Source organism: Symphodus melops (genome assembly GCF_947650265.1).
Source record: "Symphodus melops genome assembly, chromosome: 19".
NCBI classification, from domain to species: Eukaryota; Metazoa; Chordata; class Actinopteri; order Labriformes; family Labridae; genus Symphodus; species Symphodus melops.
In genome coordinates this window covers 13,696,180-13,766,120 of record NC_136709.1, presented here as the reverse complement: position 1 = coordinate 13,766,120, position 69,941 = coordinate 13,696,180, and the positions used below count along the sequence as shown (strand labels likewise).

General features: G+C 41.0%; 6 protein-coding genes across 9 annotated transcripts; 2 read left to right on the top strand and 4 right to left on the bottom strand.

Moving 5' to 3' along the window:
* Positions 1-9,698: 9,698 nt before the first annotated feature.
* rpap1 (RNA polymerase II associated protein 1) lies at positions 9,699-24,106 on the bottom strand. Its single transcript, XM_079369143.1, has 27 exons — positions 23,838-24,106; positions 22,763-22,962; positions 22,498-22,646; positions 22,259-22,351; positions 21,461-21,647; positions 21,192-21,356; positions 20,828-21,052; positions 19,357-19,472; positions 19,165-19,263; positions 18,916-19,017; positions 18,667-18,834; positions 18,253-18,432; positions 17,973-18,107; positions 17,656-17,826; positions 16,997-17,154; positions 16,721-16,891; positions 16,426-16,621; positions 16,055-16,164; positions 15,729-15,924; positions 15,427-15,573; positions 13,818-13,960; positions 13,281-13,713; positions 12,689-12,807; positions 12,350-12,581; positions 12,045-12,221; positions 11,315-11,371; positions 9,699-10,458 (listed from the first exon to the last, which is right to left on the bottom strand). The coding sequence occupies exons 2-27, from the start codon at positions 22,956-22,958 to the stop codon at positions 10,309-10,311; spliced, it is 4,275 nt and encodes a 1,424-aa protein (XP_079225269.1). The 5' UTR covers positions 22,959-22,962; positions 23,838-24,106; the 3' UTR covers positions 9,699-10,308.
* Positions 24,107-24,148: 42 nt separating this feature from the next.
* LOC306840085 (transmembrane protein 151B) lies at positions 24,149-29,261 on the top strand. 3 transcript variants are annotated; one of them, XM_079369138.1, is made up of 3 exons: positions 24,149-24,240; positions 24,440-24,862; positions 27,101-29,261. In XM_079369138.1, the coding sequence occupies exons 2-3, from the start codon at positions 24,734-24,736 to the stop codon at positions 28,715-28,717; spliced, it is 1,746 nt and encodes a 581-aa protein (XP_079225264.1). In that variant the 5' UTR covers positions 24,149-24,240; positions 24,440-24,733; the 3' UTR covers positions 28,718-29,261. The 3 variants fall into 3 exon arrangements, with proteins under 3 accessions (XP_079225264.1, XP_079225265.1, XP_079225266.1); XM_079369139.1 differs by having other exon boundaries at positions 24,175-24,240; positions 24,443-24,862; XM_079369140.1 differs by lacking the exons at positions 24,149-24,240; positions 24,440-24,862 and adding an exon at positions 25,697-25,776.
* A 573-nt stretch (positions 29,262-29,834) lies between these two features.
* lrr1 (leucine rich repeat protein 1) lies at positions 29,835-34,746 on the top strand. The gene is made up of 5 exons (XM_079369142.1): positions 29,835-30,402; positions 31,247-31,345; positions 32,072-32,324; positions 32,902-33,376; positions 33,954-34,746. The coding sequence occupies exons 1-5, from the start codon at positions 30,220-30,222 to the stop codon at positions 34,207-34,209; spliced, it is 1,266 nt and encodes a 421-aa protein (XP_079225268.1). The 5' UTR covers positions 29,835-30,219; the 3' UTR covers positions 34,210-34,746.
* Positions 34,242-37,689, bottom strand: dnaaf2 (dynein axonemal assembly factor 2). Its single transcript, XM_079369144.1, has 2 exons — positions 35,612-37,689; positions 34,242-35,533 (listed from the first exon to the last, which is right to left on the bottom strand). The coding sequence occupies exons 1-2, from the start codon at positions 37,385-37,387 to the stop codon at positions 35,153-35,155; spliced, it is 2,157 nt and encodes a 718-aa protein (XP_079225270.1). The 5' UTR covers positions 37,388-37,689; the 3' UTR covers positions 34,242-35,152.
* A 1,221-nt stretch (positions 37,690-38,910) lies between these two features.
* klf11b (Kruppel like factor 11b) lies at positions 38,911-42,688 on the bottom strand. Its single transcript, XM_079369141.1, has 4 exons — positions 42,436-42,688; positions 41,329-41,607; positions 39,924-40,875; positions 38,911-39,687 (listed from the first exon to the last, which is right to left on the bottom strand). Exons 1-4 carry the CDS (start codon positions 42,472-42,474, stop codon positions 39,386-39,388), a joined length of 1,572 nt encoding a protein of 523 aa, XP_079225267.1. The 5' UTR covers positions 42,475-42,688; the 3' UTR covers positions 38,911-39,385.
* Positions 42,689-52,681: 9,993 nt separating this feature from the next.
* grhl1 (grainyhead-like transcription factor 1) lies at positions 52,682-67,534 on the bottom strand. Of its 2 annotated transcripts, none has more exons than XM_079370688.1 (16): positions 67,344-67,534; positions 64,964-65,153; positions 64,622-64,695; positions 64,125-64,258; positions 63,803-64,038; positions 63,185-63,267; positions 62,638-62,791; positions 62,423-62,534; positions 61,886-61,980; positions 60,073-60,316; positions 59,409-59,536; positions 57,982-58,010; positions 57,671-57,756; positions 55,785-55,870; positions 55,194-55,258; positions 52,682-53,982 (listed from the first exon to the last, which is right to left on the bottom strand). In XM_079370688.1, the coding sequence occupies exons 1-16, from the start codon at positions 67,361-67,363 to the stop codon at positions 53,868-53,870; spliced, it is 1,851 nt and encodes a 616-aa protein (XP_079226814.1). In that variant the 5' UTR covers positions 67,364-67,534; the 3' UTR covers positions 52,682-53,867. The 2 variants fall into 2 exon arrangements, with proteins under 2 accessions (XP_079226814.1, XP_079226815.1); XM_079370689.1 differs by having other exon boundaries at positions 63,920-64,038.
* Positions 67,535-69,941: the final 2,407 nt, after the last annotated feature.

The following is a 69,941-nucleotide window of genomic DNA, read 5'->3' as shown; positions in this document are numbered from 1 at the left end:
TTTCTTTGCCTGGAAGTTTTCTTCGTGTGATGCAATGTGACGCTTTTTGCATGTTTCTGAACCATATTTCTAATGATACACAGCTTCATGTAAATGGGTGAAGTATCCCTTTAATGAGATACCTCGAAATCCTGACAGAAGCGCCCGTTAAAACCACTTAAAGTAACCAGTCTGTTAATTGTTACCCACTTTTATTTTGGTTTAGTTTAGGAGATGGGAGATGCTCGTCTCTTTAGGTAACATAGATAGTACTGTATTCTTAACAGTTTTTCAACTTTGCGCAGGCAACACAGATCTTTGCAAATCAGACGCAACCCCCACTCTTATCTGTCAGGATCCTCTTTGTGGATGAGACTTGCTTTGTTTGATGCGTCTGATATGCATTCAGGCTAGCTCCTTGGTGACTCAAGAGACAAAAAGGTAATTGCTGAAAACTCTGGATCCCCCCGTGGAGAGCAGCTGAGGCACTGGTGTTGTGCTGATAAACACATGCATTTCAATTCTTCATCCCGAGATTATACATTCACGAATAAAAATGAATGAAATAAGCTCCTATAATAATCTTATTACAGGGCCAACTATACATTAATTTTCTTTAGTTTTGTGTTGACAACTCTTTTAACTGATTTTATTAAAAATGCTGGATTAAGGAGCATATACCTTTTTTCAATACCTCAAAAACTATTTCCTGATCTCATGAAAACACAAGTCTGTTTGCATCTATGAATGACCACATTTTCTCAAGAGAAAAGGCTAAAGTATCTCGAGTTAACAAAATAATGTGGCCATTTTCAGCATCCACACAAATGGTATCTTAATAAAAAATCTGTAATAGCATTATAGCTCACAAGAAAACTCGAGATGAGTCGAGTTGCACACAATGCTGTTAGCTAAGGCTATTTTAGTCGGTCAACAAATGTTTGAAATATTAATTGCAGTAGCAGAAAAAAACTTAGTTTGGTGTCTTGGCTCTGACTTCATCATTCCCTCTGGAGATATGTTAAACGTGCAGAAATATTTAGAGTGGTTACATATACATTCACTTGAATGAAGCTCAAATTTCGTGATTGTAGGTATAATTGTAACTGTACCAGTTTTTTACCATTGATTTATGTATTGTGTGGTTTGCAGCCTAAAGAGCTTTTGGTGTCACATATGCTCAACAGCCCTGATGTGGCTCAACTCTCACTTTATTTTTTGCATCGTCATAGTGACATCCAAATCGGCTCTTGATTAATTTGATTTATCTGCATTGTAAAGGTGAATACTTTGCCCAGATATGGCTCAATTCATTTTGAAAAAAAGGTGCAAGTGTATGAATCATTGAGCAGATGTGCACAATAAGATAATCCAACGGTGACGGCGTGAATCTAGAATCCCTGCAGCTTTTAGCTTTTTGTATACGGGTGTATTGAATCAGGAGAAAACTCTGTCAACCCACCCTCATAAACCCTTGAGCAGTAAGGCATGAGATCAATGGAGAAAGAATCCACAAGTTGTCCAACAATAATCATCAAAGACAAAATAAAGACATCTGGAATGATGGTGGATGATTTAGTGGACATTCAGTCAAACTTTCAGAGGTTACACAAGGACAGACATTTTGTTTTAAAGTGTTGCTCGCTCTGCAATGCAGTCCATATTGTTAAGTGTGTTTTTCTGCTTGTTAAGTTAGTTGTGAAAAGTGAAAAGTGTCACTGGGCATTAAATGTGTTGATAATCTCTCTGACATTGCAGTTGCTTGTGTTGAGTATACAGACTTCTGCTTAACTTCATCATGGCAACAGGAAGCACTTTTTTGTTTTGTAATTGGCAAAAAACATACCAAGACACCCACATGCTGCCCCACAAGCTACCGAAACAATGTTTCAATTTAAATATACGGAATTCTTGGGTTTTGTTGGGGGATTGAAACTCCAATGCAACAGGGTTTTTTTTTTCATTTTTTTTTTTTTTCTGAACGTGTCATAAGGCATTGTTCACCAAAAATACTAACAGCATGTCAGTGTTTACAAAGCAATTATAAATATTGACTAAAATAAACAAGTAGCTCAGTCAATAGATGGGCTTTATCGGTGCATTTCTCCCAGTTGCTCACAGTGGATGTGTAATGTGTCACATAAAAAAAAAAACTTTAAATATTCAACTATTGTAACTTCTTTAAAAAAATGCCAAGAAATCCTGCATTATGAGCTGCAACAATGAAAATGCTGTTAAATTCTGATGAAGGTACACTTTCACTCTTTAGAGCTGTTGGAACCTGAAGAGCTGAGGGGTGAATCTGTGTGGGTCTGTAACCGACTTTCCACTTTCTATATTACACCAACTCAGTGTAGGTCAATGCTTGAATGTACACATGAACAACATGTAAAACAGTATATTATTTCCAGACTTCACTAATAAACACTATGTCTGGAAATGTTTACACTGGTTAACAGCACAACACCTGCAGAGTTTTTTTTGTTTTTGTTTTTTCTAAGTCCCATGTGGTTTAAATCTTAAAAAAGTAATCTCTTTTAAAATGAGCCTCTCATCACTTGCTTGGGCCTCTGAAAGCGTAATCTGATGAATCCTGTCCCACTCGCTTTCATGCCAGGACACACAGCCTCGTCAGCCTCCTAAATCCACAACCAGCCGGAGAGAAACAGCCCTCCATAGTGTTTAATATTTAATACTGCTGAAGACTTCAGAGAGACAGAGAGGCAGTGGACAAGAAAGAGAGATGTGGGCCACGGACGTGACACAAACACTTCATGGCAGCAGTCTGTGGAGCGCTTTGAACATGTCTTCCGATTACGTAGTTTGGAGCGTGTTACTTCAGTTTTTTTATGGGGGGGGGGGGGGGGGGGGGCTGAAGGGAGAAAAATGGGGCATTACATAAGTTGGTTTTTTTTATAGGCTACTAACACACATCAATGAATTCCATAACTCCTCAGCATCAACATATGTAATGAATTCATGGCTTCCTTTTTGAAAAACTTGAACAGACTTATCATATAATAGACTTTGTGGAAAGAAAACTCTAATTAAAGCTTCATGCCGTTATTTTAGACCCTACAGACAGGTGATTTAATGAGCGCAAGCTTTGCTTTAAATTGATCTGCAGACACCAAACACAACCCTCACAAAAGACGTTTACACCAGCTGATCTGTAGAGTCAAATTTGCATTTGTTGCCTTTCTGCCTCATACGAAATCTCTATCTTCTTGTTTTTCATGTCGCTGCAGCGGCCTGAAGGCGGACTTTGTTAGCCGGACATCGTGAGGCCATCATGTCTCTCCTGTAATGTAATCAGACTCAGTGAATTACAACAGCGGATAATAACATTAGGACCTGGTGACACTCATTTAGTCCACTTAAGTCCCCCCATGTCTCAGACTTTGGAGAAGTTGGAGCACAGTTGGGCAGAGAAGAGACAACTGTCGAAACAGCATCTCTCTCTGTTCAGACGGGGAATTACAATCAGCATCTACACTAACATACATACATACACTCAACAAAAATATAAACGCAACACTTTTGTTTTTGCTCCCATTTGTCATGAGATGGACTCAAAGATCTAAAATTCATTCCAGATACACAATATTACCATTTCTCTCAAACATTGTTCACAAATCTGTCTAAATGTGTGATAGTGAGCACTTTTGCTTTGCTGAGATAATCCATCCCACCTCACAGGTGTGCCACATCAAGATGCTCATCAGACACCATGATTAGTGCATAGGTGTACCTTAGACTGTCCACAATAAAAGGCCACCCTGAAATGTGCAGTTTTTGCTTTATTGAGGGTCTGGGGACTCAGAACCAGTCAGTATCTGGTGTGACCACCATTTGCCTCATGCAGTGCAACACATCTTCTTCGCATAGAGTTTATCAGATTGTCAATTGTGGCCTGTGGAATGTTGGTCCACTCCTCTTCAATGGCTGTGCGAAGTTGCTGGATATTAGTGGGAACTGGTACGCGCTGTCGTATACGCCGGTCAAGCACATCCCAAACATGCTCAATGGGTGACATGTCCGGTGAGTATGCTGGCCATGCAAGAACTGGGACATTTTCAGCTTCCAAGAATTGTGTACAGATCCTTGCAACATGGGGCCGTGCATTATCTTGCTGAAACATGAGGTGATGTTCATGGATGTATGGCACAACAATGGGCCTCAGGATCTCATCACGGTATCTCTGTGCATTCAAAATGCCATCAATAAAATGCACCTGTGTTCTTCGTCCATAACAGATGCCTGCCCATACCATAACCCCACCACCACCATGGGCCACTCGATCCACAACATTGACATCAGCAAAGCGCTCACCCACACGACGCCACACACGCTGTCTGCCATCTGCCCTGAACAATGTAAACCGAGATTCATCCGTGAAGAGAACACCTCTCCAACGTGCCAGACGCCATCGAATGTGAGCATTTGCCCACTCAAGTCTGTTACGGCGACGATCTGGAGTCAGGTTAAGACCCCGATGAGGACGACGAGCATGCAGTTGAGCTTCCCTGAGACGGTTTCTGACAGTTTGTGCAGAAATTCTTTGGTTATGCAAACCAATTGTTTCAGCAGCTGTCTGAGTAGCTGGTCTCAGACGATCTTGGAGGTGAACCTGCTGGATGTGGAGGTCCTGGGCTGGTGTGGTTACACGTGGTCTGCGGTTGTGAGGCCGGTTGGATGTACTGCCATATTCTCTGAAACGCCTTTGGAGACGGCTTATGGTGGAGAAATGAACATTCAATGCCCGAGCAACAGATCTGGTTGACATTCCTGCTGTCAGCATGCCAATTGCACGCTCCCTCAATGCTTGCGCCATCTGTGGCATTTTGCTGTGAGACAAAACTGCACATTTCAGAGTGGCCTTTTATTGTGGGCAGTATAAGGTACACCTGTGCACTAATCATGGTGTCTGATGAGCATCTTGATGTGGCACACCTGTGAGGTGGGATGGATTATCTCAGCAAAGCAAAAGTGCTCACTATCACACATTTAGACAGATTTGTGAACAATGTTTGAGAGAAATGGTAATATTGTGTATCTGGAATGAATTTTAGATCTTTGAGTCCATCTCATGACAAATGGGAGCAAAAACAAAAGTGTTGCGTTTATATTTTTGTTGAGTATATATATATAAACATCCTCCAAAACGTTCAAAGAGGATCTTTTATCTTGTCCTGAGGACTCATCTTAATCTCTCGCTTTAGTAATCTATGGGAAGAGTTTGTGAGGGCTGAGCAACTCTACACAACCACAAATACACACAATTAACATACATACACATCATAACTTCAACAGCCTTTTATAAACACAAATAAAATGCATTATAAATGTTTTTCTTTATGTTTTTTTTCTTCTTTGAACTGTGATTTACGCTTTATTTTGGACATATTATTCACATTTCATAGATAATAAATCAAGATTAAGGGACTGAGAGAGATGTTCCTCAACAAATACTTGATGACGTTGTGCTAGTTTTCCTTGATTTACTGTAAGCGTATTCATACTTGGTCATCATGGCGGATACTAATTTTGCAGTAAATGCAAAAGGTTTCTCTATTCCCTAATCCCCGCCCAGGAACAAGTTTACTGGGGTAAGTGCTTCAAACTAAAAACTAAATTCTTGTATTTAATGTGTGATACAACTGATGCGGGATGTCAGTAAGTTTTAAACCATGACTTCAATTGAGTGAAGGGCCTGACCAACACAAACGTGCAGAAACTATAATGTAGTTAGAAGGACGAGTCACAACAGGTTGAATTCTAGAAGCCCATTAGAACTATGGCAGAATAGTTTTACATCTGTTTATTTCTGTTTACATCTTTTGTCCGACGACAGTCCACTTATACCTTCACTCTTTTTTTATATTTTTTTAACTTTGTAATTTTGACACTTTACATTTTGTCTACATTTTGTCTAATTTTAATATTCCTGCACTGTCGTTCATTTACTGCTCCGTGTGTCTTTGAATTGTCCCCCAGGGGACAAATAAAGTTTTTTGAATTCAATATGCAAATCTCAGGGACAGATGTTGTGTCAGGAATGTTATGTAGCATTTCCTTCTCTGTGTGAGCAGATGAGAGTTAGGGTTTGATGATGCTGATGCCTTAATCTCTTAAATCTTCTGCCTTTTCAAACCAGTTATGTCCTTCTTGTTGCCATCCTGCATTTAACCAGGGTGAGGTTTATTTTATGTACCGCTCGAGTTTTTTCACCACCTGCTCACTACATCATGTTTAACTCTACAGGGGTTCAGCATAGTACCGATCCAAATAAATCCACACTGCTGGATGTGGTGCCATAATGCTTTGATTGTGAACATGTACCAAAACAAACAGTGAATACACCTACATCAAAACATATGCAGGGTCTCAACCTCCACACCCCTTTGGTTTCAAAAGCAAACCTATGTCAGAAAACAAAAACAACCTCTCAAGGACCACGTTCTTTAAAAGTGTGCTTCATGTGTCGCGTACCCCCTTGATCTATAGTTGGGCATGGATACATTTCTGCAGAGCCGACCATGTGTTTGTGTGTGGACTGGATTATTGTGGAAAGAAATGTGTTAAGGGATTTGAATTAGATTTTATAGACCATTTACTGACTGACTAAGATTTTAATACCTTAAGAATTTTGCAAGTGGACTACAAGTGGAAAAACAATTACCCAGGTTGTTGACAACTTCCCCCTGTGGCAAAGGGTTTATACTTCTCACAAAGCGGAAATAACAACAGAGCTCACGGACATGACAACCTCTTCATATGAGGTTTAATATCAGAGATGTCTTTCAATTCTTTTTTTTAATTTCCGTTGAATAAAACAGCAAATTAGAAGATATTGGTTTTCAAGAAAGGACGTTGGCAAATTAAAACCTCATTCTCCGGTGTTCAATACTTCAACAACTTTAGTGGCTGTCAAGAGATGAAGATAACACTGTACATGTGACATGTTTGAGGCAAAGAACCACATAAGATCCTCCTGGGTGAAGACAGGAAGTTTAAAAAAAAAATGTGTGTCATGGTTTACGAGAAGGACCGAGAATCGCAATAGAAGATGATCGGATACAGATTAGTGACAGCCATGAGTACTACTTTGTGTTACCTTGTTGTTCTATGAAACCAAAGTGCTATTCATATCTCTTGCTGAGTGTGAAATAGAAAAAAAACATTTATACCCCTCTCTGGTTTTTATTTATTTTATTAACTAATAAATACTTTTTATGATATATTCTTTAGTCTCTTTACATCTGTCTATCAGTATTGTTAAATATATTGGATGACCATATAAGGACATGCATTAGGCCTGTTCTGTTTATGCCTTCTAGGGTCAATATATGTTGCTTATCATACCATGAAATCTTAAACACTTACAATCCCAGTTTCATTGACTTATTTAAGGTCAAGTTATGTGTGCCAGGCCATGCCATCTTTTTAAAATAACCCATCTCATATTCGAGCACATTTTGTTAAATCATCAAGTGCAATCACAAGATAAAGAAACAAAGAAGAAAGATAAGAAAAATAAGATACAGATGTATCCTCTTCCAAAAGTTTTATCTTCTGTGGAAAAGTTCAAAAGGGGGCTTGATGGTTGCAGGACAGAGGGATTATCTGGGACAAAGTGTTTTACTGTGGAATCTAAATGAAGAGATACAGCCAGGACTGTAATTAAATTGTGTAATAAAAATGTGTATTCATAATTACCGTGCATAGCTCTTAAATAAGACACATTTGGAAGTACAAGACATTTTGTTGAAAAAGGTCGCCCAAGTGTAATTTCCTTTTAATTTAGTTACGAGATAAGTTAAGTGCAAATACCACATTTTGGAGCAGAACAAATCTCATTGAACAAAAACAGACCAGATGTGGAGTGAACCAGGCGACCAGTGTTTGCACCAAAAGAGGTGCCATTGTCCGTCAACGGGCTGTCACATGAAGGGGAATTTCACCGAGACACAAGCACCAAGAGTAGCTTAAAAATACATCAACAGATATGGACCAACAAAAACGCAAAAAGGTTTGTGCAGTTTATCAGAGAAACGCGCAACAGCATGAGTAAAACATGACATCATCTTTTCTAATTGAGGCAGAAAGGCTCCATTATCACATAAGTGTTGAGGAGAAATAAAATTAGTTACAGGATTAAAGTTTCCTTGGTAGTTTGGGCAGTGATGTGAAGCCTTTTGAGTATTTATGTACTGTTTTTTTGGGGGGTTTTTTATAGCACAACACCGAATGCTATACGTCTTTGCAGTATGCAGGAGTGGTGTTAAACAGAAAAAGACCCTGTGCGCTCTGACAAAGATGGCCTCCACCTGTTTAAAGAATCTAAACAGCCGCCACAACTCACAATATGTCCAGGGGCATTGCAGCACGAGATTCTTTATAGGGCATGGAAAGAATTTAAAAAAAAAACTTAATAGAATCTAAATATGCATCAAGACGTCTGTAAAGAGCCTGACCTCACTCCAAAGACATCTCTGAATGTGAAACAGGGAAGGTAAAAGGGGCATTTTAAAGCTGCAGTAAAAAAATTGTAATGAGGCGTCTGTTGTTTTGGTGTATTCATCGTACATTGGCTCATAAAACGTTATGACCCATGAACAGTTTTCTTTATTTCGTTTTAGAAGTAGTGACATTAATTTGGCTGGAAAACATTCCAAAAGAAAAAAAGAGGAAAAAACAGCTCGGCATAAAAGGGAAAAGATGTTAAAAATGTGGTTCAATGCGTACATACAATAAAAAAAAAAAAAATCCTTGAGCTGTATAAAACACAGGTTTGTAACGAATAACAATGAGGTCTGAAAGTTGCTCTGAACATGATGCTTACGATTAAATGTTATCAGTTACAAAAAGAGTCCATGTGGACCTTTGTCTCTATTTGAGGATTTGCCCTTGAGGCCTTCCTTAGTTATTGGTACGTTTGTGATCGCGTTAATCACAATGGGCACACAACTCAGAGAAAAGGCCTTGAAACTTGTTCTTGTAAACAGCTGATAAAATAAGTTGAGCTTCATTAGCATGAGATGAGATGATCATTACGCTCACACAGTGGGACTCGATCCAAAACCGCAACTTGTTATCACACTGAACAGAGACCGACGAAGAACAATAGGAACAGTGAGGCCCGTCACAGGTGTTTTCCAAACTTGATCAAAGCCAGTCACCAGTTGAACGGAAATGAAAACGGGGTCTTTGTCTGTGAAGGACTTCAGAGTTTACTGTTCTTGATGAGTGACGATGACGGAGAACAAAGCTTTCTGCTCATCGTGAGAGAACTCAGAGGCCCGTCATTAACACTTTGTTAAACTGTTTTCTTTCTCCCATTAAGTGAACATGTGGCGTAGTTCTTCAAAGTAAAGCCCTTTACTGCAAAGTGCCGAATCGAACCTCAGCCATCATCACGCCTTCCTACATGCATATTGAATCCACAACAGCGTAACATCTGTTTCCCAGTCTGTGAATTCACTTTACAACTCGGCGTCGCAGTAGAACGGATGAGACGGAGCTTCACACACACACAACACTGCACTCCCCTGCTGGCTATACGCTTATCCCCTCTCGCATCTGTAACGCATCTGTTACTACCTCAGTAGACAGTACAGAAGGGACGCCTCTATGACATTCAGACTGAGTGCGAAACGTCACAGGGGCGCAAATATCGCCGCTTGTGGGTCTAAGTAATGAACTCTGTTACAAGAAAACATTTTTAAGACATACCTGGAGTCATGTTTTATTTGCAAAAGAAAAGACAATTTCAGGACTTACACAGAAGTACAATTTTCTATCCTCTGAGAGGCCGGGAGTCGTTTTGGTCAAAGTGTTAAAGTTTCAGGGGAAATGTTTTGGGATCTCTTTCTCCTTGCAGCTGCACTTAAGTTGTGGCTTTTGTTCAATATTTAAACTCTGGGTTGAGTTTTCAGTTCAAAAAGGCTCAAGTGGAATCAGAAAAAAACACCTCAGATAATCTCCCCCGGTGATTTGTGAGATTTGTCTGATATCAAAGCTGGTTTAAATAAGGGCTCAAACTGTTACCAAATGTGACTCCGATGAGTTTTTCACCTGCCTCCGATCAGGTTTCCTCGTAGAAAAGAAGTCAGGGAAATCCCTTGAGAGCATGTTGGTTCTTTTGTGAAGACCAATCTAAATCAGATAAATGTCTCACTTTGTCACCTTCCTTTCTCAGCAACTTCCGCTCATGCATTTGTATCTACTTCTACTTCGTTTTGGTCTCAGTCCCTTACTGTCCTCTCCGTGTGTCTTCAGTTTTTGGCTCAACAGAGGATTTTTTTTTATTCCCAGTCCCTGCTACCTTCAGTCTCCTTTGTGGTCGCTGCTGTCTTGCAGTCGCAGCACGCTCTCCAATCGTTTCGCCCTTATGGGAGGCAACTGATCGTACGTATCAAAGCCGAGCTCCGAGTGCCGCTGCGGCAGACGGAAGAGCAGCAAGTGGTTCTTCAACACCTGGAGATGAGAGAAAAGAGAGTGAGAAGGAGGGAGGGGAGCAGCCGAGGAGTGGGGATGCAAAGCAGAGATTCTCTACCAGGAGTACTTGTGGCGACAGAGTGGTTCCTCTGGCAGTGAACACATGGAAACACGAGAGAACAACAGGGCATGAAAAACTGCTGAAACGCGAGCAGTGAGAGCTCACTAGTTCAGCACAAAGCAAAACTGAGACTTTTAAATAGATAGTGGTGAAAACATGGCGCTTATTCAGAAACAAAAAAACAGGATTTCACTCTTTAAATTTGGCCCCTCCCAGTATTAGAGCGGAAACTAAAACTTTATTAAACCAACTGAAACACTGACGGGCCAGTTTCATAAAAAAAATATATATATATATATTACTAGACAGAAAAAGACATTACAGTAATGGGGTTAAACTAGTACATAAAGAAGGTTTTCAATATGGAGGTACTGGAACAGAAAATCCTGTTCAAACCGCCTTTCCAGTTTTAAGGTTACAGAGTAGGACTTTAATAAATCCTCATTTAAGATGGGACGTGGATGATTCGTAAAAATTCAAAATCAAAACAAGGCTGGACATTGTGGAGAGCCTGAAATTAAAATGCTTTTAAAGAAAAACTAAACCCCTTGTATATAACTTAAGGACATAAAACTGATAATTATGGATATACTAAAAACGTTCCATGACCATAGATGGAAAATGAAAGCAGAGCCAGACTAAAGTGTTGGAGGAGTCTAAGAAAGGTCTGAGTGATGATGTTATCATAAGAATTTCACAAGAGGGGAAAAATGGGAAAGAGTAGGTCAAGTCAATAAAAACATCACAGTGAGTAAAGATCAGACGGAGACGTACCTCATCAGTCAGGTAGTAGATTTTCCTCAGCATACTGTGTCGAGCTGCTTCCACCTTCTAAAGGGGAAAAAAAAGACGAGAGGAGGAAACATCAAAGGCCTGGTTGATGGAATGACGCTCTCTTCCTCTCTGGATGCTTGAATTTGTACCTTTTCCCTCGGGATCAATAAAGTATCTATCTATCTATCGATGCTTTGTGTGTCTCTTTGTTCGTCGACATCCAAAAACATCCAAAGCTCACGATTCAAGAAAAGTCACATCCTTAAAAACAATATTGATGAACAGGAAGCAGATAAGGTGAGCATAGCACGAGAATCCTTTTACTCATAACATCTAAACGTTTTTGCATACCGTACAGAACTCATATACTGATGCAAATATGGGCATATTCCCATAAAACCACTGAATTCTTTGCACAAATCAAGCTGCCTGTGCGGTGCAGCTGCAGCACTTTCTGGATTTGCTTAATAATTACACATGTGGCGCTTTGCCTCAAGGTTCACTGTGTCTGATTTAAAAAAGCCACAAAGCAAAGGCGTTACAGGGATCCTTATTAAGGTCACTTAAAGAGAGCAAAAAGAACCTCAGAAGAGGTCTGGATTTGGTTTATAAACTGTGTTCATAAATCAGGAAAGAAATACCAGTGATGACACAAATCGATTATTTTCAATCGCTCTCCTTCCCCGGCCTGCGTGCAGAGTCGACGGGTGTTTTCCATGTGTTGCCGTACCTGTGCTGCAGCATCCTGAGAGAAGATGAAGGAGTTGACGTGAGATAAAGCGACCACGTACAAGACGGGACACCAGCGGGGCCTCAGCGCGCCCGTCACCAGAGAGCGGAAGTAGAGATGGAGGAGAGGGAGGGAGTCTTCAGGAGGAGAGGTGAACCGCTCGATGGGGACGCAGAGCTTCCAAAGAAGATGGGAGAGAGGTGATGAAAATGAATCCCAATCGTGCATCATGTGATCTCAGATTGTTTGTACTGTTAATAGAAAACAACATTAAGAGCCTGTTACAAACAAATCTTAATGGTTACCTGTTCCAGAGTGACTCCCAGAGACCTCAGAATCCCCACATGTTCTCCAAACACAGCCAGCCTCATGGTGGTGCTGTACCTCCTCTGCAGGGGTAAGAGGATCCAGCAGCCAAAGAGTCTGTCTCCAAAGGACACGGCCTCGTACTGGGTCAAAATGGAAATGTATAAGTCCTGGAAGGAGGCTAGACCCGGAGGAGGGACGTTCAGGTCCAAAGAGTCCAGCCTGGATTTCCTGTAAAATGTTAAGATTCGCTGTTTTAGAAGCAAAGCCACCTTTCTCTTTTTTTTTTTTTAGATTTTGCATTTAAAGTGAAAGGCTGTGATTTGTTTTTTTCTTACCTTGTTAAAAGTCTGAATAGACCCCAGGTCATTTTCTGAACCGGTCTCTCCAGGAACATGTCGCTGGAGCACAGAAACACACAAGACAGGCGGGCCAGCTTGGCAACTGGAGGGACCACCTTCGATTAAAAAAAACATGTTAAGTCCGTTTATTCTCTAATATACTTCATCACCTTTCTTCTTTAAATGTTCAGAAATCTCCACACAGAGAGGCTGCTGTCTGTTAGGGATTGGAACCAGTAACCTCCTCTCTGTGAAACAAGAGCTCCTCCTCTCTGCCTTCCATACAGTACAGTATGATTCATTTAAAAGTTTATCTTTTCATTTTGGGAGTGAGTTATTTTTTACTTTACGTCTTTCATATTTCATTTAGATTGCAGCATTTATGATTATTGATTATGTGCTGAGCTTTAGCATAAGATATATTTATACGAAAAAATTAATCAAAAATGAAAAAACATTCTTATTTAGCTTAAAAGGGAATCCTTGTGTTGTTTTTTTTATTTGTACCCTTTTTCTTGTAACTCTTTTTTTACACTTTCATGTAAGCTGGGATCTGTGATTTAGGGCTAAAAAAAACATGTCTGTGTACCTTTAGTGCTTCCTCCCTCCAGACCTCCAGCAGCAGCAGCCACTGCAGACAGTGACTCACTGCCTGCAGAGCCCCCTGTGGAAGCTCCTCCACCGCTAGCCCTCCACCGTCAGACGCCCCTGCTCGCTCATACAGGCTGATGAGCGGCAGGAAGTGCCAGTCGGATGGCATGGTGGGACCTGTGAGCTCCGGGAGGAAGTGGGACTTGATCCAAGGGTTGCGTCCATGCAGAGAGTCCCGGGATGTCAGCACAGATGGCTCCAGATGGGCCAGGTGAGAGAGGAAGCAGCCTCGTATGGAAGGCAACTGCACGCACGCTTCTCTGAGGAGGGCCCCCACGGTCTGCAGGGAGGGAGAGGTGTGGTGATGCGTCTCCTCTTGGAGCCTCAGCTCTCCGAGTTCAATGGCCTCAGGTCCACCACTGTGGCCTTCACTGGAAGGCAAAAAAGGTCAACATAAGTTATTCATCATTAATTCTCTCAACAACAAAAAAAGAAACCAAAAACATTCATATTAATTAAATTAATGTGAGCTTACGATATAAAATCTCTGCTGAAGATGATGGTGGACAACAGCTCATGTGCCAGGAATTCACTGCCTGGTAGTAACCATGGAAGTAAAACCAGCGCCACCTGGTGGTACAGCGAGGCATGCTTTGCTACTTCTGGCTCGACAGGAACCTGAGAAAAAGTCCAAATTAAAAACACTCAATGAAAGACAGATGTTGATGGAGACACCACATGTTGGAAAACCTGAAACTGCCAAGACGCAAATCACCTCCATACTTTTTGGGATGACAAACACAGAAGTACTGGAAATACAGAAGGCAATACAGACCTTTTTGAAAACAAACTTACCAATCAATTTCAGAACCATATGTGTATGTTATATCTTCCCTAATGTAAAAAAAAAAAAAAAAGTATTGACAAATATTTAAAGGATTGGCCATGATTTAAGATTGGCCTCCTGAGCCTGACTTTAACACTGAATCCTCTGACTGTTCTTTTTGGTCTCCCGCTGACAGAAAATAGGTATATAACTGCTGACCGTGTCATTACCTTCACCACCCTGCTGACCGACTTGTAACAGATGGGTACAGGATGTTTTACGTTGCAACTGGAAAAGCTAAGGTTCTCACAGAAAGGGTCTTTGACATCCTTCCATAAAACTTGGGGCCCCCTTTTAGGCTTTATTAGAGACAAGCTTAACATCATCCCTGATGATATTAGTGACACAACTTACCCGCCCCCCGCCCTTTATTTCATTGTGTATGATTGTTACCAATAACAATTGTTTTGTTTTATTGTTGTTTTTGTTTGTTTTTGTTTTACACTATGCAGATGTTCTGACTTGTTGCTATGTAACACCATGCAGTACCGACTGCAAAAATGTCTTAAAACTATAGGGAAAAAATGTGTTTTGGATTTAATGCTGGCAGCAGGTCAAAGGCTCTGACTGAAAAATGGATGATATATGTTAGACCAGCAATAAACAACGAGCTCGAGATGACAGTCGAGACCTAGATGATGGAAAAGGCTCTTCTTCTTTTGACATAAATGCAAGTTTGTCAAGCCACTGCTACCTAATTTCAAGTAATTTATTTTCCCTTCTCCTCTCTATGGCTCTGTTATGGCTGTTTTTCAGTTTCCATCACTTGAAAATGAGGGAAAAAAGTTGGAGTCCATGAGAATGATAAAAAGCTAGGAATCATTTTTGGTACAAGATCCTCCTTTTTTTCAACAGATCTGATGACGTAAACAATGTTTACAATAATCATATATCCATTTTTGTCAGATGTTCATGTCACAACGGTGTGTTCTGAGACGTCTGTGTCCACTTTTTAGTCATGGTACATCTAGGTCATGGTATTTTAAAGCGGTTTGACCACCTTGGTAATTAGTATGAACTGAATAAGCCTTATGGAGGAGAGGCTCAACATCTTCCAACACTTTAAACCAAGTCTAGGTGTCTTTTTAGATCGAGCTTTGAGTGCACTCTGAGACAAAAAAAAAAAAAAAAGAACCTACTGATCTGAGCACATATACATCAACTTACAACAAACAGGATAAAATAAAATATGAAGACAGCTACATGGTTGCCTTCAAAATAATGTTGTTAGTGTGGGTTTATTTAAGATTGCAGATACCAGTCTGTGTGTGAGCCGGAGGAGGAAGTAGAGGAGGTGGTGCTCAAGGCGGAGCAGCCAGGCTCTGGTGTGAGACAAAGTGGGTGTGGCCTGACTGCAACTCCTCATGTATCCAATCACAGGCTCTGATAGGAGCAGACCTGCGAACTGGAGAGTGGGAGAGAAAGTCAGAAACAAGTCGGCAGTGATTTAATCTGATGAATGAAAACAGCAGACTGTGTGTATCGAGGTATTAATTGTCTGTCACTGTCCTGACTTGACTCGTAGGTAAGGATGTAAATACTGTCTTCACGCAGCCTCACCTTGCAGCTGAGACCTTTGTGGATGCCTGTGATGGTCTCCAGGAGGAGACCCAGGCCTGTGAGGAGAGGGAAGGGGGAGCTGGGAACAACCATCCCTGGGCGGTCCTTCCATCCTGGACAGGACAAACCAGGGAGGCTGAGTGTTGTCTCTGGGCCCGGATGGCGAGACTGGACATTACACACGACTGAGGAAGCCCTGATGGAAAGGAAAAAAAAAAAAACAACAACATTTATTTAAATAAATAAATACATCAGAAATGAATTGTTTCTAAGACTGTGCTTTGAAATCGATCAAAGTCAGGAGCACATGTTCTAATTGAACTTACTTTAGGTTCTTTATGAGGCCTTGGACCACCTGATGAGACAGCAGAGGGAGGAGAACCTCAGACGTCAGCAGCTCCAGTTCCTGAAGTGTCTCTACTGGCTTAAAACAGCTCTGAGGATAGAAACAATGCTGTGGTAATCATATGATTTGTAAGCAATTAAGAGATACTCTCCCGTGTTACATCTTGTTGAGACTTAGAGTGGAAGAAATAGTTACTTCCCAACTTCAATTTTTAAGCTTCATTTATAATGTAGCACACTCTCTGTTGTTTCAGCTATTTACTTTATAGATAACAAAAGCTTTCTGCTTTACAAAGCATTGCTGTTATAGCTACTCTCTACATCTACAGAAGGAAATGACAGGGAGTCGAACCTGTCTGGAGAGCTGAAAGTAGTATGCTTGCAGGTAGGTCAGGTAAGCTGGTATCACAGCGAGGCTGCTCTCTTTCTGAACCCGATCGTCAAGGTTCTTCACAAAGGCCTTCAAATGTCCCAGCAGAGACGCCTGCAACCCCGTGACATGACCCCAGGACACTGGAGGAGGAGGAGGGCACCCTTCTCCCTGGGAGCTGTCGGAAAAAACGGAGACGATGAACATGTAGATTGAAAAGGATTTAAACCGCCCTGCGTGAGGCTTCGTGTGAAATGATTGGTTTTGCCATCTGTACCTGACAAGACCGGCCTGCAGCTCCTGATGGCAGCCCGCTGTGTGTGTGACCTGTGTGAGCAGAGAAAGGAGAGCCAGCACCCGCTGAAGCTGCAGGGGCCACAGAGGATGTGAGGCGTCTAGCACCCTGTGGACTGACTGTAACGCCTTCGCTAAGCTTGGATAAAGGTCTCTGAGAAAGAAAAAAAAAAACATGAAGTCGAGCTGTTGTGAAATGCAGACTATGTTTTTCTGGGTTGACGGTATCTCTCAGCTCTGATTGAACACTTTGACCTACATGTATAATTTACAGGCCTGACCGTAGGCGGCCGCCACAGCCCACAGCCTGAGGGCCTCGGTGGTGATCCTGAGGGCCTCGGTAGGTTCCAGCAGCAGCTCACTGGGCTCGGCGCTCAGCAGACGAGACAGACGCTCCCTCACTCCGAGAGAGTTCAACTGGGGAGAGGAGAGACAGAGTCGTGTGTTCACCCATGTGGGAATGATAAAAACAACTGGAATATTATTGATCATGATCAAGGGATTCTGAGAGGGAAAAAAAAATCCTAAACGGATTGTGTTGCTTTTAAATTAAAGGATGACATCACTTGACATTTTGGCTTTGACATTTTCAGATTTTCAAAGCAGCTGCAACGGTTATTAATGTCAGAGGGTGGATTTCAGGCCCATGAGGCTTCATTTGGCCTTATTTGCTTTTTGTTTTTGATACAGACATGAAACAAAGGGGTCTGGGCCAGAGTAGACCGGGGTCAGCGAGGGCGGAAGACTCTGTAGTCTATAATATAATGTGAAATCTTTGCACAGTTCTGTACATATATAGCGCTCAGCAAACATCTAAAATGATCGAAAAAAAAAAAAAGGCGCACGCACACTTCTCAAAGATCTGGAGACTCTAACAGATGCAAAACTGTTTTAGTCAGATTCCACAGGAGCACTTACAAGTCGGGCACAGGCGTGTCTCCCCGAAGTAGCTAAAACTCTTATCAGCTTCATGGCGGAGGCCAGTGGCAGTCCGTAAACAGTCGGAGGAAGAGGAGAGGATGGAGCAGTCCAGGAAGTCGAAAGAAACTCTGACATCACCGTTTCCATCAAGCGAGGACAGTCAAGCACCTGAGAGAGAAAGACATGTCATTCGCAAGACATCCAAGAATAATTATGAAGTGAATTGTATGCATTGTAGACCAAACTGGGATTACATTTGTTAGGGTAGATCTCATAAATTAAGATGCATGAATTGAAGCTGTTACTGGCGCTACCTGAGCGGCTGATGAGGAAGAGTGACGAGCGATACGAGTCAGGATGTCCAGGACGTCCTGGACCACTCGGGGAGAAGGTCTGACCACTTCAAGGATGTAACGCAGCCTGGGGAGCAGTTTCATCTTCAACAGGCCCTGAAAGATGGACAAGAAAAAAAAGAAAAAGAAAAAGAAGTTTGAAATTTACTGCCCATTTAAAATCTGGAAAGCCCAAGCCATAAATAGAAACGTGCAAAAAAAAAAAAAAGACTGTTTTGAATTTTTTGAAAGAATTGTTTGCCTTGACAACATCCTGCCTGGCCACATCGTGATCGCTCTTCCTCTCTTCCTTCTCATTGGCTGTCTCCTTCATAGCTTCGGGAAGCCCTTCATCCTCTTCATCTTCTTCCTCCTGAGCACAAGGCAGCAGAGGGAAGGATGCCAGGCCGCAGAACCAGGAGAAGGTGCAGTCCAAACACTCCTTAACGGGGCGAACAGACAGGACATGAAACACTTCTACTATATGAAAGATGTCTTTAAGACAAACAGTATATATCTCTGACAGGTTTACGATCTGTTATTCCAGACTTATTTCCTAATAAATGGTTTGTTTTGACTTGATTCTGTGGTGCACTTTGCAAAATAACTTACAATAAAATAAAATTACAACCACACTGTGAGTAAACGTGACTGAGGTTTTGATGACAATGCTTACTTCATCTTCTGCACACACGAGTAGTGCTTTCAGTGCATGCACAGCTGCAGACATCACACCCTCCACTCCGTCGTCCAGCGCAAAGCGGAGCAGGAAGAGCAGACCGGCGTCGAGCAAGGTGGACATCATGCTGCCTGTCAGAACCGACGCGTACTCCCCTGCGCGTGCCTAAAGGGTGAGAAATGAGCGGGCTAATGACGTGAGCCTCTGCAGATACGTACCTGTCATCCTGTGTGTTTGTTCGCAAACCTTTGAGAGGATGTGGGCCAGAGTGCTGAGGGCCAGACTCCTCTGCTGGGTGAGCTGACTGCGAGACAGCAGGAAGAGTTCCTGCAGGGAGTAACCTGCCCGCTGGAGAAAGTGTCAAGGTGAAGACAAAAATAACAACAAAAAGTGAAGAAGTCTTTTTTTTTTTTTTTTAAGACTACAGGGGAAATCTAAACTTCCCTCTCCAGTTCCCCATTATATTAAACCTGCAAATAAATAGTCTCCACTGACCTCAGGCTCCTCTCCATGGTGGTGCAGGCCTAAGTGTGTGGGCAGATCCTCAGAGGGTGGAATCAGGGTCCCTGCAAAGTCGAAGCGAGCCTGCATGGCCTATCAAGAGAAGCGAACCAAGGAATATAACTCATTCATCCAGCTTTAGTGCTGAGTGTTTTAAAAATCAGAAAACGAGAAACATCTCTCGACCTTCTTGGTTCCTTTCTTCCTTGGTGCAGGTAAGTCTCTCATCCACTCCAGCTTCTCTGGCTCCAGTTTATTCATGTGAAGCCATTCCTTCCGAGGCTTCACAGGCAGATCCTTCTCTGGATTGACACAAAGTTTGCAGGAAAATATCAGTGAATCTAGGGTCAAAGCGCTAATGTTTCCTCCTTAGCTCCTTCTAAAACAATTTGTTTACTATTTTACAGCAAAAACACAAAAGTAAAAATCTAGAAAAACAGAATTGCTCATCATTAAAATATTAAACTATTTTATTTCATTTATGCTGAAAAGATAATCTTAATCAATTTTAAACCTTATCATGACGGACCAATACAGATCATTTTCATTAGACATTTGACAAAGTGTTTGGAGATTTTTACTTTATGACATCACAAAGGGCATTAACTCCTCCCCCAGGTGGGTGACACTCTCACAGCTACGCATTTGTTCTGCCCTCTGAGTTCAGCCTTCTTTCTGTACACGATAAGAGTATGGTGCAAGAAGGCCAGAGCCACATCCCCTACCAGAGGGGGCGTGGTCAAAATCAGCTCGCCTGCATTTAAAGCTACAGACACGGAAACAGCCTGTTCAGAGCAGAGCTGAAATAGAGAGGTTTATAGGCGTGATCAGATACAGGATCAGAGTGGAAGAGTGGAATTCTTTAAATACTTATCTAAACTTAGTGAAAAGGGAGGTTAATATGCTAACTTTAAACCACCTGAGAGGCAGGTACTTCTTCCAAACATAGATAAACACTTTCTTCCCACAACCATGGTTTAAAAAATCCAAAACTGAAACAAAGTCTGGCTCAAAGTCTGGTTCAGATTCCAAATCAATGAATATGTTGTTGTCTATGAAAGTTAAGTAGAAGATGCAATCGTTCGTGTTTGAGCCGAGTTGCATAAAGACACCGAAGCTGTGTTCATTGGGCTGAAGGATTAGTCTTCATTTGATCCATCAGCTCCACCCTTTCATCAGGACTCAGAGTAAGCTTTAAAAAAAGATCTGCAGCAACTTAATTGCAGAGAGTGGCTTCTTCTGGCTCATTCTGCTAATCACGCAGAGTGAACATAATGATTGGCTTTAGTGTCGGGATTCTAGCCAGCACTTTCATCCCACTGTATTTACACTTTGAGAGGACGGATGCTTGGGAGTGGATCAGGTAAATCAAGATAGACATATGTGATGATCTTTTTAATATGAAACAAACTCTTGTGCCTTTTTTCGATATTCTGCTTTGGTATGCAAAGATCTCCTGTCCTCGCAAATGTATTAGAAGTTGATTATTTTGACACTCACTGCTGCAAAAATCACAATCAAATCAGGCCAATTAATGCAAATCGTAATATCATTAGAATACTCCACATAAACGTTTATTAATCTGCAGCATCAGCAGGAGAAAAAAAAAATGAACCAATTAAGTTGTTGAAGTGGGTTTTTTTTGGACCCATCATACCCGTCACAACCAGCAGTGGTGGTGGCTTGTCCTCCTCCTCTTCCATCTCTACTTCTTGGGGATTCTGAGACAACACAGCCGCACGTGAGGAGTCTGACTCTCTGCTCACGTTGTAAAGACCAAAGTTTCCCTCGCTGCGTTTGCCCTGGGGCTGTTTGGATGGGGAGGCCGAGGACGGGAGGCTCTGGGCTTTGTGAGATCTAACAAACTCCACCAGTCTCGGATCTGGGAAGCAGAAATAATCCTGTTATACACACAGTAGAAAGACAACAAACCCGAAAATAAAGTAGGCTAAAACTATTTCTAAGTCTTAGTATGTATGTATGAAGTACTTATTCACCATCATATGGACAACATTTCTTACCAAGCTGAGATAAGAGTTTCCTCTGCTCCTGTAGTATCTCATCCTGAGACATGGCCTGGATCTTGGCTTGGTTCTCCATGTGGATCCTCATGGTCTCAGTTGAGCCTTCGGAGCCCTGAAGACCCTGACCCGACACCAGCCTAAAACCTGAGACTGCATTTGGCCCTGTGGAAAGGATAGAGCATAATATGTGAATTCAAACAAACAAACAAACAAAAAAAAAGATTTGTGTGATATGATTAGAAAAAATCCAGCTCAGGTCGACTTACGATGATTCATAGCTTCACTCTGATCTGTATCTGTACCCGTCTCAGGAGGCAGGTCCTGCTCTCTGTGTCCTGGCGTCTGAACGGCTCCAGGGGCAAAGTGTAAAGAAGTCTTACCCTCCTTGATCCTCTGAGCTGCTATTTGGTGTGCAAAGATACTCTTCCTTCCACCAACTGAGGATATTGGCACCTGGGAGACGAAATCAAAGAGAAACCATTTTAACAATCACTGAATTTTCTTTATTATTATTTAAACGAACGAGTATTACCAAGACAAGAAGTCATCTATTGTGGTAGATGATGAAAATATGTTTCCTGTGATTTTGTTATTACAAGAGATGAGCCCCGAGTGGAGGCTTGTTTAATTAATGATGTAGAAAAACTAGAGGAGTGGGGAATAACATCAGCGACTACCAGCTGCACAAAACGATCTAAACAAGGATGTTAAAAGGCTCATAAATGACAGATGACATCGCATCTGAGGACAAACACAACTGTGAAACTCTCTCTCTCTTTGATCACCAGCACAGCATACACATCACACGCTAACTCGCAGCACGATCAGGAGGGGTGGAGAGCGAGCGGTTTATAGGGGGGTCACTGGTTTATCGATCTGGTTGGGATATGAGACGATAGTAAATATAACAAAACAGGTGTATGTGTAGGAAATACGGTCATGGATAATTAAAGTCTCGTGAATGATTAGGATTTGAAAATCTTCCAGTTTTAATCAATCCAGAAGAATGACATCCCTGCTAATATCACACCGTTAAGGAGGAATAGGCATTTTTGTCTTTTTACCTGACTGGTGGTTTCGGAGCGGTGCATCACTTTAGGGAAAGCAACGCCTGTAAGTGCTGGTAGAGATACTGGAGTAGAAGCTGTATCTCTCTCCTTAAAACAAAGGAAGATCAATACGTTAATTTCTTTTACTAAACATGAGAACAGCACAGCTGAAGTACTGACAAAAACAAATAACAGAATTGACTTCTATTTGATTCACACCTTCAAGTTTAATGCAGCATTATGTTAAAACTTACAACAATCCTGGAGAGAACAGCGCTGATGTGAGTGTCATGTCTGTCCAACCTCTCCGCTGCATCTTCAGCCTCAAAAGTGACCCGGCTCGCTTTGAAGCGAGACTTTTTCGGAGGTGCGGGCGTCAGAGACGGTAGTTGATCTGGAAGATCTAGAGAAACATAAAATATGAACAGTGGGTTTAAATTACCTTAACAATGAATGATAAGTGACTTATGTTAAAAATGACACATCACGTAACGGGAAACTACCAAAGTACCATCTGACCTTCTATTGTGATAACATCCCTCTGTTCGCCATCATCTTCTCCGTATTGTTCTCCGTCTCCTGTTCCAGCCTCGCCTCTCCTCTTGTCGGGTCTGCGGACCAGGTTGGCGGCGGACTGGGCGCCGGAGGTCAGAAACTGCTGCTGCTCTCTCAGGAGGTCCGCCTCAGAATCAGTCGGCTTGGGACGCCGCAACATCCCTCTAAAGGACACAAAAGACAGTTTAAACGTGTCATTTTATTTTCCCTTCATTATCTGTGTTAACACAAATGTAACAAACCCAGGGCACGAAGGTAAAGGTGTTACAAGGGACCATAAAACTGGTCGGTCGGCTACGTACCAACATTAATATTTGTGTCAAGCCAATGACAACACATAAATAGTTAGTTGCTTTTATTGTCTCCCTTAGGAGAAATTTCGCTTTGGACACAAGAGAAAGTCACATATAGCTCAACACAGAGAACACACAATCATCACAACATCACAACACAAACGCCTGTGTACATGTAACATACACTTCTTAACAACACAGAACACACACATCACTTCATCTGCACTTTTTGCACACACTTTTTCTATTGCTTATAAACCCATCAAACATCATTAATTCTATTGCACTGATTTTTATTGCACACCTATTATGTTGCACTTCCCTATACCATTGTTTTTTTTGTACAGTCCCTTTATAAATCTCTCGTTCACACACTATCTTGCTCTATTTAATAATTTAATGGAAGTAGGTATGAAAGACAGTTTATATCGATTTAACTTGCAGTTTGGTACACTATACCTTTTTTTCCCCCTGCAGGCAACAACTCATATAGTATTTTTTAAAACGTCAATGAATCTCTCTCTTTAGATGATCGGTTGTGGTCTGACAGGTGAGAGACCTTTACAATCACAGAATTCAACATCATTTCATAAACTCTCCGGTAACTTAACAGAAGTGAGAAGCAAAAGTTGTTACGCGAGGCTAATCTTGACGCTATCTATTATTATCTACAGAATGTAGAGGATGTTATATATGTATGCTAATGAAACAAAAATACTGTGTTTAATACTTGCACTTACACTTACACTTTAACGTTGTTTCCTCTTCACGTGTTTGTTTAAGGACACGCACAGGTGATGAATGTAATGTGCTGTTTGCAGTGGACGTTAGCCTCACGTTAGCTTAAAGTCTTCAAACTCACTCTGTTGAAACTTAAATTACTCCGAATGAGACAAAGCAGTCTTGCAACATAACAGCTGCATGTGTATTTTTAAACATTACACTGTTGTCTGTAAAGTAAGCTAACCTTCAGTTAAGTTCTGGATCCGTGAGACTATCAAGAAACACACGGAGACAACACGGAATTTTTTTAACGTGACACCAAACTCCGCCTTCAAAATAAGAGCTCTTGATAAGTATAACCTGATATGGACGACGGAGCGAGCTTTCTTCGAACACATCGCCTTCTTCTGCCCTGAAATCATCAAGGTAATTTATTGTTTTTGACGCCATGCCATATTACGCGGATGCGTGTGTTAATATTAGTATATTCGCTGATTGATGACGTGGGATATCGGGATTTACTGTGTGATTGTGCTACTTCTGTATCATGCATTACTCCCCCCCTCTTTCAAAAACACAAGAATAACATCATGTAAATAAAATGATTGACTATGCTTGTTCGTAGTAGGGTGGTTGAACTGCAGAAGTGACAACAACCTTCACTGACTGCATGATGGTCAACCTCTGCTGCCTGTGCTGCGGTGAAATCCCTCAACCCCGCCCCCCTCCCTCCGGACAGCAGGGACCACCGAGGGATCCCCGCTCCGTGCAGCTGCAGCAGAAGCAGCCCGCTGGCTCCGGCCCAGACGCTGTGCGGCTGATGGAGGCACACCACAAAAAAAGAGAGGGTTTAAACGGAGGTGACAGAGCAAGTGAATAGGAGGGTTTGAGTTCACAACGGACATGCGAAACGTGCAGCATGCTCTCTTCCGATCTGGACTCTGCAGCGGAGGACACAGCGGCCAGCGCTGCCAATGATGCTGATGGAGAGGAGCAGGAGGAAGAGGAGGAGGAGGGCTCACCGGCTGAGAGTGATGTCCTGGAGGAGGTAGGTGTAGACCTTTCACATACAGTCTTTGGTGTTTCCATGCGTCTAAATGTTTTTCTATTTTTAACTTGAGCAAATTCTTGTGTAGGCATTATTGATTAATCATGTTATGAAAAATAGAAGGAATAACAGATATTCTTGCCAACCTCACTAGATCATAGTTTATAAATAAGATAGATACAGAAATTTTCTATTTACCCTAAATCACATGCATTTTGATGTCTTTGCTATCTTCTCAAAGGAGCATACATTTAATTTTTCTCTCTGTGCCATTATTCCTTCCACCAAACAAGCTCTCTGCTTGTTTGGCTGCAATTTAAGGAAAGTCTAAGTAACATAGTGGCAGTAGAATCTAGTGATGTGAAAGATACTCCTGCAGACAAGTGGTGCAATTTTTTATTTATTTTTTAGTTCACAAACCAAAGTCCTTTCAGTGTATGTGTCAGTATTTGCTGCGCCATGGCCTGTCTTTACTGTCAGGCAGTAATTACTGTGCTTGCATCTGGGGGACTATAGTGTTTAGATCTGTGGTAAAGATTTAAGCACAATTTGGTTCTTTTAGTCCAATTAATCCTCAGCCAACAGGTTTCTTTATGCAAATGTATAAATCTTAAAAGAAGGACACGTTGTTATCAGATTTAAGAATTATTTTTTCATTCAAATGTTGCATATTTTTAGTGTATAAAAACATAATGCATTACCAGAAAATACAGGCAAATGATTACAATTGTATTCAATCAAGAGGCCTTTGTTTCTAAGAAGTCCTTGCCCTCTGCTTCACTAGAATTGGATCCGTTTGCTTCATAAATAACTGAGGTGGAACCAGCAAAGTGACATCTCCATCCCTCTGTCAGGGCTGTAATGGATGAGGCCGGTTGTCAACATAAATCGTTTCACTCCATAAAACACCAGAGGTAGTCTACAGGAACACATGAGCTCACTGGGAGGGTTGTCATTAAAGTAACCAGACTTTATATTAGAAAGCGCAATGAAGACATCGAGAAGTAAAAGCTATACATACATTTCACAGATTTAATGAATGAAACTATCAAACTCCTCTTCCTGCAGAAACATTACATGTTGCTGTCCTGCTTTAATCTCTTTACGCACACATGCTCAAGCTTCCATAAACGTTTCTGTTACTTATTAAATAGCTTTGAGCCTGAGTCTTTGCTGATGGGACATTAAACTTGTGGCCTGTATTGCACATGTGAACATTTTCTGTTTGTCGTTGTCTGCCCTGTGCTGTAATGACCCAATACGAAGCAGTCAAGTGAAGAGCAAATGAAAGTGTGTGTTGAAGCATTACTAGGACAAGTGTTTAGATTTGTTATTTTTATACAAAAAAATAAGTAATACCAAAAAAATGTACAAAGATGACATTAGTGTCTTTTTTCTGTATATTACCAGTTGAAAACATGTGCGAAGCAGAAACAACTGAAATATATATTGTGTGTGTGATATGTGTTAATTAGAAGCAGGCTCAACATGAAATACTGTAAGCACCACTAATAAAATGTAATATTCACATGGCAAACATGTTGGTTAGTGTCATTACTGGCCTCATGTAATGTGCATTCATGTGAACAATATATAATGGTGGGGTGCCTGTATAGCCTTGTGGATAGTGTGCCTGTCATTAACGGAGGCTTTAGTCCTATAAGTGGCTGACCCAGGTCCAACCTATGGCTTCTTTCCTCCCCAATCTCCCCCTCTACCTGTTTTCTGACTCTACCCACTGTCCTATCTCTACAATAAAAGCATAAAAAGCCCCAAAATAAATCTTATATTTATTTATGTACATTTATTGAGATAAGATTTTAAACTCCTTGATATCAACACTGGTATTTGTCTCAAACACTTTAGGGATATATACTAGTGTCACGCTGAGATATCTCAGTGACAACTTCACTTGGACGTTCCTCTCCCCTCATGCAATAAAAATCTGATTTATTCTTAAACACGTGAAGTCACCTCTCTTAATATTTTGTTTAAGCAGTTGATGACTCATGGCCTCCGAGGGACCCTTCACGGTTTAATTGAACCCCACCAAGCTTCCTTTTGTTGATTTATTTTGTGTTTAGGTATTGAACTTCTGGCAATTTATACTTCTGCCACTTTCATTTGCACATCTGCTGCAAGTCATAATGTCACCGCCATGTTTGCTCATTGATATAAGTGCCAATTTCTTTACTTTCCCTCTTATGTCTCTCCCTCTTTCTCTCTCACTCTCTGCAGCAGTGTCCAGTGAAACAGTCCATTGGTGCTTGTGTCTGCCGGGACTCCCACTGGCGCTGCCTGCTGCTCTCTCTGCTCATGTACAGCTGCGTGGGCGTTGTGTTCTGGTGCCAGGTGACTCGCGTCACCAAGATCAGCTTCAACCCAGCCCTCACCTCCTCCTTCACAGCGTCCTTCACTTCCTCCTTGCGCGGGGCAACAGGTATGGGTGTCGGAGGACACTCAATGATCTACCATGACAGCCCCTGCTCTGATGGCTACATCTACATCCCTCTGGCCTTCCTGCTCATGCTTTACGTCCTCTACCTGGCCGAGTGCTGGCACTGCAGAGCCCGGAGCGAGCTGCAGGTCAAAGCCAACGTGGACAGCGTGTACGAGCGAGTCCTGCGCATGCAACAGGCCCAACCTTGCATTTGGTGGAAAGCAATCAGCTACCACTTTGTACGAAGGACTCGACAGGTCACCCGATACCGCAACGGAGACGCCTACACCACCACGCAAGTGTACCACGAGAGAGTGAACACCCACGTAGCTGAAGGGGAGTTTGATTACAGCCGATGCGGTATGAAAGACGTGTCTCGAGAACTCATAGGTTTGGAGGGCCATTCAGCAACTCGGCTTCGATTCACGAAATGTTTCAGCTTCACTGAGGCTGCTCCGGAAAACGAATACCTCAACCAGAGAGCCAGGTTCTTCTCTGAGATTGAGGGTTTGGACGATTACATGGAGGCCAGGGAGGGGATGCAGCTGAAGAACGTGGACTTCAGAGAAAACCTGATCGCCTATGTGGACCCAGAGAAGATGCCTTGGTACACTTCCGATGTTGTCTTCTGGCTGGCTGCTCTCTTGATGCTGTCATGGCCACTGAGGGTGCTGGTAGAGTACCGCACTGCCTATGTGCACTACCGTATAGAGAAACTGTTTGGGTTGGAGTACAACCACAGCAGCCCCTCTCCTCTGGATGAAGACAGGCATTCCAGAAATAATACTGGTTGTGTTATTCCCAGAGTCGACACACTGGACAGCACAGAGATGGAGTGGCACATTCGCTGTAATCGTCAGGTGATTCCAAGCTACTCTGAGGCCATGCTAAACAACATGAGCACGGCAGACTCCAACTCATTACAGGACACAGAAAACACTTCCTCCTCAAACTGCTTCCTCCTGGATTCCACTGCTCAGAGCTATGGCACCCTCCAAAACCAGGACGACCCCGAGAGACGCAGCGAGCCGAGCCGACGAGGAGGCGGGAGGAGAACCATCACCAGCTCCAGCTGTTCCTCCATCTTCTCCTGCCGTGGAGCTCTTTTCCACTCCCACCTGTCTTCAGACACATCCCGCTTCTCCCTGTGCCGCATGTACGGCTCGCATCGCTCCGTGGCTCCGTGGAGGAGTCGCAGCAGCGATCTGACAGAGCCCTGCTGCGTGGATGAGCAGTGCTGCAGGTCAGACTCAAGCCAGCTCGCACTCAGCGACAGCCCCCCCACCTACAGGGACGCCCGGTTCTTCCCTGTTCTCATTGTGCATCGGTCCGAGGGCTGCAGCAATGAGGACGGAAGGGAAGTGAGGCGGTATTATATACGAAGGGGGTCGTCCTGTGTGGAGACAGCTCTGTGAAGGACATAAAGAGAATCATTGATAAATACGGATGGAGTCAAATCACTAGTGATGAAAGGTAAAAAATCAAAGAGTCTTCAAATTAAATTGCAACTCCAGGAAATGTTTATATTATCCCTACGTACGTTTTATACCTATAAAAGTGTGTACACACGCCAAGGACTTGTTAGATTTTATCAAATGGTGCACCATTAACAGATGAGAACTGCTCCACCTCAGCACCCCACTCTTTTCATCTGTCATTTATTCATAAATGACAGTAAACAAAGTTTCACCAAATCTAACTTTGACTTTGTACATGATGGAATATGTTGTTGTTGCATGTTATTGCCAAATGTGTATTTTGTTTCTTTTATGTGATTTATAATCAGCAAGGCGAAACCAAAGACATGCAGACATGAGCATTCTTTTTTGTTCTGTTTTTGTTTTTTTCCAATGATTTTCTTAAACACTACAAAGCAAGTATTGATGATTGACGAGAGATATGCAGAGTGGTGAACATAAAGTGAATGTCAAAATGAGAGTCATTAAAGCATTTCTGATAGATTATTGTGCATACCAGTGTTTCAAATCAATGACTTCACATTTGAGATGAATAAGCTTGCTGGTAATATTTCAAGTCGGACAAACATACAGATAAACGTGTACTTTATTTTTCTTTTATTCATTTTATCCACTATTTGCATGTATTAGGCCTTCTAACCCATCTAAAGAGAGAGTAAGGTTAGGTTCTGTTTGTTATGTGTTGTTTATAGTTAAGCGGGAAATGATTATATAAACACATACACATACACATATGTGGTCATCATCAGCAGTTTTCAGACAGTTGTGTATGGATCTTTATTTTTACAGTCTATGATCTTTACAGTCTATGGTATGGATACGAATAAGTGAGCGACAGTCGATAGGTAGGATTCTTTTCAGTAGTTATTCTAATTTGGGTTCTGTTGGCATCCCAAGCTCAACTTCGGCCTTGTAATTGTAATTAATATAAAAGTAGTATAAACTACAAAAACTAGTAAAATCTATAACCCTAAACAAGGCCCTATTCCTCTTCTGCGCATGCTCCCGGGCTCAGTGACTGACCTCAGTGAGTGAGGCGTAACGAACGCTTCACTGACGTCACTTCCCCAGCGCGCGAGATCATGCTAACGGCGGCTAATCGAGTATCTATCAACCGAAAACTATCTCGGATCTAACAACTTGTCAACATACTGTGAAATAAAACCACGGCTGCCAAATGAATGCTTGATAAACCGGATGTAAACTGAGTGTAGTGTCACTGACAGGCGCTCGTGAGCGGGTTGTTTGCGGCTCTTTCAAAAAAGCTGTTCTGTTGTTGACATCCATGACGAGCACGGCTGTGTTGTGAAAGTAGCTGAAGCTGACGTTACTTGATCGAGGACGTTTTTTTCTCTGGTATGCATTCAAACCCTCCGTTCACCACGACTCGGCATTGAGCCGGACTTCTGCCTTGTAGGGTTTGTTTTTGTTTGTTTGCGATGAAGCTGCAGTGTGATGTCGAGGTGGTTAGCCGGATGCTCCCCACGTTTGGGATGAAAAGTCGAGGGAAGGGGACGAGAGCTGTGATCTCTATTGGGAAACATTTGGACAAGACGAGTCAACGGAGCGGCATTTACATGATGATCTGCACAGCTAAAGACAGGACAGGCTCCAAGTACAAGGTCAGTGATTGTGTTGTGTCTCCTGTCTGCTGTACGCTATGAACTACTGTGCTATGCTTGTGTACCCCGAGTGTGATCCACTGTGGTGACTGTTTTTGTTTCCAAACCAGACTACTACTAAGATGCTCTTGTTTTGGTTTAATTCAAACCTACTTTGAGGGGTCTAAATCATCAATCTAAGATTATTTCAAAGCCAGTTAAACTAAAAAAGAATAGAGCAAGCTGCATAAATAATACCCACCTTACAAGAAATAGTTTCTCGAAAATGTAAGTGCATTATCAGTTCTTTGGTTGACATTAAAATCTAAATTGGCTAAAATTGACCAAAAAGTAAAGATCAATGAAGTCATCTAAGGTATGTACTGTTGTTGACTATATGGCTTAGACATAAAAAGAGGAACTTCATAGAGTATTAAGTACATCCTCCCCTATTTCTTTATAATCTTTACTTTGCAGTGATGTTATGACATTGTCGTCCTTGTCTGGATCCTTTAGCTATAAAGAAAAAGAAAAATCTGATGTTTTTAGAACAATATACTTTAATTACTCGCGGTAATTTGATCAGCTGAAGTCAACTTTTTCAATTATTCATCATGGCCCTTCCTTGTAGAAGTGTAGTTTTCATTTTCCCAAAAAGCTTTGTTCAGACCCTTCTACGTCTGATTTAGAAAGTCAAATGTCGGTAGACGGGTGAACTTACTTGTACAGATTGAAATGTGTCCAAATGTCCTGTCTGCACTTGTAGAGTGAGTGAACAGGTTGATTAATGATGATGCACACCCTCCCGCGATGCATTGTGAAATGTACTTTTCCATCACTGACGCCTGCCAACTTTCTCTTGCAGCTCAAAGACAACATCGAGAAGTTCTTCACTTGGTTTGTGGAGGAAGGCAAGGCCACTGTGAGACTAAAGGAACCCGCTGTCGACGTTTGCTTGAGCAAGGTATGACGGCTTACATGGCGTAAATACAGCCTGGTGTTTGTACACAACGTCTGGCTGTGTTGGTTTTTTTTTGCCTATATGCAGGTTTATGATGAAGCAACTTCAGTTTTATTTCCCTCAACGTTTTGTCACGCAAGAGAGTAAAGCTTTCCACTCTCTCATTTGTCAACTAGACAGACAAACTCTGTTGTTTTGACTGCCAGTACAGACAGCGCCACAGCAGCCTCATTGTCTCCAGCTTGAAAGCCCTCCTGGCTGTTTAGAGGCAGCTGTGACCTTTCACCTAGAACAGTAATAATACTTGTTTTGTTGAGGGAAAGGTTCTCACACACCCACAAACGGGCTGACAACACACCAGGCAGATGAACAAGGAAAGAAGGAGCTATACAACTTACGGGGTAACAATGAACAAATCAGAAACTCTGGATTGAATAAAGGGATTCGATTGAGTGACCGTGTGTTTTTGGTTGCGTGTTCATCGTTTTAGACACTTCAATTGTGTTGCATGAAATTTTCACACTGAGCATACCACTTAGATTGCTATTCCCAACAGTAAAAAGTTCATTCAAAGAAAAGTGTGTCAAGATATTTCAAGGCCGGAGAATCTAGGTTAGATTATTTTCAAGGAGCCTGCCTGCCCATATACCGTTTCTGTAACCTACTAATCCGTGGATCGTCCTCTGTTTTTTTTTTTTGTTGTTTTTTTTCCATTGATTGATTTTGTAGGCTGACGCCAACAGTTTGAAGAATTTCCTGTCAGCCGCTCGCTTGGCTGACAGAGGAAGCGACACAAGCAGCCTTCCTCTCTCCACCCTCACTCCTGTCCGTGCCCGAGACGTAGAACAACCCAAGAAGAAGCTCTCCATCGTCTCTAAGAAGGACTACCCGCTCACCTCCAACTTCCCCTACTCTCTGGAGCAGCTGCAGGTCTCCTACTGCAAACTGTCACGGGTGGACATGCGGATGCTCTCCCTTAAAGGTCGTTTGGCGTTTTTCTCTGTATGCTGACTTCATTATTTTGCCTGAGGAAGATACTTTTTATTCTTTTAATACTTATTCAGATACCTAAAACTCAGTATCTATTTCAATCAATCACCAGTGGCTGCAAAAAAAAAAAGAAGCTAGCTTTAAATAACATTTCTGCACCGCTCTTCACTTTTTGTAGATTTCTCTTTTTACTTCTCCCATCTTTTCCCCACAGTAAACAGACCGAGGTGAAATAAACCAGACTTCATCGTTAGCCCCATCAGAGTCTGCGATTAGACTTGTGTGATCTATCCAGGGATAGCTTTTGCTATGCATAACTGGCCAATCAGAATCAAGTATTCAACAAAGCTATTTAAAGACACTCAATCTAAAAACTACGTAGTTGATTATTTTTTTCTGGGGCTAGTTTCAAGCGACTCAGGACTCATTTCTTGGCTGTGAACAATAATGTGAGTTATTATTGGCTGTGAACAATAATAATGAGTTCCGTTATGAAGTCTTTTCCACAAGAAGTCTGCTGCTGGAATATTCCATTTAATTTGATGTTTCCTTTGGTTTTGGTTTTGCAGCTCTCCGCAAGCTCGACCTCAGCAACAACCATATCAAGAAACTCCCCGCCACCATCGGCGACCTCGGTTGCCTCTCCGAGCTCGTCCTCCACAACAACCACCTGGAATCTTTCAGCGAGGCCCTCTGCCTGTCCACCCTGCAGCGGACCCTCCAGCTCCTCGACCTCAGCCAGAATCGCCTGCGGACCCTCCCCGCTCAGTTCTGCCAGCTCAAAGAACTAGTGAACCTCAAACTGGATGACAACGAGCTTGTTTGTTTGCCGTTTCACCTGGGAAGACTATCCAGGTTGAGGTTCCTGTCGGCTGCGCATAACCAGCTGGCTATTCTGCCCACTGACTTCCGTAGACTGAGTCTGGAGAACCTGGACCTGTTTGGAAATCCATTTGTCCAACCAAATCCTCTGGACCACACAATGAAACTTACATTTCCCGTTCCACTTCAAGAGCTGGCTTCCAGAGCGGTGGTTAACCTCAGGTCAGAATTTACACATGCTCATAATGGTGCTTATGAAAAGAGAGCGTTGCTCCAATTATTGGCAGCTACAACTTCCTCAATTTCGGTTTCCAGCATGCCAGTAAATACACAATCGAATACCCAATCTAGCCCCTCAATTAAAACCAACTGGTTATAGTCATTTAACAGCAGTGTAGTGCTGGCAGTGATTTAACTTCTTTTTTTTTTTTTTTTTTGGTGTGGTTGATATTGGCTCAAATACCAGAAGGAAAAACATTTTTCTTAGCATCTTTTCAAAGGTATCAAATCTTCTAAAATCGGATCAGTAACTGAGAGTTGCAGTGATGGTCGAGTGACATAAAGGGGGAGTGGAGAGAGTGAGCATGGTAATCAAGAACAAAGTGTTAAATCAGAGAATTAAAACCCAACTTTCTGATTGTTTCCCTTTTGTTGGTGTTCTTCCATAAACAACAATGTGTGCCAGTTAAAAAGTGAACATCCTCTTTGCCATGATTTCACATTAAAGTTTAGAAGTGCGGCGTTATGACTGCTTGTTCTTAAAGCTAACTCTTGACTTGTTCTTTTTTTTATCTTCTAGGTTACCATACGGCCCTCACGTCATCCCCGCCCACTTGTGTCGAGACCTTGAAGTGGCCAAAACCTGCGACTGCGGCCGTGTTTGCATCAGCTTCTACATCAAGACCGCGGTCAGCATGAACCTGCACCAGGTCTCTCACACGGTGGTCCTGGTGGACGACATGGGGGGCACGGATGCTCCGGTGCAGCAGCACTTCTGTTCCCTCTCCTGCTACTCTGAATTTTTAGACCACTCCCTCCAGAGAGGAATCAGATAAGAAAGCACAAACTGTTTTTAGTTAGTTTTTGTTTGTTTTTTATTCTGGGAAATGAAAGGACTCACTAACAGCTGGGAAGATGCTGTGGACTTTTGCATTAGTTTGCAGATTGTTGGATGCGGTTTACATGGGATGAGGTGACAACAGTTCAGCAACTCAGCGTTGAAGTTATCTGGTAGTATCTTCAAATAAAAGGGGAATATTGGCTCGTTTTTTTTTTTTTGCTTTTACATTCAATGTCTGATGCACTTCCACCCCTCATACTTGTTCCAGCTATAACCGAGTGATGCAAATAACTGTTTCGGTGTCATACATCATCTTCTCTGATCTTCCTTCATTTGAAAGCAGACTGAACGTTTCCTTAATGATATTTTTTCTGAGTCAGGAAAAAAAAAAGTAATGAGAGAAGTTTGTACCTGCACACAGTGCCTCAGGGTCCAGGAGCACTGATGAAAGGGAGATGGTTTTTACTGTGCTAATTTCCCACTATTTTTATAAACATATATCCATGAACAATTTAATAAAATCAAGTATTCATTAAGTTGTCCTAAGTAATTTCTTTGTCTCGGACACTGAAGTTTAATTTCTCTCTTTTTTTGTCAGGATTTCTTCAATAATTTGACGAAAGTTTTAACTTCTTTTTTTTTTTTTTTTGATTTTACATCTTTTATTAATCCCTGAGGAGAAGTTCTGGTATACATTCTGTTATGAGGAGACATATTTCTCACACATACAAGCACTTAACACACACACACACCTGCACAAACAGGACCTGTGGACATGCATTAATGGAGAGTGGAGCTGCCACACAGGAAGCGCGTCAGGGCTGTTCGGGGTTCTTTGCACTTAAAGCAGATAACTGAAGTGACCAGGCAATTCTCCAGTAACCAGGCCAACTTCCATAACCTGGTCCTCTACGGGGCTTGAACCAACGACCACATTCTCAGTCCAGCTCAAACATCAGAGAGTTTTCAAAGATGAACCCAGCAGACGTTGAATGATCACTGATCACCTTTTTATTTCCGTGCTCATCGGTTTCCCATAGTAACGCAGGCGGTGACTTGCTGTCCTTGTGTTCTGCTTTTGGGGAGACTTCCTCTGTTGGTAGATCATCTTGGTCGGTTATCATTTTCTCCCCCTGCTCCACTGAACTTGTGGAAAATCCTTCAGAGGAGAGGCTGAGCCCATAGTCTGAACCTCCTTTGCCTGTCACGTTGACTTCTTCCATTATGTTCTGCCTGTGAGCGGCAAGTGAGAGTACAGCAGCTGCAGTCTGAGATCCATCACAAGAGCTGGGCTGTACGGTGACAGCATCTGTTTCATCCTGGAAGAGAAATCAAATATTAAGTTTGATAAGACACACTTTGTACTTTCAACATGATTCAAGATGTCAGAATTGTACCTTCAGGTTTCCTCCCTCGATCAGTTCAGTCTCCACTTTGATGACTGACGTCTTCATTTTGAGTGTTGACTCTGGATCTGCTTCTTCCTCTTTTACTCTTTGATTTGAATGAATAGAAGCGATAAACACTTTCATTTCTTCTGTTTCAGGAGAAGCAACATGTGTATTTTCTCCTTTTTCTGAAGAACCGTCCATACGATGATTGACAGTATCACCCTGAGAGCTTGTTACACCACAATCCTTTTCCTCCCATTCTGTATCACATCCAAATTTCTTTTCATGTTGTTCCACTTTTTGTAAGATTTCCTGAGCTTCACATTCGTCAATTTCCTTCATCTCACGCCCTATTTCCTCTGTTATGTCGCTCCCTTCTCCCTTGACTTTCTCTTCCTCACTTGTGTCACTTTTCTGGACTTCCCTCTCCTTATCCTCCCCTGTATCCTCCTCTGCAACCTTGCTGTCCTCTGCCTCTGAATCTGTGTCACATCCATCCTCACCTAATTTCTTTTCATGTCGCTGGATGTTTTGTAGGTTTTCCCCATCATATTCCTTCATCCGCTCCTCCTCTTCCTCTACTTTCTCTTCATCTCCTTGCTCCTCTTCCTCACCTTTTTGGACTTCCCTCTCCTTTTCCGCCTCACTTTCCTCCTCCTCTTCACCGACACTACTCTGATGCAGCCCTCGAGTGAATTCAAGAGTCTCGTCAGAAGGTAGAACAGACAGTGTGACTGTCAACTGTCCTTTTTGCTTGTTAAATTTGGCCTCTCCTTTATCTTCATCTACAGGGTAGGCTAAAGGCAGCTCCAGTCTGTAGGCCGGTTCCTTGGACTCCAGAAGCAGCTGTTTCTCTGTCACCTCAAGACTAGCTTGTGTGACCGCCTTCAAAAGTGGCATATCAATGGTAACCACTATCTCCTTGGGCCTGGGACTTTGGGCTGAGTCTCTTGAATGCCTGAAATCCTGCAGGTCAATAAAAGATCTGTATTTGACTGTGTAGTTCGGCTTGGTTGGCTCCTTGGTTTTCTTAGGCTGTATCTGGAAGCTCATGGTTTTAGTATCATGTTTGGTGTGTGAATCTATCGGCCTTGTTGGTGAAGATGCAGTCGATTTTTCATCTGGGTATGGGAATGCAAGAGGGTCCGGCTTCTCTGAGACCTCCTTCGTTTGATGTCCAGGCTTGGGTTTTCTAATAACACAAGGCTGGGGTGTACCTTTGTATTTTGTTTTCATCTCCCTCACGTTGTTTTTATCCAGAGTCACTTTGAAAGAATTTTGGATTCCTTCAATGGCCGTGTTTTCCACCATGTCCATGAATCTTTTGTTTTTGCTCGCTATGTGGAGAGTGTCAGGGTGGAAAACAACATCATAAATCAGGATCTTTTTCCCATTTGTGTCTGTGTTTTCTCTCCCTGGGTGCAGACTGTAAGGTAAGGACCAGCACTGACCTCTGCGTCCACCGTCCGACGTCCCGGCTTTACAATCAGGTTTGCCTACTTTATCATTGCCACAGATGTTAATGAAACATTTCTGATTGCCGTTCAAACTCGTCCTGATAGCTCTGAATGGTTCAGGGTGAATAAATTCAACCGTGTTTCCTCTCTCCTGCTCCATAAGTTTGATTTCCTCCTCGTACATTTTCCTATTCTCAGGATCTGATATTTCTTCGGCGTAATCGCGCAGCATTTCCCGAAACTTGTCGTCCTTTAAAGCCTTTGCCATCATGTCGATTTCATCCACCGTCATGTTAAGATCTTTTAGCTTGTCTCCAACCTCCATGATGATGAGGCCTTTTGCCCACAAGAAGAAAAATGTATTTATTTTGTTCTCGCAGCCTGCCACCCAACTTTAAGAGCTTAAGTCCGACAACCTGAATAACGCCTCAATTTAACTTTAAAAAAAGGTTTCCAAAAATGCTGCTTATAATACCATTAAATGAGCATTCAAATATGAACACGATTGGTAGCAAACCGAAGACCTACTAGTTGTTTTGGTGTAACCATAGCAACCAAAGGTCGATTGTGTTCAACAATGAAACACTTCTCCGAAAACCATATATCTTGAAATAAATGGCTAAATAAATAAACATTTTGTTTTGACAGTGCAGCAAATAGACCATTTTTTAAAAAACTAAAATAATTAGCCAACTGGTCACGTGATATTAAATCATAAAAACTTGCATTTTGATGTACACGCACACTGAATAAGAATTTTACTTATTTTGTTTCATTTGAAATTATAACAATTAGCCCAGCTTAAGTGTTTTTACTGCTGACAAAATGGGCTTAGCCTTTGAACTCATGAGAATTATCGATATATGAAAATAAAGCTTAACATGTACACAACCAATTTATCTGATAACAATTCTGATTGTTCCTACTGCCAAACTAACTTCACTTTGTGGGACAATAAAGTTGTCTCAATTTTGTGTAGAAAACAAGGATATTATCCAGTGTAGTTAAATGATATTACCAGCTGGTGTCGCTGTATACAACCTTTCAGGGGGCGCACGGCCAGTGAGGATGTCGGTCAGTAAGGCAAAGAGGCGGGTATGCCTGGAAGAGAGGTGATTGGTCGCACCCCCAACAGTTCATATTTCTCCCTCTCTGATTGGACGTTGTCTGCTGTTACTAGGTATGGGACCACTGCTTATGAATGTGAGAGACACAGACAGAGAAGGGAGACAGAGAATAACATTTCATCCAGTTGCATCTCATTGGTCTCTTTTGGAATGAGTAATTCATAAAAATGAATGAAATAGAGGGGAAAATATGGCAATTGGGAAGTCCAGTGGGGTCTCGATTTTAATTATCTCCTTTAATTGTTAAGTCACTTCCCCCTGAAATTGCCATTCTTGCTAAACTATGCCAACCTAATTAGGAATATTTGGATAAATCAAAGGACAGTGGCGCATTACACAAGCATCACATAGCTCCACAGCTCCTTGCTCCCATGTGACAGAGCTGAATGGGCTCAAACGATCAGTTCAAAAATTCTAACATAAGGTCAACAAATCTGTTTTGGGATGTTCTTACTCATCAAGTTCTCGTGCTAATGGGCAGGATACAATGTCCCCAAATGATCCGACAGAGAGCTTTTATAATACTGGGAGAAAAAAAGTAATTCAGCCAGTAGACCAAAAGAGGACAGTGTGGTGTTGCTGGGGGGGAGTCACAGAGTGACGCACACAGGATGTGGGCAGGAACCACTCACTGCCTTTCTGCGTGAGACAAACGGGAAAGACTGCTGACTGCCAGGATCCAAAACCTTGTTTTTCCCCCCAGATGACACTCTCAAAAATGTCTGGTTTAAGCTTTTATTTATTACAAATATGTATTAAATAATATGAAAAGTTAGGGAGATATAATCAAGGTATAATCATAGTACTGGGGATTAATTGTCATATTTACATTACTTTTTCAACCTTTTCCTAAATATAACAAATAAATGCATTTCAACACCAAGAATACATTCACATACACATACATTTCTGTTGATCAAAGTGTTTGTAGGAGAGGTGCAGAAAATGAAATGTGTAAGACCAACTTCATAGAAAGGCTTTGGCAAGTGTGCATACATCATATCAGTAATATCAAAGTAAACATAAGAATCCTTTTGAGAGAAATAAAAAGTACAAATAAGCAAAAGGGAGGAAAAGAGTCCAGTGCATGTGTTTCTTTCATTCCCAAGAGTAGAATAGCAGCAGCCGATTGTGCTTGGCTGCTCTCAGAGTCTCTATGGCATCTCGGGAGTATTAAAGATGGCAGTGTTTATTGTCTACTTTGAGCTGGCAGGCACCAGCATGCTAAGTGTGGCAAGGCCAGGTTTGGAGGAAGGTGGTTTGCCAGCGGGCATTTTGTTTAGGCTCCGAACATCAGCCTGCCAGGAGGGAACTTTCTTCGTCGTCATGTGGCGGCGGGCGTGTTTGGTGAGGTGATCGCTTCGCATGAACCGCCGCTCGCACACGGGACACACAAACTTCTTCTCGCCGGTGTGTGTTCGCCGGTGACGGGACAGCTCGTCGGAGCGAGCGAACCTCTTATCGCAGCCGTCCCAACTGCAGCTGAATGGTTTCTCACCTATGGGAGGCAAACAGAGGGAGCAAAACAGGTGAGTCAGAATGTGAGTCACGCTAAAGTCGTGTGACATTCACACGACAGCACACTGTGACTGAGATATTACAATAAGCTCACTCTCTTTCCATCCAGAACAACAAAGCCAAGAGAGGAGTGATTCACAAACAGGAAGAAACACTCAAGTGTGGTCAGGACTGACTTAGCATTCTCATAATCAACCATTGTCATCGAACCCTCACCTGTGTGTGTCCTTAAATGGGCCTTGAGATGTGAGCTCTTGAAGTAAGTCTTCCTGCAGCCTGGGAAGTTGCACACGTAGTTTCTCCGGCGGGAGAAGTCCATCTTTGTGGCTGTCGTACCTCCGCTGGGCCCCGCTGGTACATACACAGGGGCTGGAGCCAGCGGTAGCAGCTTGGTGTTACCTAGCGTCATAACAGTCTGAGTGCAGTGAGGCGCCTGAGACACAGAGGATTGTGGGAGAACCAGCATCATGGTGCCCTGAGGGACTGCTGAGCCCACAATGAGAGGCTGCTGGACAGAGGAGGCGTTGGCTGAGGTGGGCTGTGGGAGGATTGGTGTGGTCGCTGTTCGAATACCTGTACTGGATGTCTGAACTGTACCAGGGATGAACGCTGAGATGATCCCTGATTGGCTGGTGACAGGGAACATCTGACAGATGATTTGAGAGCTCGTGACCGAAGGTGGGAAAATGGTTGCGGGAGCATGCGGAGTGTGTGGGCTGTTTTGTGGTTGGGTGTTGAAAAAAGTGGGGGTGGAGGCACTGTCCAAACTGTGTTTTGGGGGACTGGTTTGCTGCTCTGTTTTTAAGGCAGGTGTGAGAGGAGCAGGAGGAGATGGAGGTGTGTTAGTCTCAGTCTTTGTGATGTGCTGCTGCTGCTCCTGTCGCTTCTGGCAGAATGTCGCAGCAGTTACTGTTTCTCTTGTTTTCTCTGGGTTGGGGGCCACAGGAATGCGGTGTTGGCAGGGGGTGCTGTCTGCAGTGTGGCGGATGACGCTGGTCGCCATGGCTCTGCATGGCTGGGGTGGAGGGGGGAGGTTCGGGGTCTTCTCAGGAATGGGTGCCAGGACAGGTTGAAGGAGCCCTGACAAACAGTGTTGCGAGGCCACGGCCAGACCAGAGCTGGATGTTGAAGTCTCAACAAAGCTGGGGCTGTGAGGGGGGGTCATACACTGGAAAAAAGAGAAAGTTGAGATAAGAATTAAAAGAGTGGTTCTCTAGTTCTGAAACGTAATATTTGCCAAGATGAGTCACTGGCGATCACAGGTGGCAGGCAGACGCAAGCTGGCATAATGATGACTCTGAGCAATAAGCTGTGATTTTTATAACCCTGCAGAGAGGAGGTCACACCCTCTTGCTGTTTCAAGGTCTTTGTTTCGGCAGTACCTCTCACCTGCCCTGGTCACACGTGATAAACTATGGGCCTATTGTAGTGTTTTACATCGAGAAGGTTCAAGGCAAACGTAGGCTTTTGAAAAATATGTTTGCTAATCAAACAACAGTTATCTCGTAGGTCTCACAGCTCCTCTGCACCATCAAAAAGCGGGAGAACTCCTCATTGCCTGACCAACATTCATACAACTCAATAATAGCTGAGTTGTACACAATCGTGACAACTAACTCACCAGGGACGAGAGGGAGACAAAATCCTTCGGGGGCTCTGGAAGTTCTGGTGGCAACAGGGAGTCGCAGGAGTCTGAGGCTGGGGTGAGAGGTCGCGGCTTGCAGGGGTTAGGCCTGTTGCTGCTGATAAAGTGACTCTGGCCCCAAGAACTCATACACACCAACGCTTCAGCCGCCTCCAGGTCTGTGTACTCCAGGTTAGAGGTCATATTGCAGACCGTCTGATTATTGTCATGCCTCCTTCTCTTTGCATAAGAGCCACAATGATCGATGTACTCACTCTGAAAGACAAGAAAATAAATGAACATCAGACATAGTGATTTAGTATTCCCAGATAGTTTGGTTATTTTCACTCGAGCTGTACTTATTTTACTTTGACTCATATCATACCGTGCCATAAAGACAAACAAAGAGAGGTTTCTGTTGTGTTAACAAGAAAAATCATCTAATTCCAGTTATCATCTGCTCTGTCACAGTTCGCGGGCCAAACTGCACGATGCTGCCAGTAAGGGATGGAGGGGGGTGTTGGTGACTACACCCCGGCCCAGCATGCACTGCCTTTGGCTGCGTGCCAGGACACCCCCCCATTGCCAAATATAGACCAAATAGTGACGTGCTACCCGAGATGAGCCATGTGAAATCCCCATAAAGCGGGTTTTGCATCAGGAAGTAGGCTTGGCAACTTACAACTTTAGGAGATATTATTACAGTGAACCAAGCACATAACTGATTCTGGACATGAAGTCAAACATAACGATACTTTACATCTACATTGACAGGCTTCGGTTTATTTTTTTAAATTCAATAGTTAACGTTATTATCTGAGACATTTGTTATATCGTGTTTTAAATGGTGAATAATACGCAAATTAACTAAATACATGCATTATAAAACAGTTATCTTTCCATGTGTTTTGGACAATTCGGCAAACTAGGACGCTGACGAGACAGAAAATAATAAATAAGAAAAACTCGTGAATAAATGTTTAGTTTAGCTAAAACTTAGCTTAAAAACTAAAATATGAAACCACATTGTAAACAACTGAAAATTACAAGGCTGTTAAATATATGTCACTTTCAACTAAAATAGTATTTTAAAATAATTCTTACCCCGTTTGAGTCCATCTCTGGATATTTTCGCGATGGCATTGAATATTAAAATATCTATAAGTGTTACTTTTTTGTTGTCCAAAGCAGTACAGAACAAAGAGACGGCGGTCGCCAGCACTGCTTCTTTCTGCTAGAGTCGGGCTGAGGTCGTTTTTCCTCTAAACTGGCTCCCTTTTCGCTCAGCTGTGTGTGTAAAACATGGGAGGAGATAAAAAAAAAAAGAAAAAAAAGAAAAACAAAACTCACAACACGCACCGGCGGGTGGCAACACTCGGCCAATCACAATTGAGTGTGTGCAGGACCTCGGCCAATGGGAGAGCAGGGAGCGCGTGAACAGTGCATGCCCGCTGGACGGTTGGAGGAAATAGGGTGCGTGGCCGTTGGTGGGCGTGGTCTTTAGAGTCAGCAGTGTCAGGGTAAACCCGATGAACTGCCATCCGCTAAACTAGGCAAAAGGTCGGTCCAGTCTATGCTGCATTTAATGAGAGTGGGAACCTACTGTTGCAAACACAATAACATCAGAGGAAATACTTTTAAAGCTATCCGAAAACAAAATTAGTTTATGAAAATATCCATTAACAAAAAACACAGAAAAGAAGCTCAAGTGGGGATTTTTCAAGAGGAACTCAAGAGGAATGTTATTCTTTCTATTGGGAAATGACCAAATGCCAAACCAATAAAATCAGTGCTTCAGTCTATTATATGCATTGAATTGTTGACAGTAGTATATCTAATATTATTCTTATATTATTTGATTATATTGAGAATGTAATAGCATGTTTTGTTTTTTTATGTCTTTATTTGTTTGTTTTGGTCATATAAGGGTATATAAATGTAGCAATGGAATCCCAAAGCCGACCTGCATCGATGCATTTTATGAAACTAAACTTCCTGTAAGAATGAATTCACTTTCACAGACAAGTCTGCATTGTTATCCCAAGATGACAAGATGAATAAATAATCGTGATCTCACGAAACATTTTAAATTTAGGCTTTTCTTTATCATCAAAAAATGAAGTAAAATAAAATGTGTGAAAGTCTGCTCAGGATTTCCTGTATTACATTACAAATATTGCAATGTACATTCATTTTGAAATCAAATTGGACGAATTGTGAAATATTTTTAATATTTTTAATACCATGGATTGCATTAAAAAGCCCCTCAATTTGGCAATAAAATGGGCTCATGTTTGGGTTTATTGGTAATTCATTCCCTTGATACACAGTTTGTTATGCTATAGGCCTAATGGAATTTGTTTTCTACATGTTTTAAGGTGAAAGCGATAAATGCAGAAAAAAGAGTTCAAAAATGCAAAAGTATTTCAAAGTTTGAGCAGACCAAGTAATACTTAATGTATGCTTTTTACTTGTGCGAAATGCCAGTCCAAAGACAGTTTCTCAGAAGTTTTTCAATCTTCATTCTCTACATGATAGCGAGGAGCCTATATGCTTTTTTCCCTACGTTACTTGAATGCAACACCACGGCCAGCTGAGGCGCGGGATGCTGTCTTGTTTTTGGAGACGTTTCTGCAGCTTTCTCACAAAATTACCCCTTAAAGACAAGTGCCTAATTGTAATCAATTTTAGATTTAAAAAAACAAACACAAAGTTGCTAAGCTACAAAGTGCGTAAATGATTAGTTATATTTTTCTTTGCTATGATTTCAACTGTAGGCCATGTTATCTCTGTAATACATTATCACTTTTAAAGCAGTTACACAAATATTTATTCGGTTTCTCAGTAAATTAGGTCAGTCTAGAGGGCACTTAATATGCCTCATACTACGAATAGCCTACATTAAAAAGTCAGGAATGTTTCTGCTGTACACCAATCTGGACATGACACTTGTTTTGTCTCTGAGTGCAGCCCCTATGGAAATATTGGGCGGAGTTAAAAGTCCCCCATTTAAATCCATATTTTCTGAATCAGAATTTTGCATACATTTTTAGTTTTTCATTTTCAAAAAGTTTAGGCCATAGAACAAGGGTTTTGCCAGAGGTATTCAATTCTGCAGATGCTATGCCCTGATATACACTATTATCCTGGGTGCAGAAAGAAGTAGGCTATAGGCTAATGTGATTTTTCTTCTGATAATAAATAGGCTTTATGGAAATGGTAATGTATGCTTTGTTATGTTAACCTATGGCCAAGTATCTGACCACTCATAAGAGGTTATGCTCTCAAGTAGTGAAGTGTCAGAGTATTCAAAAACAGTCTTGACCTACATATGCTGTTACATCACCAACTGTATCAGGACAAAGAAAAAATGGTTCGACAAACTTCTGGAAGTGATCCCATGAAAGGGCTCCACTTTTACACATTTTAAAATACTTTGAGAAACACAATAATTTTCATGAGCATTCAGTGCAAGTATTTTAATATTTTGACTCCCTTTTTAAACTTCATAGATAGGCCTGCTACCCTAAACTTAAGCCACACAAGTAAAAGGGTGTGGGCACCTGCAGAAGACAGAAGTGCCTAGCAGTTGTGCTGGTCTGGCCCTTGCAGTGCCTTGCTTCAATCGAAGGCTTTACCTCATGGTGACTCACGTAAGCATGACCTCAGAGAGCAATGAGGGCATGGAGATGTGGCAGCGCAGCTTCAGCGCCAGCAGCTATTGAGGAAGAAGGAGGAGTTACAGGGACAACGGGTTGAACGCAGGCATGACAGGCAGAAGCACAGCAGCCTGTTTGTGATATAAGTGGGGCAGGCCAATTCAACTTAGTCAGGGAATCTGGAGGAAAGGTTACACAGGCCCTATCTGGGCCTCCTCATGCACACCTCCCCTGTTCGGCCAACTCCCCTGTCTCCGTAACTCCTGGAGTGGACTCAAAAAGGGGGGAGTTACCCAAGTAGGGTTAAATATACCACCCAAAGCCTATATTTCACTAACAGGCCCTGGACTCTGACAGGCAAGCATAAGCAGTGTTACATAGATGAGAGAGTTTCTCCGCAGTTATTATATCCACTCAAAATGTTTGTTTTTTAATGACAAAGAGAACTGCCATAACAGGTGTGTCCACAATCAACTAAACTTGTTGTCAGGTTGTTTCGTTTATTTATTTCTAAAATATATTACTGAGAGGAGTAATATGAGGTCATATGCTGTTCATATACACATTTATGTATATGTTTTAAGTTGTGTTATATGTGAGAGAGCACACATTTTCTATCTCTATTAATTTTAAACCTACAAAGAGCTCTGCATGACTTGTCTGTAAAATGTTTGAAGATGTGGTGTAAAAGCAGCACTCCAGAAAGGGTTACTGTATATCCATATTTTACTAATTCAGCTAACTAAAATACCCCAAAACGAAAAAAATTAAACATAACCTTAAATGTACAAACAAAAAAAGCATGATCATTGACAATATAGCTTTTGCGAAGTATCGGCAAATAAGTTCAGACAGGTGAGCCCATAAGCTCAGTTGAACTTGTGGAAAACAGTCAGTCAGTAGCTCCTCTGGCATCTGGGTTAAAGGGCACAATGAGTTATGATACCCCAGGCTGTGGCAAAAGCCTCTGAAGAAGGATACCTCAACCTTCTTTCCACTCCATTAAGGTAAATAATGAAACAAAAATCTAATTCTATGGCAGAGAATATTGTGCAAAAAAAGGCCTACTGGTTAACCAAGTTTATGATATGGTTTTAAAAGCACAACTATAGCTTCTAAATGGTAAATGTGTCTGGCCCTTTACATGTCAAACTCAATAACTTGCACTTGCATGTCCCAAGTGGTAACTTATTCAATGTCTATACTTCAAATAACAAGAAAAATAGGACGAGATGAGAGGTAGACATAATGATATTACCACAACAACTAAAAACATGTTATGCAGACTTATTTGTGTAGAACGGCTTTCATTTCATGGTCGCAACAAAATATTTTTGTATTTGTTTTTCCCTTGCTTGGTTGTTGTTGTTGTTGTTGTTTTTATTGTGTGTTAAATAATTTTCTTTAAAGGAACAACCACATGTTTCATCTGTGAGATTAAAAAACTTTGGACAAATACAAATTCATTTGAGTCTGGGGATGACAGATAATAAATACTGCCTGGCAACAAAACCACATATGAGCTGTATTGGCCACCTCTTATAGAAAGCTTTGTACTGAATGATGCTTTGTTTACCACACGTTTGGCCCCACCCCCTTTCCCGCCTACACGTTAGAAAGAAGCAACAGGAATTCCTCTACAGGCTTCTGGCTCCCGATTGGTCCGAATGAGATTCAGACCCAATCTGTTGCTATGAGACACTGACTCTGTGCTGCCAGCTCACTGTCTGTTGGCATGGCAACATAAGGAGCAGGAGGCAGGTTTGAAGGCCTCCCAGGAGGAGCTCCTCAGGAGACAGAGCATGTGTACAGTCTAATGATGAAGGACTGGATATCTGTGATATCATTAAAATATCCACACGTTGAATCATTTACTGTCTGGTTGTCTGCTGCAGAAAAAAAATCACACATTTTATCACCATAAAATCAGTTACGGAAGGAGTTCATGCTTTGATTATGGTTTCCTTGTCCATAGATCTACAGTGTTCTATGTCTAATGTCTAATGACTTTTCATAAAAATAAAAAAACATGAATTTAGGTGGGCACAAATAAACACAGAGATATGACAAGCACCATGCTTACATCAGGCAAATAACACACCTTGTATTTCAAAGTAAAACCAAGACAAGAACAGAAAATTAGAAGAAAAACGTGAAGAGCTTGATGACATAGAAACATGAAGAAAACATATGAAACAAGCATAATGACAGTTGTCACCCTGTTCACCATTAATATGCATTTTTGTTTTTAATAAAATATTTATTGAAGAAATACATTCCTAAAACAAAGAGGTAATCATCTCTGGTTGTGGTGAAAGAAGCAGGATAATGTGTGGTATTACAGCAGAGAGAAACCCAGAGGGGGGGGGGGGACACAGGACCCTCAAACACGAGAACATCATGGTCAAAGGAATCTAACAAAAGATTTCACTCCTTGACAGGGTTTGTATCATGAACTCATCGACCTTTTAATGCTGCCTTTGTTTCATTCACAGCAGAGATGTCGATCTCACCCAGGGCTTTGTCTGACGAATGCTGTATGAGGGTGTTGACATCCTCTGGCTGCAGGGACCCTCTGAAGGGGATTTTTTTTAATATTAGCAGGTAATGCTTTACTACACTGGGGATAGAGCTCTAAAGGCATCCAGTCATGACGTTTGACCAAAATGTAACTGAAGATAATGTAGGTCCATGGACGTTGTGGCACTGGGATGAATTTCGCTAAGGCTATGTCAGCAGGGTTCAGCATCGTTGGGATCAGGTTTTGCTAATGTTAATCCTCCAGACACTTTCTCCTGGAGTACTGTTTTATCTGATGGCTCCTGCTGCATCCTGAGTATGAATTAACTCACTGCATCCTCTGTCATGACAGACAGGACTTCAAGAAAAGAAAGTTATGATACTACATTTGATCCGGCAGATTTGAAACTGCTGCATCTCGCAGCTGGACATGATTTTTTTCAGTTTTTTTGTTAGCGTGTGCTGCAGGTTTCTGCAACACGTTTTTTCCTGGATGTTGACATTATAGCGGAGACAAAAACTTCTTTCTCACAGGGATCTGGAGAGCTTCTTATCTGAAAGCATTGCTGTTTGTGATTGACAATACCAGGCGCTGCTAAATGAGCATCAAGGTGTCAGGCATTTTCAGCATCTTAACTGATATCTGTCGTCTGTTCAGACCATTTATTAAGAATTTCACTCAAAGAGTTAACTACGAAGGCAACAGTGATCTTTAATTTGTTTATGCTCTGAAAGGATTTACATCTCTTTGTTTTCTCTTTGTCAGGATGTGCAAAGTGGCTGCAGTGCTGCAGAAAGCTGCTGGGAGATTTGAATGATCATATCAGCATACTGCAGAGAATCTTTTCCCCAAGATATTTTTTTTTAAATGGAATGAACAGACTTTTGTACTAGGACAGTTTTGCCCATCTAATTCAAGAGAATGTGAGTGGGTATGTTATATCATGCACCCACCCTTTAAAAAACAAACACCCACACAAGCATGCATGTGCACACATCCACCTACATACTCAAGTATTGGACAACCAAAAAACAGCAATAATTAAACCTAAAAACGGAATAAAACGTGCCCTACATGTAAAGTTGTTATTTCCAATGACAAAACGTGTGCATTCATATTTTTCATAAAGTGGTATTCATTAAAGGTGTATTACTCTAGGAAATTTTACTGAATTGGAAAATTGCATATTAAAAATTCTAAGCACATTTTGTGGCTTGTTTGAACAAAAATGAAAATATGTATTAACTGCAGAGGGGTTTAGATATAGATGTAAATATTTACTCTAACAGACTGCTGGAGAATGTTCTTAAAGTTTCATAAATAAAAATATAGGTGCATTTGTATGTTTCTCATTTGATCAGTGGTTTCTGTCCTATAACTGATTAAATGTTTTTGCGCTTGCTTTGAAGTCTCTCAATATGTTCTCCGTTGTGTTTCCTGGATGAACAGTAAAAAGGCCATGGTTTCACTGTGTCCGTACAGTAGGTGTTGGTCTATTTTCAAAGATGCTATTTTCAGTAACTGCAAACTGAATCACAAAGAGGCACAATGAAAAATCATCCTGTTATGTCACCAAGCCCACACTTTTTCGAGTGAATAACTTCACGGCAGGAGGGAGTTTTTACTTGACAGAGTGGATCTATGAAAAAAATATTCAATGAATCCTACAAAGAAACACGGGAACAGACTGATTAAAACACCTAGGACATTGCAGTTCTATCGATCATCTTGTAAGGTACCTTTTGAAGTCATAGGAATATTAGAGAAAGATTCGAGGAAAAATGAAGCATGCTTCACTGTGCAAATAAGAAAAAAGACACCAGGAAGAAGACAATACCATTAAACTGTATGTGGAAATGTTTCACTTCATACCACATATGGAGCAGACTTTGTCTCAGAGGGATTTCTGCTGATGGAGGAATGTGTTTGGTTTTCTCAATGTGCAAAACCAGAACTGATACTAAAGCTGTGCTCGGGATGTTTGAACAGCATCGAACTAGGTCACTTGTGAGTCTGGTCTGCTGAGGGTACGTTATTCTGTCGTAAGAGTGTGTTGACAGGGCAGAACACATAATGGTGCTTTGGTGCAGAATTTGAGCTAAAAAACAAATCAGAGAAGCGTCTCAACAGCACTGAGATTATATGAGTCATCTGTTGACAGTAAACATACTGTAGCTCAGTATTTAAAACAGAAGCGTAGTCAGCATGGCAGGCTGTTTAGAGAAGTAGAAATGTAAACAGGAACTCAAACAACATCATCAAGACTGCAGGCTTGCAAAAATAGGTCAAATTTACACTTATGGATCATACTATTAAAAAGTTTGATGATATTTCATGACTGACACAAATTGGTGCCATCACATTAACAACTATCCTGCTATGTGAAACACATCAAATCAACTAACTTCTTTGTGAAGACTAAATGATACACAGTATTGGGTTGTTTTTTTCCCCAGCAGAAATAATTTGCAAAGTTAGTCACTGAATCGTGAAAGAAAAGGTCTCCACCCACAGAAATACAGACTGACTCATGAAAATTTCCAAACCACCAAAAAGCAACACACAGCATGAAGATCTCCTAATTAAATAAAAGACACTGCTGCAAAACAGTGCTGAGGCTTAATGAATACATGGCGTAGTATGTGTCCGGACACGCAGCCTGAGATAATATAGGGTAGAATAAAGGTGCAAAGTGGGTACATCTACATATTTTATTTTACTCTGTTTTCCTGTGAAAAAGGTGTTTCCTTTAAATCTTGATGTATTATTTTTGCTATCAATGGATAACAACAATAGTTTTTGTGTGGCAACCATTTCCTTTCTCAAGATTTCAAGAGAACTACTTAAATTCAATTGTTTACATGGGAAAACAAAAGAGATGCATCGATTTGGAAAATCAGGACCGATGCTAATGTTTGAAAAACAGTTTAACCTATTGACACTTCCAATATCCTTGTTTGTTTCATCACTTCTTTTGGTGTAAGACTTCCACAATGCCACAATTTTCTCCCACGTTTGACAATAAAGACATGTCAGAGTTCATACAAGAGGAGACCTAATTTGCCTGATAAAAAAAAAAATCCTTTCTGAATCAGTAGTTAAGTGTATTACATGTCACTGTTAAATTGATTTGGCGCAACAAATAAGAGTCAGCTTCTGACATTAATTCACATTATTATGTGTCGATGTCAAAATACATGGTGAGGTGAGGTGAGAAAGAAAACAGAGTGTATGTGGAAGTCCTCTGTGCAAAGTATCGGTGTATCTCTTATACAAGATATTCTCAAGGGTTGTAACATATGGACTACAAACATGGAAGAGAGAGGATGGAGGAAAAAGCCTGATGAATTCCTGTCAAAGCATACAAATCACTTGTTTTTTGTTTTCTGTTAAAAAAGTTTTAAAAAAAGCAAACAGTTTGTCAAAAAAAAGAGAAGATCAGTAGATCATAACGTTCTAGATGTATCCTTAACACTTAGTGTTTCTATCACATTCCCATTTGTTAATGTTACATACCAAAATATGAGTTTCACTTCACTTTATGGAAGAACCACGGAGAAAAGATGCAGCATATGACTGAGCTGAGATCCTGCCCAGTTTCCTGATCTCTCCTTAGGTCATCCATATGAGGACCTAGGCTGCTTGTTGACAGTGTGGGTTTAAACAAGGACAGACTGTATCATCATGGAGAATGAGCGGGATGCGAGAGACAGCAAAAGAAGCACGGAGCAGATGGCCTTGCACATAAGGACAACAGGGCAGCAAAGTTACAGTGGCTTGGCCCGCTGGTTAAATAATAACTAAATGACTCTTGTGGCCTCCCTGAACCTGCTGAAGGACCAGTCAGAGAGTTTCAGCTTTTATGATGCTGCGTGTACCAGTCTGCTATCTATCAGACTGATGGCATCAGGAGTCTACCTTATGACAGTTATGATAAACATGTTGTAAACACAAGAGTGGTGTTTGTCTAACAGTGACTATCATTTTATAAAAGACTTAGTGGCAGGGATGTCATCTGTCAGTCTTGGGGTTTTTTTTTAACAAATGTAAATGAGTAAATAACGTATGGCAGTTAGTGACCAAGGTATTAAAATGTCCATCAAATGCAATTCCGTGAAAGTAGGCGCAAGTTGGTTTGTTCTAAGCTAACATTAGCAAGCTGATTTTAAATTCTCACAAATATGACTGTTATAAAACTGACAACAAATGCTCACCATGATTACCTGCGAGATTGAGCTTGCATGATGGTGTAAACTGTTTCTCGTCATTGTTAATCATAAAGCTACAGCTGAGGCGCTTGATAACATCTGTGTTTTTTGACCTGATGACTTCATCAAACTTAAAGTTAAAGATTCACAAAAGTTATACTGGTTTATCCTCAGGGAGACATGAATATGATGGCCCTTTATCAGTAAAAGGAGCCTTTCACTCAAAGCCACACACATAAAACTCATGTGGACATAACGGGAACATTTAGGGAAAACAGGAGCTTGTAGTCAGGAGTAGTGTAGTGTAGAGTAGTCAAAGGCACACTAACCGAGACCAAGACATACCCAAGACCATAGTGCTCCGAGAGCAAGACATTATGGGACTGAGCCTGCGTTTCCCCAAAAACAAAAATTATTTGTGCTTTGAGAAAGGTGTGTTTTCCTTCTAATCACAGTAATGCTGTGGAAAAATAGCCTGGTCAGTGTTGGTCTTGACTGGTCTAGAGTACGCCCAGTCTGTGACCAGGATAAGAGGGAGTAAAAATGCTTTAAATTCCGAGAACGAGACCTTCAAAAAGTAAGACTGATTTCAAATACCACAACACCAGTCAGAAACATTCATATTCTTGGTTGGTTTTACTCTCCCCAAAGACAATTAAACGTTGATATATTGCAATTAAAACAAAAGCCTACACTATTCAAAAAGGGTGTAGCAGAGTGTGTGCCCTTGTTTCCGTAGGTGCATCATCTCTGCACCAGGCTGTCCTGACATGCCTGTTTCCTGTCCACATGGAGAGGGTTGATGCCCAGACATCTGTTCTTTTGGAAAGATACAGAAAACACTCACACAGTTAATCTCTGCAGCAGCACCAACAAACCCAATTTAATATATATATATATATGGGCTACAAATTCAAAAACAATGTTTGAAAATAAATAAAATCAATAAAACAGCAAGAAGGAACATGAAGAAATTGAGACTTTATTGGGCACTGTTTGCATCAAATCCTTTACAAAAACAAAACATTCATTAAAAACATGTAATAAATCCCTCGACATATGTTAGAATGACTTCTTATAAAATAAAATAAAAACATTATATTAATAAGAACAAAAGAAATATTGATATATATGATAAAAAAACAAAACATTGACCCACATCCATTTGTCTTAATAAATATATACACATTAAGTACTGAGATACAAAAGAAGGGATCACATCGATCCTTTTTGTCAGCAGGTATTTACAAAATATGTTCATTCAAAATTATCAATAAAATGTATTATACACTTTAAATATGGCAATAAAGATTAGTTTTTTTTCCTGAACTTTTCTATCATATTGCACTTCCAGAGCAGCCCGTGTTGACTGTACTAGACTTTCATTGACCTTTTTCATCAATATCCAGACATCTACTCTACAGTGGGGGGAGCAGTGTTTTAGCTTGATTATCAATGTATTTATTAACTTTATAATACTTATAAAGAGGCCCTTATTTAAATTGATCAGAGAACAAAAATGATTACACTTACAAACACATATACTGTATGCTAACAAATACAAGAGTTTCACTGTTTATGGCTAACTGCATGATGGCTGAAGAAAGTTTGACACACTAAATACTGCCATGTTGTTTGGTATTAATACACTGAAGCACTGAGGCTTCATCAACTACAAGCTGTCTTCAGTTTGTGCACTTAATACCCAACTTTACATATTGTATTCGTCAGTGCTATGGCTTTACATGCATGTAGGGAAAGACAAGTCCATTCCTCTTATACAGATTTTCTTAAAAAAAGAGAAACACTGCTGCTTGCAAAGCTTGAGGTATAGCAGCACACATGCTCTGTACAAAAAAAAGGTACAAATGTAGGCACTAATATCTGAGGCGCAAGATGGTTTAAAAATGATTCAAATTTTAAAATCTGGCATCCTGTATCCAATCAACATTTAGGATGATCTAAGAGCTATGACTTTTTAAATTCCTGTTGTAAGACTTTGTGTTGTGTCACCTGTTTGACATTTAAAAAAGTACAAACATGATTTGAGTTTCACTGCACAGCTAGACGTGTAAACCACAACTCATTTTTTTTTTTTATCCGTCCTCCATCCCTCTGCTCCATGTGATGCCATCTCCTCCTGTCTAATTAGATTTCTGTGAGGGTGAGTTTGTACATGCCACCTTGCTCCTCCATGGTTATCTGGAAGGTGTCTTCGTTGGAGTAGTGTTTGATAATGTTGTCGTCCATGTGGACCAGAATCCTATTTAGAAAAAAGATCAGTGTAAGGGATTTTTTTTTTTAAGCCCATCCAAAAATTAAAGATTAAAACAATACTTAAATCCTGAGTCATTCTGTTACGTTAAGTCAAAACATACACAGGACTTGAAAGATAATGTAACAGGTGGGTAACAATATTTCACATTTTTACTATGAAAAACGTTTTTGTTTTTTTAACAAACTTAAAAAAATGTAATAGCATGTCACTGGCACAAAGTTTAGCATAAGATTAGGACAGAGGCACTGATGACCTAGTGTTTAAGTTTTTTCTCATATATGGAGGATAAAGTCCAACCAGCAGGTCCTTTACAGCACAACACAAGAGTTAATGAGCACTTGGTACAGCTCATTAAGTCTACTGTTAATGCTCCAACTGTCATATATAACCTTTCCTTGGTCTTTTTTTTTTTTTATTCACCGTCTTCTCTAAAAAAGGTAAATGTCCCCAAATACATCTTTTGGAAATCATTTACTTATTCATTGGCCTTTTTGCCTTTATTAGATTGGACAGCCGTAGACAGACAGGAAAGGTTAGGAGGAGAGAGAGCTGGGGACAACATACATCAAAAAGCCGAGGTTGGATTTGAACCCAGGACCTCTGCAACGAGGACTATTGCCACTGCACGTGGGACATGTGACATAACTGCTAGGCTATCAGTGTCCCACCAAAATAAATCATTTTTTTAAAAAAAAGATTTGAAAATAGATTTATTTTTAAGCATTGTCCCGTTTCCACAGTCATTTGTTGGGACGGGAGGTGGGAGTGCACTCATTGAAGAGAGGACAGGGGACAAAGCAGGCAACTGATGTAAGAGAATGGGGAATTACATGTGGTAAAATGCCGAGGGTCAGAATAGCATGGGCCACCCACTTAAAGGACTCCTGCCTCTGCACATGAGGCATGCAGTTTAACCTCTAGGCTATCTGAAGACACTGCAAAATGACATACTATCAATATAGTAATTCAATTAAACATGCATGGCTGTTTCCTATAGATCATGATTTGGCTAATGAGGATTACAGAAGCAGCAGCTATTTGGATCCCTTATTTCCATTGAGTTTCTAATTTTTGAAGTAATATCTTTGAAAACATTTTAGAAGATTGAAGTGGATGAATGTTACTTCTGTGGGTTGTTGTGAAGGAGGGTTGTCTAAGGTAACCTGGAGTAGTGTAGGAGTGTTTTACTGACTCACCCTTTCTTGCACTTCTTGTAGACTTTTCCAACCTTGTCCAAAGGCAATTCATACTTCTCTGCAATCTGGTGCAGAGAAAAAAACAAACAAAATAAAAGATAGTTAATATTTAAAAAGGAACATAAAACTCTATGATACATAACACACAATAAGTGATACTGCATCAGATCTTTTACAGACACTGACTTCTTTTCCCACTCTGTGTTCCCACTTAACTTCCTCTTTTTACAGCATTTTTCTCATACCTCCAGTGAATTAGACCTAATGGACCCTTTTTTTTAAACATTTTCATTATTCACCTGTGACACTTTTATTCACAGTCCAATTTTTAATCTTACTTCCCCTCTGCATCATTCCAACATTTTATTTCTGGAACACAGTATGACCTAGCTTGAATGCTACAGTGTGCGCGGTAGTACAAATATACAATACAATAGGTTGCCGATTCACAACTGGCCGGGGACTACAGCTGGAAATTAGCTGCAAAGGCTAAAGCTGCTCCTTTTAATGTAAAAGGGGATTGTCCACGAAATAACAAACTAATAAACTAAACTAAAATGTAACAAAGACACTATAGTGAGGACAACTTACAGCTTCCACCAGGCCTTTCAGTGTAGGATTCTTGAGCATGAGTGCATCGAACACCTCCTCCGTCTCTTTGCGCACGTACAAAAGGACTGTGTGGTGAAAAAGAAAGAAGACAAGACAAGACAAGTGTTAAAGAAGAGCATGTACGTTTATGGCTAAGACCCAAAAATCAAAACCCAAATCTGGCCTCAGAAAAAGGCCACTGGCATGCGTTAAGCCTGTACTTGCGTCAAACTGGTTTTTGGTCATCTGTGTGGGTTTAAGGATTGGAGGCTTCACTTTGCTTCCATTCTGGATATTAAAGTAGCAAAGCTCCAACACATATGAACAAAATGTGTGTTAAATCCATAAGTAAATTTGCAGGTATGACATGCAGCACAACACACCTCCTAATTTTTCCCCTAACAGACTGTATGGGCATTCATCCAGGGCCAAATAAGTGGCACTGTTACAAAACAAAGCACACCTAGAAAGTACACACGTCGTACATGGTAGTAAAGACATGCAGTCACAGAAGGACATACTGTACACACCTCTCATTCACAACACTAGACTATCATGGTCTAAATAGATTCTGTTTGTTGTTTTCCAACCTGTTGCAGGACCTTGTGATATTCCTGGCCTCTAAATATAACAAATACTCTTTCTACTCTTCTATTTAAAGATGTAATTACGTGCATAGAAGTTTCCACTTGTCTGAATAACATCCGTTTATGGAGCAAAACCGAATGAAAAAGAAACGAAACAGCATAGTGACTATGTGTGGTTTCACAATGATGTAGCCGATATAGGCTCATTGTGTCGTTGAGCTGCAATGGAAGACTACGTTTAAGACAGACGTCATTTAAAGGAGGCTGATCCACGCATGATTGGCAGTTCTTTTCTTCAAAGAGACGTCAGTGTGATTCCATCCTAACCATCAACCTATTGTGAGGGCCTACTTTGTAACTGGAAAATCACGTCAGCTGAGATGGAAAGATTATACAACTTCACCTAAATCTTAGCTGATTTTAGTTGAGCAATAGTATTAAAGTATTTTTTCCTGAATCATGCTTCGTTCTAAATTTGAGGTCTCAACAATAAATACTTCTTGGACTCAGAATGTGGTATTTCAACTTTATTGTTGTTGCTTGTGACCCCTAAATTAGAATGCTTTTGAAATTGTAAGCAGTTCAAGGACTGAATTAGCTTGGCTTAATGAACTGTGAAAAAAAAGGCCTAACAGATCATATTTGGTTTTATAACAGTTGTGTTCCATGATCCTTTTGATTTTTCTTACAATCTGTTGAATCCTCGTTGTGTTTCATGGATAGGTTTAGTGTGCATATGATCAGGTTCATTTGGTTCTCTACGTATTGTTTCCAGACTAAAAACCTGCAGGAAAATGTTGCCTTGCAAGATCTGGCTTGGCTCTTCGACAACACAGAATATATTCAGTTCTATTTATGCAGATTTCATATGAAACAGACTTTTTAAAGAAAACTTGTGTTTATCACCTTAATTTCAAGCTATAACACCTTAGAGCTTCTCTTGTTGAATGTTGTAGCAGAGTGTAGGGTAAAGGGCACATGCTTATTTGTGTGTGCATGTTGTAATCAGTGGTATTTTGTTGGGTCAGTCAAGGCCTTGACCACGTGTATGTGTTTTGAAAGAACTGGAATGATCACATGGCCCAGAGTGGATGCTTGAGTTTGAGTGAGTGTGTGTGTGCATGCGTGTTTGCAAGTGCCAATTCTCCTCAGGGGCAGATCACAGCAAGCACACACACACAGGCATGCATGAGCTCACACTTTAACATGCTGACCCCTAACTGATCAGTTCATCAACAGTCAAATTAATGCACTACAACAACACTCATACAAACACTTAGGCAAACACACACGCTTTACCTTTCTTCGGTTCCTCCGCTCTTGCCATCTTGTTTGGGGGAGAACCAAAATCTTCATCGCTGAAGGGTAATCTCTTCATGCCCGAGCTGAAACACAAACACAAAACCCTGCTTAAACGGCCGTAACAACCAGCTAACAGAACATAAAACTCCCGAGCACACGCATGCATACACACACGTAGGCCCCAAGCATTTCCTAGAAACATATGAATGCCTTTATGCAGTTTACTGGGAAGGACCCAAAGGTTGTCTCAGTTCAAAACTGTCAGTCTGAAAAGACCAAGTGTAAAATCAGCAATTCCATGAACTCACCTGTCCTCTCCATCTTCTGTCGAGTAAGGCTGCAAGAGGAACAGAAAGGAGAAATGTACTTTTATTGCACAGAAAAGTTTAAAAATTAGGTTATTTAAAAATGCTAACAGTTTAATCTTTGCAAGTATTTGCATTTTATGTCAATAATCAAGATCAAAATGCACTTGATTTGAATGAATTGTTTGACATGAAAACAAAAATGTTAGACATGTTTGACTGTGTAAATAATGCAGGTTGAACTTTGCATGTTTGCAGCAATAATCTGTAAACCTGGTCACAGAAAAAGTCAACAACTAGACCAAAGGGTTTTTTCATGTTGACCCATGTTTTCCTCACTTTCTTTTGACTCTATGTGAACTAGATTTACAACACACTTAGTTTACATAAGGCAGAGCCACTTAATTGCTATTACAGTCCTCAAACACAGACACAAGTTAAAGAGCTGCACATGAAACTGAAAAACAGCATTAAAAAAAAAAAAAAAAAAATCAATACAGAAGTCACCTTCGGCAAAATCATTCTGTTTAACAATGAATGCGATAAATCAAACGTTTGTTTTTCTAATACTTGAAAAGAACATTATTTGATCCTACTGCCCAGCGACTGTATTGATTGCTGTTGTTGCTGTAAATAGAAGTCTATTCTGAGAGGAAACCAAGAAGACCGAGAGTTTATCAGAAACTGATAGCAGGCCAGGTTCAATGTCATCGCGAACACCAAAAATAACCTCCTGTCCAGCCCTCAGCCTTTCTGGGCACAAAGTAAACTTACTCAAAGCCAGAGATAGGGAGATAAGATAGTTTCTACTGCACGGACATTTCATAATATGACCAGTAGGGGGAGCTCAAAGTACATACATTTCTGAATAGATGAAAAAAATCCAATGTGCTATAAATAAAACATCTCATCGATCCATTCATAGAAAACATCAAAAATGCCAGACATCACCTTTAATACAAATGCTGCAGGTCAGAATACAACCCTATAATGCGATGTGTTTGCACCAATTTGAGAAAGCTCAGAGTCCAGTTACAGAGAGGTAGGCTGCAGAACCGATAAAAATATAAAACCTGACAAATTTAGAAACTACCAGCATCTATACAGTAACACTAACCAATCTCCAGTCCTCTTTTTATCTCAAAATCTACCTTTTTATTCAAAATGGACACATGTAATGTCACATGCCAGTCGCTGGTAAATGATTCATCCTGTGAGTAAACATTCTGAAATAGAGCCATGAGTATGTGGAGTAGCCCCTATCAGTGCAGGAAACTAGAACTGACTGTTCCTGCCAATGAGCAAGCACACGGGTCACCTCGACCCAGCTGGCTGCTATGTAGCGGATGCACAAAAACAAAATTGGTTTATTGGCCAACTAAGAGAGATGTAGCAAGATTAAGAGTTTTATGTCTTTGTTGGACACTCACTTGGCGCTGGAAGGTAGAGAAGTGAATGTCAGGAATGAAAAGGACCGGCTGGGTCTCAAATTCATTCATCATCTTGAAGATGGTCACGTCATTGCGTTTCTGCAGGAGGGGCACTTTAACGTCCACAACTGAGAGGAAAAGAACAGAAAGCAATTTAGTTAGACAGACATTTTGAATCTGCATTGTTAGACTTTAAGGGCTGTGCAACAGGCTATAATGATAACATAATGGTGCTACAGCAAACCTGTCCATATTTACACATTTAAAAAAACCAAACACTGAAAGACATTAGCATTTATCAAGTCATATTTCTAGGCACCATGGTATCTATCTCTGTTTTTATTTGTGTTTTTGTTTCCAGCAACTACTGTGGAAAATATCTGTCAAGCTTTTTTTAAGAAGAGTTGTTTTTAATTTAAGTGCCTGTATTGTTCATGAGTGTACTGTCCTATCTTAGATGTGTTTTATTGTTGATATAAATGAAGCCTTTTATTGAACAGCCATAGGATTTGTTCTTAATTGATTACAAGCTTATTTAGCAACAGATACTTTGTAATCAAATATTGTATGGTGGTCCAACGACTTGATATAATAATGCATTATGAAGAGCCATGTGCTTTACACAACATTAATGCACATGGACTCTGGGATTATATTGACTCACAAGCCAGACCAGGGTTCAGCTCGGCAACCTTCCCTTTCCTGCGGGACTGCTTCCTCTCCTCGTCCCTGATCTTCCTCTCGGCCCCCTTGTCACAGAAGACTTTAATCTGGCAGTAGGCGCGGTGGATGGGCTTGTTGCTGCGGTTGTTGTAGCTGTAGGTGTCGATCTGCAGGTTCAGAGGAAGACCCTTCACACCTTTCTGAGAGGAGAAGTCTGTGCTCAGACAGTTGACAGAGACGAAGATCTGCAGAAAGAAAAGAGGGATGGAAGATGAGACCAAGAAAACAATAACTATTAAAGCATCTAATAATTTATTGATGAAAGACAAACAAAGCAATAGTCATAACTGAACACTTGCTGTTTGCCTCTGAATCAGACATTTTTCACATCAGTATCTTTCTGAATCACTGAAGGCTTTTCTGCAGCCTCACAGTTCACTCAGGCAGTATTCAATCTTCTGTGCTGCCCTCTACTGGTAGACTTCAATAATCACTGTCTCTTGTTTATTCTAATGTGGAAGTCCTCCTTTTTCTTGCAGCTTCTTGTGTTAAGTGTTCTGTGCTGCCCTCTACTGGTAAACTTCGGTAATCATAGGCTCACGTTTATTCTTAAAACAGAGACGCTCCTCTTTCAACAATATCTGCACAACAAGAAGCTCCTGTTAGAATGATTTATTGGTGAGGTTTTTTTTTTCCTTACCTAAAAATCAATTAAAAGCCATTCAAATTATTAAAATATTTTTCAATTCTATTGCCTCCCGAGGACAAGTAAAGTTTTTTTAATTGAATTGAATAGAAAACAATTGTGTGATTTCTTACAATTTTATGCTGTTTATGTGGTTTTATAATTAATATTTTTTAACAACCTTAAAACTTCAAATGATCATTTTAATGGATGGTAAAAATAAATACAAGCATGTGGCCATGAAGGCGAAGAGAGCTAAAGGAATTAAAAGTTGTTTTCGGTTTCATAACAAACAAAATTGACCCAAAGCTAGCAAACACAAGGTGGGGAATGTTTTTAGCAAACACTGCAAAAACATATAAGCTGCAATGGCCTCTGGGGGCTATCCACCTACAAACAAACACACTCATTTCTTCAGGAGATTAATGAGATAACTCGTCATGATGAGATACTCAAACAAAGTGGCAGGGTGGTGCTTCCAAAACACACACTGAAGTAATGAACACACACACAAGGATGAACATCCTACGGCCTAGAGTCATGAGACAGTTACACTCAACATCCTGCTCTGTGTGACAGCGGTTGAACCATGTGACTTTATTTATGTTAAGTGTAGCTTATAGAGACCTGGACACCATAGAGACAGACCTAGACACCTGGACTGAATTATGAGGACAGGAGCTCCTCCTCTGTGTCACCTCTCCTACCTGTTGAACTGGATTTCATTTGAAAGCCATACAATCCCGTCATTCTACTCCCCCAAGAGTTTCCTCATACTTAAACACGCAACATCACGATATGGGTGACAGGAAGGTTGGAAGAGTGAAGAATGTATATGCGCCGAGCAGGAAGCACACGCACACACACACACGCACGCACACACACACACACACACGTGAAAGCTCAATTCAGGAGTGGGAGAAACCACTAAGTACCTTTAAAAAAAAAAAAAAAAGAGTAACAGTCCGTATTGGTTGTAGAGGTGAGAAGTTCATGGGTCATGCTTGAAGCTTAAGACAAAGAAATCCTGTATGCCTAAACTTTTTCTTTGACGAACACCAGCACCAATACTAGTCTTCATAAAAGCAATTAATATATTGTTTTATGTGCTAGTTTTTTTTTGTCTTACTTTGGCCTCCTCATTGGTGTCCCAGGTGAAGGAAATGGCATTGTAGGAAATCTCCTCGATGTTGCCGATGGTGTTGAAGCTCTCCTTGTAGTCAGCTGTAACAACAAACAAGAGTTAGATGCCTGTTAGCTGCAAAGTGACTAAAGCAGACAGACACGCAAATCACAATCAAATCCACACTTTTGTCTGGAAACCTTTATTTGTTGTATTACTTGCTGTGGTTTTCAAGGCTGTGGAATTAATCCCCTAACAATCCCAACCTAACTGTCTCAACCGAACAGCACACCTTTTCCTGTCAGGGACTGCTAAGCTTCAGACAAAGAAGGATTATAATCGGCAGACTTCGAAGACAAGAACACTTCTTAGTCTATAATACTTACACTCAATATTAAATCGCCACAAACCAGCAGTGTGTCATACTTCACAATTAACGTTTATTTTATCCTTGTTCTTATGAAGTTTAAGTGAAGCCTCTTTTTTTTGCCAACAAGTAAATATTGTTTTTAAATGTGTCTATCTGAATAAAAAGATTCTTACCGATGTCCAGACATCTCTGCTTGGCTGTGTGTTGTCTGGAGTGCCAGTACTTCCAGTGTTTCAGCTGATCGTCTCTGCATTTCTCCTCTCCAAACACCACCATGACTACGCTCTGGATATTAAAAATCAATATCCACAAAGACAAACTTAGACTGACAGAAATCACACGCATAATATCATCATCCTATTTCAGTTTATTTCAGTCTCTTTCTTACCCTGACTTTGGTGATGGGCTGCTGCATGCCTTTGTTGTCGCTCTCTCTTAGTGTGATTGGATAAAACTGGCCCTTGTTGAGATACGTCATCGTGCCGTCACCTGTCTTCTGACGCAGAGACTTGGATGCCTCTAAGGTGTACTCAAAATTATTCCTAAAATATAGGAACATAAAAAAAAGAAATCTGAGCAATGTGTCCCCAGAATGCAGATGTCACCAAAAGCATGCTCCTGTCGGCATAACCTGGGGTCTCTTTACAAAAAGTGCAAAAGTGATTTGTTATGTACAACTGGATAAAACTAGAACTACATTATATATACATCAAGCATAATGTGGAACACTTCGCTTAATGTCTGTGGCTAAATCTTGTAGTCAGTCTTGCGTGTAGTCAGATGTTGCCCGTGTATGTCGAGTCTTGACTTTCACATACACAGAGAAGTCTGATGTCTCCCCTGTGACCACAATGAATGAGGCTAATCTGCAGAGATGTGTCAAAAGCTGAATGGCGGTGGAAGCCGGGCAGTGGGCCGGCAGCAGCGCAACTTACCCCGGCACGGTGTCAAACTGAGAATACTCTTCGGGCGTCATGGAGGCCATACGTAACTGGAGATCCCCTGGGAAGGAAAACACCTGCAGCACACAAAGGATACAGATAAAGAAAATACAACAGGTTCATACATTCGACAGAGCAATATATGAATGTATACGATACTTCATTCAATTCTGTAGATTTTATTTACGTTATTCTTAATCTCCGTTTTGTTTATTTGAATTGGCTCTTCCTTCATGTTTCCACCCCCCTCCCTCCCCCATTCCCTCCTGTACAGGGGTTTTGTTGGGTTACTCGTTACTGAAGTAAATCCCCTCCAGGTAAAATAGAGAAAGAGCAGAGAGAAAGGGCTTTGGCCATTGTAGGAGAAAAGTACAGCACTTTATTGTGTTGCTGAGACAATAGCATAATAACACACTGGCCGCTATTTTGGCATGTTCAAATAAAACCAGGGGAAGGCTGAGCCCACCACCGGTTCCATGGGATCGGATGAATATCCTATTGTCTGATGGGAGAGATCTGAGAGACGAGAGGAGGAAAAAGAAGCAGGAAGGGGGGTTGCATTGGCGGGAGAGTATTAACAGGGTTTAGAAAAAGGGGGATCGAAACACACACCTCCTGGGAACTGTCCTTATAACTTTCGGAGAAGGTGGAGTCGGGGGGTGTGCGGGACTGGGTGCTGGGACTGAACTGGATGGCGTTATGTGTGAGCTGACGGTCAAAGACACCCACGTGGCTGTTGGTTTCGGTGCAATTGTTTGGTATGGTGACTGAGAAGCCATGGCTGGGCACCTCCGTCTTTACAGGTGGGTAGTTTGGCACAGCGGCGATGGAAACTGTGACGGTTGTGTCTGAAAGAGCAAATCAGCAAACTGACAATCAGGTTTTCTATTTTTAAGCTGCTTATGCCTCTTCATGTGTCTGAATGCTGACAGACCTGGGGAGGGGAACTGGCTCCTCTTGTCCTGGGCCAGCTGGAGGATATTAAAGGGCCCCTTGAGGACCTGGATCCTGCTCTCCATACCAGCCTCCTGCAGGGGAGATATGGGATGTCCTACCTGGATCTGGTGCCTTCAGCAAGAAAAAAAAGCAAATGTAGTTGTGCATCTCTTGGTTGTCACGCTTGTGTTTGATCTCAGTCAGATAAGCTGATTTAATATAGTCAGCATGACCTTGTGGTTTAACTTTCACTCAAGTCAGTTACTCTCTTTTTTTAATCTTATAGCAAGAACAAGGTACTCCTCTCCTAAACCCGTGTACACTTTTAATAGATCTCAATAAAATTATTACTAAAAATGTATTTTTTTTTAAAGTGCTGCACTCAGCTCCAAATTATATCACAACGTCCCAAGAAAGTGACAGTCTTGGAATCCAGCCTGCTGTCATTTTATTTTATTAAATGGGGGTATTATTATGTTAGTCGCTGTCTCTTACCTTTTGTTGGGATCCACATCACAGACCAGGGCTTCTGGCTTACTCTGGCCTATTGTTCTTTTCTCCCTGGGCACCTGTATGTGAGGGTAAACACAGCCGCTCAGCATCTGACCACATCACATCCAACAACCCGGGTCATCCTGCTGTCTATCCCAGCCATCGGATCAGTTACATGACATATGCTGTGCCTAACAGGTGTTACTCAATGTAACGATGTCAGTGTGTAGAATGATATTCAAGGTTTTGATAACTTATTCCTAAACATACAATTCTCCGCTATCGATTTATCTTGCGCAAGAACTCAAAAACGCAGGAGAACTTTTCCCCTCCATATTCTGTTACCTTATAGTAGTCATAGAGCAGGCCAAGAGCTGCTGCGCTGTCCTCATCTCCATTGATGCTCATCATGGCCTTGGTGGCAGCCGTCAGGGGGTTCTCCAGGAATGATTTCCAGGCTTCATCTTCTGTGGAAAAGGAGCGACGCTGGCCACCATACCCCGGCTCGTTCTGGAGAACCAGGACCGCACGCTTGCTGCGAGGAAAAGAGTTTCGAACTTCATTGTTTCATATTTTTATAGTGTTTATTCAATGAGACATCAGTGCTGATTTTTAATAAGAAAGACTGCCAATATGATGGCATTTGATACTTTTTACCACATGAAACTAAGATGACCATACAAAATTAAGTTTGCGCACATTATTTATGCACATTTGAAAGTGCAGACTCGAGGGTTAATGACTCTTTAGTTGATTCTCATCACTGACTTCCTACTAAAATCACAGCGACGTTCAAAACAGACAAACAGGTTATAAGAGCCAGGGATCAACCACATAGATGTTCTTTATCTGCGAGACCAGTTGTTCAAGCTTTTCAACGATTGTGCAACAAATCTCAGTGATTGAACCATCGAGGCGTCTTGAGCGAAAGATGCTCTACAGGCTCATCCAGACAGACTACTCCAGTATGGACGTCTCTCATTGGCTGAAAAGGTGACCGCTAGTGACGCATGTGACCCGGCTGCATTCCTGCAATGGTACAGGTACTGTTTTTCTATGACAGAATGATTGCGGAAAATATGTTTAGGCCCAGTCACCCTCCCTTGTACTTTACTTCCTCTTAGGTCTTGTGAGACTTGTGAGAATTTGGACCAATACGAATACATACTGATGTATTCAGTTATAGCTGCTTGCAATGACCTGCAAGTGTTCATTTAAACTCATTGGGCTCATAATTAAAATGGAAATACATATGTTCTAAATGTAAAGGTATATAGAACATTTCAACACTTCACATGCCTGTTTACAGAAAATGTTCATATTTGCTCAGTTATATTTACATAGACGCCTTAAGACAAGAGCAAAGAGGAGTCATTAGTCAAGCTTTGTTAGTAAACTTACATCTTAATCATTACCTTTCCTTGTCAAACTTTAAAAATTCACACATGAAATTTCATGTCTTTAATCATCCTGTGACCAAACCTATCTGTCCAGGATTTTCTTTCTGCAGACAATAAAGTAATTATGATTAAGTGTTAATGGTCTGATTCAGTTTCCATGTCCAGTATCTACAACAAAAACAGCTTCTTCACACCTCTGAATGGTCAAAGCAAAGTAATAATTAGTAATCCTATATCTAATTGTGCTATAGTCAAACAAGGCAACCTGATAAGATCCATTATTTACTGGTGATAAAACTCGAGGGAAAGTTTATCCATCAGTTAAAAACTGTTTGTTTTGTCAGACAGGGAATATACAGATTTTAACAGTTCAGAAACGACAACAGTAAGGGAGCATTATTTGGCATACGTTTCCTTTTGAGTGTCGGGGAAATAATTATTCAAAAACAAAAACATATTTTCTGTCCGAAATTTTAGGAAAAAAAAATATCAATGTAGTATTTTCTTCTGACATTGAATATTTGACCAATAGCGAGTAAAAATATCACCTCATATAGCCCTTTGCTTGCTTACATTGTCTGTGTATGTAGTCGGGCCAACGCCTACAGGGTGTTCAATTTCACTATTCTAAAAAGCCTTCATGTCGTTGCACCCAAAAACACAGAAATACGGCTGAGCGTTAAACGTGAAATATTTCAAAATGTCTCATCTTATTTCTTAGAGGAATTGCTGTTGATCTGATCTCTGACATGGGAACAAATCTATCATCAGAGCGAGTTTTTTTTGTTGTTGCTGCTGACAGCTCCCTGCTGAGCCCCGTGTTTATTCCTGAACAAACATCATTATGACTGTCCACAGAACTGTTGGAGCTTAGAGCAAAATCAAACACTAAACCGCCCAACGATATCACGGGACGGTTTTTATTCTAACATGCGCCTGTGCTCGCACGACAGGTGGAGATCCACCTGTACGGGCTTGAACATGACAGGTGAAATAAGCGGAGTTACGACCATGGGAAACTATGAGAAGATGTAATCACTTTCCCACCTGGCAGCCTTTCTCCATGAAAAAAAAGTCCTATATGAGTGCTAAAATGCGATACAAAATCATGAGCCATTAAAAAAAAAAAAAAAAAAAAATCATGCAACAGTTGCACGTCGGATGTGGACCACCTTTTGACCTCTGCTTTTAAAATCCGTGTGTACAAGTAACTCAGGAGAAAAGTGCAAAAACTATTTTAAAAAAGTAAAATTTAGAGTCAATATTTAAGGCTGTAAGAGTCAACCCGGTGTGCAGGCTCAGAGAGGATAGTCAGGACAACTTACTTGTCATGCTCCTGTGACATTTCTGTCGGTCGAACTGGACTTTCTAGTTGGTACTGAAAATCCGATCCGTCTTCTTTACTGAGGAAAACTCCGCCGCTTACGCTGGATGAGGGCCGCGGCGACAAACAAGTGTCCCCTACTGAGAGAACGGGTTTTGTCAGCTTTTCTCGCTTTTTTGGGGCAATGCTAAGAAATCGAGGCCGGTTTTACCTGTGACAGGGCCACGGATTGGATTACAGGTGGATGGATGGGCGGGGCCACCCTGTCAATTACCCTCTTTGGAGTTGGGATTGGTTTAGCAGGTAGCCTACCTGGAGGTGTAGAGGGACTTCGGGTGAACCAGTGGAAGAACAGGGTTTAACATCTGTGATTTTATCATGTTGGTCTAACAACTGGGTTAAATATGGGATTTCCTCCACAGACTGTATCATTAACAATTACAAAACAAGGTGATTTTGGGATGAAAAGAAAAAGAAACGGTCAAAATGTTGTTGTTGTTTTTGTTTATTTATTTATTATGGAACAGTTTTGAAATAAATAATAAATCATGCATTTATGCAGTGCCTAAATCACTTTGGAAATTCTCATTTTCATATAACTGGAGAAGTAATTGAGACTGTTTTGGCAGCTGTACTTCTTACAACAATAACTTTATGACAGGCTGATTGTTTCCTCCAGGAGAGGAAACTTTGTTGATGTGAGTCCTCAAGTTCCTGTGACACCAAAACTGACTTTTTAGAATAAATTTGACTAAAAAGAAAACAGATTGGGTTTACCCCAAAAAAAATAAAATAAAAGTCAGACTCCTATAAACGTTGCAAAAACGATTTATTTTATTTAAAAACTGTTGGAAATGTTTAAGTGACGTGTTTCAATTTTAGGAAAAAGGCTCAATCAAGAATTTCAATAATTTTGATGTCAGTTATGAAAATGATGAACAAAGAAATGAAAAACAGATAAGTATTTCTTTCCTATTTCAATTTCCAAGTTTGCTCGATAGATCAGTTCTGGATCCTTTTTTACCCTGACATTAGAGACTTTTACAGCATCCTTCAAAGAGCAAAGTGAAAAGAAAGTTGTGAATTGTTTTGCATAAATGTGGGGGTGGGGGTGCAAAAAAAAAAGATATTTTTCAGCTGCTTTAATTGTTTTTTGTATTGCCTACACTATTATAATCATACAAACATCTGGGTTGATTCTTTTAAGTTGAAAAAATAAATACATGAAAAAAAAACTCAAAACACAAGAGATCATCATGAAAAGAAACACTAAGGGTGAAAACAAACAGATTAGTAAGAGACAAAGGGGCTTAAAAGATGCTATCAACCATATACAAAGTTTCTCCCTTCACACACACAACGCACACACACTGAGCCATTAACTAACAGTAATACCCATCCCCCCATCTCCCTGTCACACACACACACACACACACACACACACACACACACACACGCACACACACACACACACACACACACACACACACACACACACACACACACACACACACACACACACACACACACACACACACAACCTCCTGCTGCTGGATCCTGGTTTATTGTTTATTTATCCCAGTGGAAGGACACCTGCTTCTCCTGAAGCTTGTTTGTGTTTGCACTGAGGACATGGGATAATACAGTGAGGGAGGGAATTGAGGATGTGTGCTTGGTCTTGTGTAACTGTATGTGTGTGTTTGTATATGAGGGGAGGCTGGGAATATCTGCCTTGGCTGCTGATGGTGGATCTGATGAGATGCTGACTTGACAAAGAGCAGAAAGAAAAAAACATGGGAGGAAAAAAAAGCCAAATATAAAGAGTGAACGTTGAGGCGTGGGATCAAACCTTAGAAAAGTCCTGCTAGTATGGGTTGAGAAAAGAAGATATAGGGTAGGGTAGATGTAAATAGAAAGTACTTGTCAAAGTACTCCATGAGCCTGCTTGTACTTACAAATAATAATAATACAACTTTAAATGAAAGTACTTCAGGCATTACATTTCCTTGGTGACTGATTAAATGATCTTGTTATATGATTTAATGAACTTGTTACACTTTGTTCTCACATTTAGTTGAAGTTAATTTTATTCAACTGACCCCTCTAAAGGGCCACGTGATTTATCCAAGGGTTCAACAGAAGCTTAACATGAGAGGGAAAAAGAAGGAGCAATTTATCTTCTGTGCATTTTTTCATGATTTTGTAAAACTATTTATTATTTTAGCGCTTCTGATCTCAAACAGTTCTTTGAACTGAACCATAAGAGAAGAAATGGACAAATATGTCTCTTTAGTCGAAGCGCAAACAACTCAACAAATCAGTTATGTCTGTCAGATAACAGCAATCTTTGTTCCTATTATCATTTTTACAATTTGATTAACATCCATGAGACTGGGGTTGCATCTTACAACCTCCAATCAAATTTAAAGTCCAATTATTTTTTATTGGGAGCACTGCATGCTAAAGAATTAGCATTATGCGGGTTTATATTATACTTCATTTTTTTATACCTTGAGTTGTCTGTCCTAGAAAACCGGTGTCCATGATTAGATATCCTTTACTTAGTTACAATTCAACCAAAATCATCTTAACCAGACTT

Bases quoted from the DNA above. Each gene is read 5' to 3' on its own strand.
- rpap1 (XM_079369143.1), bottom strand. From the start codon at position 22,958: ATGTTGCGGCGTCCCAAGCCGACTGATTCTGAGGCGGACCTCCTGAGA. The intron at 17,155-17,655 runs GTAAGTGCTCCT...TCCTCTCCCCAG, and splicing joins GACACGCCTGTGCCCGACTT to TTGAACTCTCTCGGAGTGAG. The intron at 12,582-12,688 runs GTAAGAAAAAAA...AACATTTTACAG, and splicing joins CTATTCAGACTTTTAACAAG to GAAATCCAGGCTGGACTCTT.
- LOC306840085 (XM_079369138.1), top strand. From the start codon at position 24,734: ATGCTCTCTTCCGATCTGGACTCTGCAGCGGAGGACACAGCGGCCAGC. The intron at 24,863-27,100 runs GTAGGTGTAGAC...CACTCTCTGCAG, and splicing joins AGAGTGATGTCCTGGAGGAG to CAGTGTCCAGTGAAACAGTC.
- lrr1 (XM_079369142.1), top strand. From the start codon at position 30,220: ATGAAGCTGCAGTGTGATGTCGAGGTGGTTAGCCGGATGCTCCCCACG. The intron at 32,325-32,901 runs GTCGTTTGGCGT...TTGGTTTTGCAG, and splicing joins GCGGATGCTCTCCCTTAAAG to CTCTCCGCAAGCTCGACCTC. The intron at 33,377-33,953 runs GTCAGAATTTAC...TTTATCTTCTAG, and splicing joins AGAGCGGTGGTTAACCTCAG to GTTACCATACGGCCCTCACG.
- dnaaf2 (XM_079369144.1), bottom strand. From the start codon at position 37,387: ATGGAGGTTGGAGACAAGCTAAAAGATCTTAACATGACGGTGGATGAA. The intron at 35,534-35,611 runs GTACAATTCTGA...TTTCTCTTCCAG, and splicing joins TCGAGGGAGGAAACCTGAAG to GATGAAACAGATGCTGTCAC.
- klf11b (XM_079369141.1), bottom strand. From the start codon at position 42,474: ATGCCATCGCGAAAATATCCAGAGATGGACTCAAACGGG. The intron at 41,608-42,435 runs GTAAGAATTATT...CTTGTCTTTCAG, and splicing joins CAGAGATGGACTCAAACGGG to AGTGAGTACATCGATCATTG. The intron at 39,688-39,923 runs GTGAGGGTTCGA...TGCCTCCCATAG, and splicing joins CCATTTAAGGACACACACAG to GTGAGAAACCATTCAGCTGC.
- grhl1 (XM_079370688.1), bottom strand. From the start codon at position 67,363: ATGTCACAGGAGCATGACAA. The intron at 65,154-67,343 runs GTAAGTTGTCCT...TTTTCCTCGCAG, and splicing joins ATGTCACAGGAGCATGACAA to CAAGCGTGCGGTCCTGGTTC. The intron at 64,696-64,963 runs GTAACAGAATAT...CCTCACATACAG, and splicing joins TGCTCTATGACTACTATAAG to GTGCCCAGGGAGAAAAGAAC.